This window comes from Emydura macquarii, unplaced genomic scaffold, assembly GCF_026122565.2.
Source record: "Emydura macquarii macquarii isolate MOO-44397 ecotype Brisbane River unplaced genomic scaffold, CSIRO-AGI_Emac_v2 contig_2720, whole genome shotgun sequence".
Classification (NCBI taxonomy): domain Eukaryota; kingdom Metazoa; phylum Chordata; order Testudines; family Chelidae; genus Emydura; species Emydura macquarii.
The window spans coordinates 1-51,091 of NW_027132857.1; the positions used below are offsets into that span (position 1 = coordinate 1).

The 51,091-nt window shown below is 45.6% G+C and overlaps 3 protein-coding genes across 3 annotated transcripts; all 3 read left to right on the forward strand.

The window, feature by feature from the left end:
* The first annotated feature begins 5,651 nt into the window (after nt 1-5,651).
* Nucleotides 5,652-6,587, forward strand: LOC137164996 (olfactory receptor 51G2-like). Its single transcript, XM_067566065.1, has one exon. The coding sequence runs from the start codon at nt 5,652-5,654 to the stop codon at nt 6,585-6,587; it is 936 nt and encodes a 311-aa protein (XP_067422166.1).
* Nucleotides 6,588-28,379: 21,792 nt separating this feature from the next.
* On the forward strand, nt 28,380-29,315 carry LOC137164997 (olfactory receptor 51G2-like). The gene has a single exon (XM_067566066.1). The coding sequence runs from the start codon at nt 28,380-28,382 to the stop codon at nt 29,313-29,315; it is 936 nt and encodes a 311-aa protein (XP_067422167.1).
* Nucleotides 29,316-31,661: 2,346 nt separating this feature from the next.
* Nucleotides 31,662-45,674, forward strand: LOC137164998 (olfactory receptor 52P1-like). The gene is made up of 2 exons (XM_067566067.1): nt 31,662-31,779; nt 44,692-45,674. The coding sequence occupies exons 1-2, from the start codon at nt 31,662-31,664 to the stop codon at nt 45,672-45,674; spliced, it is 1,101 nt and encodes a 366-aa protein (XP_067422168.1).
* Nucleotides 45,675-51,091: the final 5,417 nt, after the last annotated feature.

Genomic DNA, 51,091 nt, shown 5'->3' on the forward strand with positions numbered 1-51,091 from the left:
TATAGTGATGCGTGAGATAGATGAGTGCAGACATGTGACAGCTGCTTGTTATTTTATAAGCATTTTCTCTAATGCTTTGTGCTGTCTGCTAACAAATCTCCATGTTTAAAGGAGGCTGGTGGTGACAGTATAGGTCTGCTCACAAGCACTCGCAGGGGAGAGACTCAGGTGTCCAGTTTGACCTGCATCATGCTAAGCATTTGGCATAGACGAGGTGTTGTACCCAGCTGAAAGAGTGGGACAATTGTGTGATTCCACCTTAAGGCAGGAAAATACCTGGTTTAGAGGATAAAGAGACCATATGTTCTGCTTTTACTGAGATAATCCCAATTTTTCTTGGCCAGCGTATCTTCCTGTGGAGTGCATTTAAGCATTCAGAGTAGCAACTTTTTGATATTGTATCCCAGATATTGATCTGCTCAAGGCAATGATTCATAGATTCATAGAATTTAAAGACAGAATGGAAGATTAGACCATCTAGTCTGACCTCCTGTACTTCAGAGCCTACAGAATTTCTCCCATTTGGGTGGCTTTTCATAGAAAACTGATCATTTTCTTCTGAAAATTCAGTTGCCATGGCCCTGCCCAGCTGCAGCTGCCTGGATTCCCAAGACAAATTGGAGGCTGTTCGTCTCCGTCTTCTCATAAATGAAGGTGGCACTGACTGAGTCTACGGCTGCATTCTGGGTTTGGAAAGGTCTAATCCTCCACCCAGTCTATACCTCACCAGCTACTATAGCCAGCCTTCCTTTCTCTATGCAGCTTCCTCCATCCCTACAACGGTCCTTAGGCAGATCCTGTGGTCAGTGGCTACTGTGACAGGCCCTGGAAGCACATCTCTGATGAACCTGTGCTCCCAAGGAGCTGGAGAGGGTCCTAGAGCCGGTGTGGAGTCACACAGATTGTGAGTGGGAGGACCTGGCTATCAGGGGATCACTGAGATCTGTGAGTAACTTTGGAGATCCATGAACACTGTTTCTCCCCCTGTATTCCTCAGGGAGAAAGGAAGGGATGTCCTCCCTACTGGAACAATCTGAGGGAAATTTCCAGGTAGGAGCTGTATGGAATCTTCCTCCTCGGTTTCCACCCTGGGTTAGTAATGCAGAAAAGGGGGCTGCCAGGGAGAAATCTCACCCTACATAACTATTATTAGTCAACTGTACTGCATTTCAGCAAGATTACAGCTGTAAGAGAATCATCGGTACGACTTGGCTGCCTTCGAGGGAGCCCTGTGACTCCACTGAGCCGTACGCACAGCGCTGACAGCCTGGATTGCTGGAATAGAGCCTGCGGAATGGCTGGTGCTGCTGTCCAGTTTGGTGGCATCACCGAGCATCCCCTGGGACTGGCCTTCCTGCAGTTTGCCATTGGCCATGACGTGGTTAAAACTGGCACACATTGAACCAATCAGCTGAGGGTCCCAGGAGGCCAAGTGGTCCCCATGGAAATGGGCAAACATGCTTCATAAGGACAGTTGCAGCTTGTCTGAACAGACACTGCCTGCTTCCCGTGCAAGCTCTCCACTGACTCCTTTGCCGTTAGGGTGCAGACCTCTGTTGGCAGCTGCTCCCCTTCTCGCAGTCATTGGGTACGTTGGCAGGTTTCTCTGTCTTTAAATCTTCCAACGCCAAAGGAAGGGTAAAGGCTGCCAGCTGTTGAGATGGGCAGATGTTCTGTGCAGCGGCAGCTGACTCTTCTGGGCTGTGGGTGTGAGTCAGTGACAGGGGCTGGAGAGCAGGCAGCACTAGGTAGCTGGGGATCATGTGCCCATGGTCTTTGGGTGATCATTCTAGGTACACAGAAACCCCATATTCAAAGGGAGCTCGGAGTGTGAAAACCCATTTCCCCGAGTCAGGATTTCTCAGTGGGTTCCATTGCAAAGGTGCAGTGTGTTCTGAGTCAGAGAAGACCCCTGGAAATATGTGTATTTCTCAAATCAGCTCAGGTTCATTTGCTTATGGGAATTTCTCTCATGTTTAAACCCCTCACAGTAGCTGAGGGACCCTCCATTCCATCCGTCCATGGTCCACGTGGAATATTCCAAGGACACAGACACCCCAGATTCAAAGCGAACTTAGAGTGTGAAAACCCCCATGCCCTGAATCAGGATTTCCCAATGGGTCCCATATCCAGAGGTGCATGTGCTGTTGGCCTGAGAAGAGCCCATGCAATATGTGTATTTCCCAAATCACCTCATGTTTATTTGCTTGTGGGAACTTCTGTCCTGTAGAAACCCCTCACAGTTACAGGGCATCCTGCATCTCTGCCCCCCTCTCTAGTCTCCGAATGCTAGATGTCATCCTCATCCCTTTCCCTTTCCTGCTGTGGATTCACACCATTCTCCCACCCTCAGACTGGATCCTGGGCTACAGTGCAGGGTGTTTTAACTGGGCTTGCCCAGCAGGTCAAACTTGTTCTGCACCTTTGCTTCTTCCCTTTGGGAGTCTGTGACCTGCGGTGACCAGACAGTCTTATTGAACCAAATTGTTGTTTAATCTGAACAGTAGGAAAAATGCCTCACATAGGAGAGTAAAAAGGTTTTAAAACAACAGTCTGTACGTGACTCTTATCTCAAGCACCCCTGCTCCTTTGGGACTCTGGCAGAACGAGCATCTTCTGACTTTCCCATGCTGTGTGTGTATGTCTGTGTGTCAGTTTAAAGAATTTCACAGCACCAGCTGCCCAACCATTGAACTGACTTCGAGCACTGGCGAAACAAGCTGTGTAATTTGGCTGGAGCTCAGAAATAGGTTCGTCTCAGCATGAAGTTCAGGTGCTCTCTCTTAATCTCCCTGCAGTGAGAGCTGGCTTTTCTTGAGCTATTGTTTCCCTTCCTGTTTGTTTTCCAGCTTCCTGCTATTAAACTAAGACTATATAATACAGTGCACAGACAGTCAGAGAGAGAGAGAGCAATAGATGACTTTCATCTGTGAAATGAAATTTCATTTCCATGAATACTCATGCATTTCACTTTGAAACCTGCTTCCCGCAAACCCTCATCATAGCTGAGTAACAAGTGCTGCGTTACAATGTACTAGAGCAGTGGGTGTACCTGGTGGTTGTACAATGAACTATACTAGACCCTGGGGGTCTGCAGAATATGTGTAAGATTTCCAATGCTATTCGCACCTGCAGTTGAAATTTTGTAGGGGTCCAGATATGGAAAATGGTTGAAAACCAGTGTACTAGAAAGTGGGAGCCCAGGAAGTAAATATTGTATATGCTGATCCCAAAGCCTGCCCCACGCTGGATAAAGGCTGCAGATTGACATCAGAGAACCAGCGGAGAACCAGACAACTATGAACCCAGGGATAGAGAAGGTAGCAGCAACAAAGGATTCCCCAGACTTTTGTTTGCTGACAGGCGATTGAGTTACATGAGCATGTCTGAAGTAACTTGCACTCTCAAGTGGATATTAGTGCAAAACCAGTTGTAGCAGGGTGTTGCAGTGCCTGCCCTGCTTCTGCTTCCGCTGCATTCACAAAGTCAGTGGGAGATCCTCAGGTTCAGGAACCACTGGTGCAGTTTTATTTACAGGTTGTGCTCCCATCACCTTTTCACCATACCAACCTTGCCTCCTAGCATCTGCATCCAGGAGGGATGAGCTATCGCTCTACTTCCACCTCCTGCCCCCTTCTGTGGCTTCCCTCCTCTTAGCATTTCATGAAGCCCCAAGGCTAACTGGGCAGGCAGATGTCCTGCTTCTCTAACTAGGTGCTGGCTTCTCTCCAGCCAGCTATAATTTACCTGCCTAAAAAGGAGCTGACATGGCAGAGGGCAGACTAAGCAGTTCTTGCTCAGCACCTGTCACACTGGTGTTTGCACTATTCATCATTTGGGCTCCAATCACTCCCTACCCAGCTGAAGTAACTCGTTGTTTTAGCTTGGAACTTGCCAAAGATCTACAGACCCCTTGCATGAGGAGAGGATGTGGGTCCTGTGAGGATAAAGAGAAGCTTTTAGGATGATTGACCTGTCAGCATCCAGTCCACACTGTCCAGGCAAATCATTCAGCTTGTTTTGGAGGGATTCTTTGGCGCACAATGTATCACTGAGAGTATTTGTAAGTGAAAGTTAATAGAGCCTGATTCTCATCGAATTTACACCTGTAAATTTGGAGTGATGCTATTTTAGTCAAAGTTTCTGAAGTCAGAACCTGGCCCTTAGTATCTTTCCCATGTACTACAAAGAGGTAGTGATGTAATTTGCTCTCTCAGGAATAGAGAAAATAAGAAAAATATAACGAGGCAATGAAACACATTTATAAATAGCATCAGTGCAGGACAGAGAAATACAATGACTCACAATGCGCTCACAAGATCACAATTCTAAAATCACGCAGTGCTCAAGCAGGCTATGGAACATATGGCCACAAGATATCAATGGGACCAAGAGGTTAGTAGGATTCAGAGAGGGACTGGAGGTTGATATGGGGAACCAGAAAATCCAATTACAGTAGTGAGGGGTTTTTAAAATAGTTTGAAAGGGTCATAAACCTTCCTGATTTACACCATAAAATATGTCTGTGTCAGGAGGAATTTTCCCCTGGGAGCAGATTATAGAATCATAGAATATTAGAGTTGGAAGGGACCTCAGGAGGTCATCTAGTCCAACCCCCTGCTCAAAGCAGGACTAACCTCTGCTATATCATCCCAACCAGGGCTTTGTCAAGCCTCAGCTTAAAAACCTCTAAAGATGGAGATTCCACCACCTCCCTAGGTAACCTATTCCAGTGCTTCACCACCCTCCTAGTAAAAAACTTTTTCCTAATGTCCAACCTAGACCTCCTGCCCTGCAACTTGAGACTGTTGCTCCTTGTTCTGTCATCTGCCACCACCGAGAACAGCCTAGCCCCATCCTCCCTGGAACCCCCTTTCAGGTAGTTAAAGGCCGCTATCAAATCCCCTCTCACTCTTCTCTTTTGCAGACTAAACAAGCCCAGTTCCCTCAGCCTCTCCTCATAAGTCCTGTGCTCCAGCCCCTAATCATTTTGGTTGCCCTCCGCTGCACTCTCTCCAACTTGTCCACATCCTTTTTGTAGTGGGGGGCCCAAAACTGGACACAATATTCTAAATGCGGCCTCACCAATGCCGAATAGAGGGGAATAATCACTTCCCGTGACCTGCTGGCAATGCCCCTCCTAATGCAGCCCAATATGCCATTAGCCTTCTTGACAACCAGGGCACACTGCTGACTCATATACAGCTTTTTATCCACCGTTACCTCCAGGTCCCTTTCTGCATAGCTGCTGCCCACAGCTGTCTATTGTACGGCTTTTTCTATCTTCCTCTGAAACTTCTATTCCTAGCCACAGAAAAAGCTGCTAAATGTACTATAGGTCTGATCCAGTCTGGCATTCTTTATCGGTGGTGTACATGAGAATATAGGAACGGCCACACAGGGTCAGACCAATGGTTCATGAAGCCCAGTATCCTGTCTTCCTGAGGGCCAATGCCAGAGGGAATGAACAGAACAGATAATCATTATGTGTAAATCCAAGAGTATGTTTTTGTTGATCTTCCTTGACATTCTGAAAGACTCTAGACATGCACTGAGAGCAGAATGATGTTTCATTCAATATTATCTAGTCTCCTGTTACTTTTCCTTTCAGGAAGTAAACTTCAAAACTCCTTGGATCCACATAGTACACCATGTCAGCTGTCAATGACACCAAATTCCAACCTGCAGTCTTCCTTCTCACCGGCATACCTGGACTGGAAGACATCCATGTCTGGATTTTCATCCCTTTCTGCTTAATGTACATTATTTCCATATTAGGAAATTCATTCATTCTGTTCATTATAAAAACAGATCCATCCCTCCATGAGCCCATGTACATTTTCCTTTCCATGTTGGTCATCACAGATCTTGACTTATCATTATCCACCCTACCAACAATACTGGGCATATACTGGTTTCAGTCTAGGGAGATCAGCCACGATGCCTGTTTTGCCCAGCTGTTCTTCATCCAATCGCTTATGTTAATTGAATCATCTGTGCTCTTGTCCATGGCCTTTGACCGCTTTGTGGCGATCTGTAACCCGCTGAGATATGCTTCCATCTTAACCCCACCAAGAATAGCCAAGATGGGACTGGTGTCTGTGCTCAGAGGGGTTGTCATAATATTCCCCCTCCCCATTCTCCTGAAACAGCATCGATACTGTAAGGACAGTATCATCTCCCAGTCCTACTGTCTGCACCAGGAGGTCATGACTATGGCTTGTTCAGATATCAGAATCAACATCATCTATGGTTTCTTTTTAACAGTCTCTTCACGGGGGTTGGACTTCCTGCTCATCCTCCTATCCTATGTGGTGATCCTTAAATCAGTGCTGAGCATTGCATGCCATGGGAAACGCCTCAAGGTCCTGAATACCTGCGTCTCCCATGTCTGCGTCGTCCTTCTCTTCTACACTCCAGAGATTGCCTTAGCTGTGATATATAGATTTGTGAAGAACTATTCTCCGATATTGCCAATTGTCCTCGGCAATGTCTATATGCTGGTCCCGCCCCTGATGAACCCAATCGTGTACAGCGTGAAAACACAAGCAATTCGTGTGAGGATAATCAGGGCATTTGTCAAGTGAAGTTCATCACCCAGCTCCCGAGAATCAAGCACCTTTAACTGGCTTCTTGCTATCCCCAGTCTCCACTGTCCAGAAGGAAGCTCTGGGACAGGGAGAATCCACCCTGACCAGCTGAGTGGCTGGTCCTATGGTTTGTGCACTGCTCTGAAGGTCAAGGTCCCAGGTCACACATGGAGTCTTTGCCAGAGTCTGGCATTTTTTGTTTGTTGCCAAAATCCTGGTGCCCTGCCTTACCCACAAGACCCTCCTCCCTTTTCCCAGCCACAGGACAGGAGCACAGGGTAGCGACCTAGAACGTAAAGTGATGAAAGCTCTTCTCCTTTTTGTGCTCCTGTTGCACACAGTTGTGCGTGTTCCTAGTTCAGCCAGAAGATTGGGTTTGATGTTGAAATTGCTGGGTAAGTTTCTACGGACTGTGCGATACAGAAGGTGAGACGAGACAATCACTGTGGTCTTTTCTGGCCTTAAAATCTAGAAATAGTTACACTGCAAATGATATTTATTTCCATTGTCTGATGAGAGTTTACAAACATCTTCCAGTAACTGGAACAACTCTTAAGCAACTTCTCCCTTGTATTTTAAGTCTGTTTAGTCCTCTCTGAAGAAAGAACCAGGTTCACACCAAAGCTAGGTGAAACTTTTCAGACAGATTGTTCATTTTCTGGAAAATGCAGGTTCAGCTGCCTCGAAAAGATTCGCAAATTTGCCAAATAGTTTTGGCCTTTGTCATGCAGGCTGGCTTGAGAGAGGTTGCAGTTAGTATATTGTGTGATATCAGCATGGCAGAATCATAATAATCCATGTGGGATAGGCCATGTCAGGTGTGGTTAGGGAGGTTATGATATGCTAAGTAAGAGAATAATTCTTATGTTCATGTGTAATATGTGAAATGGAAAGTATAGATGTATTTAAGATGTCTGTGTTGCAAATTGTGCTGCCGGGACAACACTCCAGATGGGATGGCTGCAGAACAATGGCCAGTGTAATGGCCTTTTAAGGCCTTCCCAAGTGCAAGGGGCCCAGAGAGAGAAGCCAGCATCACTAATGAGTCACCAGAACCTGCTTACGTGATTGGACCCCAGGCACACCTGAAGAGTCACCAGGATTGGCCCATGTGACTCTGGACTCCATTTTGGGTCTTGTGACTGTCCGCAGGCCTCATGGCCGGCGGAGGGGGTTTATAAGATCAAACCACAGGATCCATCATGGTCTATGATCCTGTCCAGCTGCAGACACACACCTACCTCTGGACTAATTCATCTTGCAACTGAACTGAAGGACTTAGACCCATCCAGGTACTGGATGTGAACCAGAGGGAACTATACAAACCTGCAACTCCACATCTCTTCCAGAAACCTGATGTAAATGGACTTTTAATCATTTGTATACCTGTGATTTACTTTAACCCTTTAACATTTCTCTCATGGTTTATTTCTTTCTTTTTACAATAAACCTTTAGTTTAGATACTAAAGGATTGGCTTACAGCGTGATATTTTAGGTAAGATCCAAACTCATATTGATCGGGTGCTGTGGCTGACCCTTTGGGGTCAGAGGGAACCTTTTTAGCAAAGAGCAGAGAGTTTAAGTAACTGGTCTCTTTGCTGGACCCGGTGCTGATTTGGGAGCCTGGAGCTGAAATGCAGTAAAGGGGGCTGTGGGCATTTGTGGACTGGCTTCGTGATATCCAATGTGGGGTAATCAGAAGCAGTTCGTGGCTGGTTGGGAAGCCGGGCTTTAGTGTGACCCACCAGCGCTGGGGAGAATCTGCTTTCTTTTTACAGCCTGCCCTGACCTTGGCATTATCAGTTGGAGATGAGGGAGAAGGTGGTGGGGCTGTCTCTCGTCACCCAGCATAATCTTTAGGTCAGTGAGGAGAGTACTCATCTGGGTTCTGGGACAGCCCAGATTCAAATCCCCACCCTTGACCAAACCTGAAATGGAGTCACTAGAAATTCAGAAAAATTTAAAATTTAAAATTTGATTCAGCCTAAAGCAATTTTTTTTTCAATTTTTCAGAATTGCCACCGGACCAAAAAATCAGTTAGGGTTGGCGCTTGGAGGCCATTCAGGAGATATAGGCACCCCAAAATTTACCTTAGCCCTCCCCGGTAGCCACCCCTCCTGGTGCAAAGGCATGCACCACTCTCTGGCCATCAAACTCTGAATGTTGATGATATGCAGGGTTGTCCTTAAGGAAAATGGCTCACTAGGTGAAGGGAGCTCCCTGTACAGTGACCCCCCTCCCTGCAGGCTGGGAGGATGGGGGCAGGAACCAGAGGTGGAGCTTTGTGCAGCCAGGGGAGATTCCCAGAAGTGGATCTGACCTGGACCCATTAGCAGCCCCGTGCAGGGAAAAAGGAAGTCTTGCACCACCCTAGGCCAGCAAGACTAGCAGTTGGAGTCTGACACAGGGTAGGAGCCCCTGCCTGCGCACACCCTCACCAGAGCTGGGCCCAGCGCTTGTGGGCTACAGGGGCCTTGGGTTGACTGTGTGTGTACCTGTGTGTGTATCTGTATGTGTGTGTAAATTAGTGATGCTTGGACATAGTGTGGGAAAAGAGACCAATCTGCAAGCAGCAGACCTTCCCACAGTGGCTACAGGTTCACTTGTCAGATAGAGGTTGGAGCACATTCTGCTTCCTGGCTCGCCTATGAGCCTCATCCTTGGCTCTCTGATGACTCTCTGTGATGACTGCAACAGACTTCACCCAGCTTCTCCAGACTGAGTGGTTGTGGGGAGGGCTCTCCCCGTTGTCAGGGGAATGCTGAATTTCTTAAGACCCTTTTTGACCTTGTTGCTGTATTGGAGCTTTGGCCTTCCTCTGTCTCGCGGGTAGTCCTTAAGTTGGCCACAGAGCACAACCTTTGGCAGATGACCTTGAGTCATGCGCTCCACGTGTCCCAGCCAGCAAAGCCTGCGATCGTTCAGTTTTTCTACATAGACTGTAGGCCGATTCTCTCAAGGATCTTGTTATGAGTGATCCGTTGGTCCCAAGAGACTCTAAGGAGTTTTTTGAGACAGCAAAGTTGGAAGATGTTCAATCTCCACTCCTGCTTGGAATATACGACCCAGCTTTTACAGCTGTAAAGCAGGATTCTGAGAACACGAGTCAATAAACGGACACCTTTTTATTCAGGGGTAGAAGGTTATTGTTCCAGACACGTGAGGTAAACTTTGCCAAAGGTGATGGAGGCTTTTCTGAGTCTCGCATCAAGTTCTGTATCAAGGCTAAGTGAACAGTTTAATGTTGAACGAAGATAGCAGAAGTGATCCAGACCTTCATTACTGATGTAGTCTTTAGGTGAGACGTTAGTGGCATGTGACATGACAACTTTTTTCTTAATACTGATTACCATGCCCAACTTGATTCATGCATCAGGGAACTGCCCCCAGTTATACCTATGCAATCAGATGGACATCAGTGGTGGAATGGAGGACTTTGCAGCTGTACATCAGGACAGAATGGGATCTATTAGTTGATTCCAAAGAGAAAGTAGGCTTCTCTTCCAACCCTAATCTTCTATGATTCTACGATTTTCCCTACTGAACGTGCGATTGTTTTCAGTATTGTTTGACCAGAGAAGATTTACCCCAATGTCTGTGAAGTAGGAAAGAGCACACTGATCATTGTGAAATCCAAAGATAATTAAATACACAAATAAACCAATGGTTTTAGTGGCTGTTATGAAAAGTCAAGAATTTGCCAAAAGATCACCTGCAGCAGTATTGAAGGACCACAATTATGATCTAAATTAAGGGTTTGTGTCCATATAAAAATGATACTGCTTTAACGATACTGGTATGGCTAGAGCCATGCAACCATCCCACCTCATTGTGGATACACCAAACCCTCTGCTGGCAAATGTTGACATTTTAATGGCGACAGTGATATGTATGGTAGAGGAGAGAGCAAATGCAGATGAGAGAGAGAGTCTGTCTGCCTCGGAGAGATCCCAAAGCTGATTGCTTTCTACACCGTGATGGAAAATCAAACAGCAGAAGAGAAAACTACAAACATTAGCAAGCTCTGTAGGTCATTTCACTTTCTAAAGGAAGCCGAGAGGCAACTATTACTCAGACATAGCCAAGAGAGGGCTTTTTTTCAGGGTGCCCTGCACAAACTGCATTAAAAATAAGCTAGCAGCAGCATTAGGTGCTTAATGTCCCAAAGTTAGCCCAAAACTCTACAACTATCTGCAGGGTATAAACAGCAGAGGGAGATACACATGGGCTTGACTAGAAAGTCTGGGGATGAACTTCAGTGAGACAAAATTAGGATTTGATATCGCACCAACTTCATGAACTACATGAACTTTGTTCTATTAACGAACGAAAGAATCTCCTGAAGGAAGGGCAGAAAGCTCAGCTCTGTTAAATGCAGGCTGTGAAAACTCACTTGGGCTCAATCCTGCCTTCACAGAGACAGGGAGTCTTAAAGTGGTTTCCATTACTAACTTGTTTGACTCAGGGCCAGATTCCCAGCTGGAGTAAATCTGTGTGGCTCTACTGAAGTCGGTAGAGTGATGTTGATTTACACCAGTCGCGGATTTAGTTCTTAATGCTGCTTTAAAGAGATAAACACCAAACAGATCTGGGTGCTGGGGGCGTCTAGTAATAGCTTTAAACTCGGAAGAGCTCCCAACCCACTGTCTCTTCATTTTCTACAGATAGCAGTTCTTAATTCTCTCCATTGAGAGATGGTTGTGAATGGTCCCACACCCAGGGCGGACACCTGATAATGCCAAGGTCAGGGCAGGCTGTAAAAAGGGAGCAGATTCTCCCAGCACTGGTGGGTGACACTGAAAGCAGGCTCCCCAACCAGCCACAAACTGCGCTTCTGAATCCCCACTGAAGCCAGTATACAAATACACACAACCCCCTTTACTACATTTCAGCTTCTGGCTCCCAATTCAGCACTATGTCCAGTAAAGAGACCAGTTATTTAAACTCTATGCTCTTTAATAAAAAGGTTCCCTATGACCCCAAAGGGTCAGCCACAGTACCAGTTGAATATAAGCTTGGATCTTCCCTAAAATACCATGCTGCCAGCCAATCCTTTAGTAACTAAAACTAAAGATTTATTGTAAAAAGAAAGAAATAAACCATAAGAGAAACGTTAAAGGATTAAAGCAATCAGATACATACAAATGATTGAAAGCTCATATACATCAAGTCTCTGGGAGAAATGTGGAGTTGCAGGCTTGTACAGTTCTTCTGATATACTTCCAACACCTGGATGGGTCTAAGTCCTTCAGTTCAGTTGCAAGTGAATTGATCCAGAGGCAGGTGTGTGTCTGTAGCTGAACAGGAACAAAGATAAAATGGTTTCTGTGGCTTGGGCTTATATACCCTCTGGCCCTGACCATGCTGTCTTGTGGAATGTTACAAGACCTAAAATGGAGTCCAGAGTCACATGGGCCAATCCTGGTAACTCTTCAGGTATGCCTTTAGTTTCTTCCTGGGCCCATTGCATTCGTCAGTGTCTTAATGGGCCATTAAGCAGGCTATTGTTCTGCCGCCATCCAATCTGGGGTGTTGCCCAGGCAGCACAATTTGAAATACAGATATCTCAAATGTATCTATAACTTCCATTTCACATATTACACATGGACATAAGTATCATCATCTGACTTAGCACATTATAACCTTTCTAATAATACCTGACATGGCATATCTCACATGAATTATTATGATTTTGACAAACTGATGTTAACCAATATGACAAATGCTCTCCCCCACATCTACCCAGCATGACACTGGTGACAACCATCTGTAAATTTCTGGACAGTCAGTAAAAAATGTACAATATTAACACTGGCCATAAACTCATAAATAAATGGAAATGTCCGTGAAATTGGGTAGAAATAAAACATACTGTACTTTGACATTTATTGTCATCATTCAGAATCACTTCTTGTTTCATAAAAGTACATAGACCATGACTTTATCAATTTCCTGTTTTCTATTATTGCACATGCCTAAAGAACCTGATCGATCAATTAACTGCAGCTAAAACAACTGCAGAATTCCAAATCCCTTTGTACGGAATATCGCGAGCACAGAGTTTATATTTGTAATAATACCACAGGTAATTTGGTTGTGAAAATGTTTGTAAAGCGAATAAACACTTTTGTGACATATTGTATTGTTTATGGTATTTTTAGTGACGTCAGTAAAAAAATAAACTTCAGATCTTTATGTCAGTAAAAACCAAATTGCAAGGCTGGCAACCCTGGCATCTGCTGCATTAATAGGAACATTGCCAGCAGATGGAGCAAAGTGGTTATTTCCCGCTATTTGGCACTGGTGAGGCTACATTTGTAGTATTGTGTCCAGTTTTGGGGCCCCCACTACAGGAAGGATGTGGACAAATTGGAGTGAGTCCAGTGGAGGACAATGAAAATGATGAGGGGGCTGGAGCACAGGACTTATGAGGCGAGACTGAGGAAACTAGGCTTGTTTAGTCTGCAGAAGAGAAGAATGAAGAGGGATCTGATAACAGTTTTTAAATATCTGAAAGGGGGTTTCAGGGAGGATGGAGTTAGGCTGTTCTCAGTGGTGGCAGATGATAGAAGTAGGAGCAACAGTCTCAAGTTGCAGTGAAGGAGGTCTAGGTTGGATATGAGGAAAAACATTTTTCCCTAGGAGGGTGGTGAAGCACTGGAATGGGTTACCTAGGGAGGTGGTGGAAACTCCATCTTTAGAGGTTTTTAAGCTGCGGCTTGACAAAACCCTTGCTGGGATTATTTATCTTTGGTTAGTCATGCTTTGAGCAGGGGGTTGGACTAGATGACCTCCTGAGGTCCCTTCCAACTGAATGATTCTATGATTCTATGACCAGACCTTGATGAATCCATGCTGACTGTTCCTGATGACCTCCCTCTCTTACAAGTCCTCAAAATCAATTCCTGGAGGACATCCTCTATGATGTTTCTGGGAACTGAGGTGATGCTGACAGGTCTGTAGTTCCCTGAATCATCCTTTTTTTAAGATAGGCACTATATTTGCCTTTTCTAGTTCTCCAGGACTTCCCCCAGTTACCACAAGTTTTCAGAGAAAATGGCAAATGGCTTTGCAATCACGTCAGCCAACTCTCTTGCACTCTCGAATGTATTCCTTATTGAATAACTGGGTAATTAGGAAGGCCAAAAAAGAATTTGAAGAACTGTTACCCAAAGGCTCAAAAAGTAAAAAACCTGCCAAACAAACAATGGGGAAACTGAATGATTAAGATGCTAAAAGAGTACTCAAGGAAGATAAGACTGTTGCGGAGAAACTAAATGAATTCTCTGCATCAGTGTTCACGGCTGAGCACCTGAGGGAGATTCCCAAACCTAAGCCATTCTTTTTATGTGACAAATCTGAGGAACTTTCCCACAATGAGTTGTTCTTAGAGGAGGTATTGAAACAAATATATAAATTAAACAGTAATAACTCATCAGGACCAGATGGGATTCACTCAAGAGTTCTGTGAAATGTGAAATTTGCAGATGATGAAAAACTACTCAAAATAGTTAACTTCAAAGTAGACTGCTAAGAGTTACAAAGGGATCCCACAAAACTGGGAGACTGGGCCACAAAATGGCAGATGAAATTCAGTGTTGATAAAAGCAAAGTAATACACGTTGGAAAAGAGAATCCCAACTATACAGATAAAATGATGCCATCTAAATTAGCCGTTAACATTCAAGAAAGAGATCTTGGAGTCATTGTGGATAGTTCTCTGAAAACATCCACTCAGTGTGCAGCAGCAACCAAAAAAGCTCACCGACTGCTGGGAATCACTAGGAAAGGGATAGCTAGTAAGACAGAAAATATTGTATTGCCTGTTTATAAATCCAGGGTATGCCCACATCTTGAATACTGCAAGCGGATCTGGTCGCTTCCTCTCAAAAAGACACATTGCAATTGGAAAAGGTCCTGAAAAGGGCAACTAAAAGATTAGGGGCATGGAACTGCTTCCACATGAAGAGAAATGAATGAGAACTAGGGGTCACCAAATGAAATGAATAGGCAGCATGCTAAAGACAAACAAAAGGCAGCACTTCTTCACACAAGGCACAGCCAACCTGTGGAAGTTGTTGGCCAAAACCATAATGGGGGTTCAAAAAAGAACTAGGTAAGTCCATTGAGGATAGGTCCATCAGTGGCTATTAGCCATGATGCTCAGGGAGGCAATCCCACGCTCTGGGGTCCCTCAAGCTCTGGCTGTCAGAAGCTGGGAGTGGATGAAATGTTGACCTCAATAAAAATGTTTCCCTTCATCCACTTTTGGGGGTGGGTTTTCACAGAAAACTCCATTGCCATGACACCCCCCCAGCTGCAGCTGCCTGGATCCCTTAGAGAAATGGGAGCCTTTTCATCTGCCTTTTCATTGTAACAGCAATGAAGGTTGCACTGATTTGAGTCTATGGCTGCACTCTGGGTATGGAAAGGTCTAAATCTCCTGCCCAGACTATGGCTGGGGCTTTTTGCCTCACCAGTTATGCTAACCAGCCTTTCACTACCTGTGCAGTCCTCTCTGCCCTTTACAACAGCCTCTTCAGCACATCCTGTGGGCAGTGGCTACTGTGACAGGCCCCAGTTGCACATCGCAGATGAACCTGTGCTCCCAGGGAGCTGGAGAGGGTCCTAGAGCAGTTGTGGAGGCACAGAGATTGTGGGTGGGAGGGCCTGACTGTCAGGGGATCACTGAGATCTGTTCATAGCTTTGGGAATCCATGGATGCTGGGTCACCATGCTTATATCCCAGGGAGAAGGGAAGGGTCCTGCCCTACTGGGACAATCTGAGGGAAATTTCCAGGTAGGAGCTGTGTTGAATCTTCCTCCCCCAGCCTGCACCCTGGGTTTGTAACACAGGAAAGGGGGCTGCCGGAGAGAAATCTTACCCTGCATAACTATTATTAGTCTGATTTACTGTATTGAAGTCAGGTTACAGCTGTAACAGTGTCATCGGTATCACTTGGCCACCCTTGATGGAGACCTGTGACTCCTCTGAGCCGTACGCACAGCACTGACAGCCTGGTTTTCAAGAATAGAGCCTTCAGCAGGGCATGTGCTGCTGTCCAGTGTGGTGGCATCACCGCACATCCCCTGAGATTGGGTTTCCTGCAGTTTGCCATTAGCCGTGAAGGGGTTAAAGCTGGCACATACTGAACCAATCAGCTGAGGGTCCCAGGTGGCCAAGTGGTCCCCAAGGAAATGGGCAAACATGCTTCATAAGGACACATGCAGCCTGTCTGAGCAGACGCTACCTGATGCCAGTGCAAGCTTTCCGCTGACTCCTTCTCCTTTAGGGTGCAGATCTCTGTTGGCAGCTGCTCCCCTTCACGCAGGCACTGGGTACGTTGGCAGGTTTCTGTGTCTTTAAATCTCTCAAATGTCAAGGGAAGGGTAAAGGCTGCCAGCTGTTGACTTGGGCAGATGTTCTGTGCAGTGGCAGCTGACTCTGCTGGGCTGTGGGTGAGACTCAGTGAGAGGGGCTGGAGAGCAGGCAGCACTAGGTAGCTGGGGGACCCTCCACTCCATGTGAGAGACGGCTTTTCCTGAGCTCTCGTTTTCCTTCCTGCTTGTATTACAGCAGCCTGCTATTAAACTAAGACTGGCCATACTGGTAATATCCTGATATTAACCCAATATAGCCTTAAAATCAGTAGCCCAAGAATTGGGTTAACATACACATTCATAATTATGGCAGCTCAGCTCCATGTCTGTCACAATACCTTCCCAGGGAGGCGTGTATTTTATGAACACAATACATAGACAGTCAGAGAGAGAGAGAGCAATAAACAACTTTCATCTGTGAAATGAAGTTTGATTTCCAGGAATATTCATGCATTTCATTTTGAAACCCACTTGTCACAAACCCCTATTGTAGCATAATAACAGGTGCTGGGGTTACTCTGTACTAGACCAGTGGTTTTCAAGCTGCGGTCCATGGACCCCTGGGGGTCTGCAGACTATGTGTTAGATATTTTATAGGCATCTGCAAATGAAAAAAGATTGAAAACCACTGTACTAGAGAGTCTTCAGCTATCCCTCAATAAAAGGTTGATGTCTGCCAAAGGGTTCTTCATTGGATTTTTAGGTGACTAGAGAGTGAGAGGCCAGGGAATGAATATTGTGGATGCTGATCCCAAATTCTGCACCACTTTGGATAAAGGCTGCAGATTGACATCACAGAACCTGAGGAGAACCAGTCAGCTATGAACCCAAGGATAGAGGAGTTGTTAGTGGTAAAATATTCCCCAGAGCTTTGTTTGCTGACATGTGATTGAATGAGGGCTGAGGGGCTGCAATCTTTTTTATTTCTGAAGGAATCCAGATGACACATGTTACATTTAAGGTCCCCCTTTAATCTGAGAAATCGTCTCTGAAAAAAGATCTGAGGGAAAGAATGGGTGTACATGTGTGTGTGCTAGAGTATAGATGTATAGAAGTTACAGCAAAGCATTTCATTGTAATACAATTATTACAAACCAGTCTTTCATTCCATATATGTCTATGGAAAGCCAGCCGCGGAGTGGGTGGAATCTGTACAGGATGGAGCTGGGGTAGCTTTACAACTTCATGGGTTTTCCATTAGAAAGTGTTTCAAAGGTATTCCAAGTCCTGTTTGCAATGGGTTTGTGCTATTAACTCTTTGTTCATTGAGCAGTTGTATGACACAATCTCCTGGTAATTGACCAGAAGCTGTTTCTAGCCCTTACATTCAGAATCCTGCACACAATAACTGCTAAACTTGTGCAAGACTTGCCAGAAAGTCATGAGATGACAGAACCACTGGCCTGTGTTTTAGCAAAGAGTAGAAATGAGGTGTAGGAACCGGGATTATAATAGGTCAATGGTTCTCAAACATTTTGCACTGGTGACCCCTTTCACACAGCAAACTTCTGAGTGTGACCCCCTAACCAACATGGGCGCTCACCCATTGCCTCTGGCCCCCAGGGCTCCCTCTCTTTCACCTCCAGCCCCTTGGGGCTCCCCTCCCCCGGTACCTCCCACCTGTGTGCACCTGCGGAATCTTACCTCCATTGCATGTACAGAGCAGCTGGTGTTACTGCCCACTGAACTCTGCTCCTCCATGCACCCCAGGACTGTGAAGGGGGGAGCAAGGAGCAATGTCAGAGCTCCCTGCATCCCAGAAATGTGCCCTTCCTGGGCTGTGTAGCCTGATTTTATAGTTATTAATTTATTGAATAGGGTAATAGGTTTGCCAATTTCTTTAATTAAAGGATCATGAGGTTCGTGTCCTAAATCAGGCTTCAGGTAAGTTTTATAAGGACCCCGGGTACAACACAGGAAGAATTCCAGTGATAACCAGGATTTGTATAATTTTATAAATTTATTAAAACAACACAAAATAATAAACAAATGATTACTATAGAGAAAATAAAATGAATAATCAAATTGATAATAGATTAATACAAAGACTTATTTGATAGATAAATTTATGATATGCTTTAAACTAGTATACTCACACCCTTCCTGGACTTGGTTGAAAGAGATGTCTAATTTCTTAAGTTGGAGTTGAGTGGAATAAGAGCTGCTTCAAAGCTAAGAGCTATAAGCTAAGACTAACATTACAACTTTAAGAATATAAAATAAAGAATGAAGCTTAACACTAAATAAAACTTTAAGCAGGGATAGCTGACAGTCGACTGCCCCGATGAGCTGGATTTGATCTTTCTTATACCCCCAAGAATATGGATCCTCCTTCCAGGCCCATACTTGGTCTTTCCACCTCCAAACTTTTGGGGTACGTGTTGTCTATTGGCTACTAGGTTCATACGTATTATTGACGTATCCACATCCTTCTTTTAGGTGGTCTTTTATCTCACCTTTGTTATTTCTAGCTTATTGTGGGTTTTGTGGTGTTCTTGTAAAGTCTCTTGGGCGTAACTGAGACAGCCCCTTCCCCTTTTAATATCTCCTGACTTGTCTAGGGTAAAGGTTATAACCATATATATCCTATCCTGTTCTATATTGATACTTATCTAAACCAAAGGTTGACGTGACCTGTCTAGGGTAAAGGTTATGACCATATATATATCTTATCCTATTCTACATCTATCTAAACCAAAGGTTGAATATATATATATCTTAACAGTAGCTGTCATCCAGGATGTGGCCTGGAAGGTACCTTGCATTACAGCTGAATAAAATATCTAATTTTATTATTTCATCACACAATCATATCAAAATATACATATGAAAAATATCTCTAATAATAAAGCAAGCAAGCAGGTTAGTTCTATAGGCTACAGCTGCATAAGGGGAGGGCAGAGAGCAGCAGTTCCTGATGCTCACCTCACAGCCCAGCCCTGGTGGGGAAGTGACCTGGATGCAGGGAGACCTGGCATTTCTCCTTGCTCCCCCCATAACCACTTAGGGGATGAAGAGGAACAATGCGTGGATTAGCAGTATTTGTCACTTCTGATCCCCACCCCCAGTCTAAGTCCTGGTGCCCTGCCTTACATACAAGACACTCCTTCCTTTTCCCATGCACAGGACGGGAGCAGAAGGTTACCACCTGGAAGTAAAATAAATCAAAACTCTTCTACCTTTTGTGCTTCTGTTGCACATAGCTGTGTGTTTTCCTGTCACACATAAAAATGTCTTGTCCTTTTGTTGAATCCTCCGAATCTCCTACGCAACAACCGCTGGTGGCCGGGATTTGCACGCGTTAATTGTGCATAGTTTAAATAAAATATGAAAAGATCAAGATCACTTGATTGTCCTGGGTTCTAAGATTACAGCAGAATTTTTTTATTTTTCAGTCTTTGCTAGGGCTGGGAGTGTGCCTGGGGATGTGAAGCACCCAATGGAGAACATGATTTCTGGACACATACATGCTAAAATAGCCACTAGGATCGGGTGCATTTAGCAGTACCAGAGATGTGCCCAGATGGATGGGTCTGGAGTGGCTCTGCAGGGAATCGCTCACCCAGGGCTTAATAATAAAACCTAGCTCTTATATAGCAGTTGTCATCAGGAGTTTGATAAATTATATTGTAATAGGTGGGCAGGGGACCACATGACTTTCATCAAAAAGTTCTGAAGGAACTCAAATGTGAAGTTGCAGAACTACTAACTGTGGAAAATAACTTCTCATTTAAATCATCTTCTATACCCAACTTCAATACCAGGCAAATTGGTTGAAACTATATTAAAGAACAGAATTATCAGACACATAGTGGACTCTCTCCAACTTGTCCACATCCTTTCTGTAGTGGGGGAACCAGAACTGGACACAATACTCCAAATGTGTCCGCGACAATGCTGAATAGAGGGGAATAATCACTTTCCCTAATCTGCTGGCAATGCTCCTGCTAATGCAGCCCAATATGCTATTAGCCTTCTTGACAACCAGGGCACACTGCTGACTCATATCCAGCTACTTATCCACTGCAACCCCCAGGTCCTTTTCTGCAGAACTGCTGCCTTGCTCATTGGTCCCCAGTCTGTAGCTGTGCATGGGATTCTTCCGTCCTAAGTGGAGGGCTGCACTTGTTCTTGTTGAACCTCATCAGATTTCTTTTGGACCAATCCTCCAATTTCTCTAGGTCAATCTGTATCCTATCCCTACCTTCCAGAGTATCAGCCTCTCCCCCTATCTTAGTGTCGTCTGCAAACTTGCTGAGGGTGCAATCTATGCCATCCTCCAGATCATTAATGAAGATGTTGAACAAAACTGGTGCAGGACCAACTCCTGGAGCACTCCGCTTGTTACCGGCTGCCAGCTGGACATCGCGCTACTGATCACTACCCATTGATGAACTAGCCAGCTCTCTATCCATACTTCTGTAACTTGCTGGTAAGAATACTGTGGAAAACTGTATCAAAAGTGTGGCTAAAGTCAAGGTATATCACATCCACCACTTTCCCCACATCCACAGAGCTACTCACCTCTTCATAGAAGGCATGTGATTCAATCTAGAAGAGAACGTTATAACACAATCTAATGGCAGGAAGCTGGAAATAAAGCGAACTATTTCCTATTTTTCTTACAGCCCCTGGTTATGGGATCCAGAACCTACACGGGAATCTTAGCTTTCAAATTTATTTTAAAAGAGTTTTTTAAAAATTAGTTGCAGAAAAACAGAAAACACAATGCAGGTGACTCAGAAACCAGAGGCATATGAAAGTGAACCCCAAAATAGTATATTTTAAAGCTAGTTATTTTAAAACTACCCATGATCTTTTTGGGTGTGACAATAATTTTTCAATGGCACTGACGATTCCGCAGACCTAGTGTCATGCGGGCTGGTTGGGGGGGGGGGGGGGCTGGCTTCTTGACACCCAGTATGGGGAAATCAGAAGCAGTTCATGGCTGGTTGGGAAGCCGGGCTTCAGTGTCACCCACTAGCACGGGGAGAATCTGCTTTCCTTTTGCAGCCTGCCCTGACCTTGGCATTATCAGTTGGTATCTCAGATTTCCTGCCTGGAATAATGCCTATAGTTTTCTTGGAAACATACAAGGGAAAATGGAATGTGTCATCTACCCCCCAGTGAGTTCTTGCAAGCTACAGAACTATTACCTGACATTCCAATATGAGGGCCTACAGCTGCTAGTACTGATGCAATGTACTGGGAAATATTTGCAGACTATATACCCCCTAGGGACACTGAGGGACTGATTCTGATAACACTCAGTGTGATACCAATAACTAGAATAGTTTTCACTGCAGGCTTCTGTAAGGGCAGCTGGAACATAGTAACACATCCCACCCCTGTCAGCTTCCAACAAAAGGAGCTTCAGTGCTTCCACCTTCATCTTGATTGGAGTACCAGATCTCAAAGCAGCCTATGTGTGGCTGGTGTTCCTTCTGTGCTCATTGTACCTGTTCTCTATCCTCAGGAATTGTAGCATTGATTGTACCATTAAAGCTGAGAAAATCCAGGAGGCCAAGTTTGAGTGGGCTAGTGGAGTTACCAGTGGGCGCATGGATTTGCAACACCACTCCAGTTTGGCCTGGCTGCTCCTCCATCAGGCTAGCTGAGAAGGTCTCCGCTATTACCACACCCACCACTGAGTGACCAGAGGTTGTGGGGTCCGATAACACGAGTGAGAGAGTCTCCCGGTTTGAGTTAGAGCTCGGCTGGAAAACAAAAGATTTTACGTGGCTGGATCCCCAGGAGAAATTGGAGGCTTTATGTTTCATTCTCCTCATAAATGAAAGTTGCACTGACTCAGTCTATGGCTTCATTCTGGGTTTGGAAAGGTCTAAACCTCCAGCCCAGTCTATACCTCACCTGCTACTCTAGTCAGCCTTCCCATCTCCATGTTGCTCCCTCCACCACTATAACAGCCCCTTCAGCAGATCATCTGGGCAGTGGCTACTGTGACAGGCCTCAGTAGCACATCTCGGCTAAACCTGTGCTCCCAGGTAGCTGGAGAGGATCCTAGAGCAGTTGGGCAGACACAAAGATTGTGGGTGGGAAGGCCTCCCTATCAGGAGATCTTTGAGTAACTTTCAGGATCCATGGTCTGAGGGAAATTTCCAGGTAGGATCTGTGTGGAATCTTCCTTCCCTGGCCTGCACCCTGGGTTTGTGATGCAGGAAAGGGGGTTGCTGGGGAGAAATCTGACCTTACATAACTATTATTAGTCTGATTTAATTAATTGCAGAAAGATTACAGCTATAACAACATCATCAGTACCACCTGGCTGCCCTCGAGGGCGCCCTGTGACTCCTCTGAGCCGTACACACAGCCTTGACAGCCTGGATTGCAGGAGTAGAACCTTCGTTAGGGGTTCTGCTGCTGTCCAGTTTGGTGACATCACGGAGCATCCCCTGTGGTTGGGCTTCCTGCAGTTTGCCATTGGCCATGAAGGGGTTAAAGCTGGCACACACTGAACCAATCAGCTGAGGGTCCCAGGTGGCCAAGTGGCCCCCAAGGAAATGGGCAAACACACTTCATAAGGACAGTTGCAGCCTGTCTGAGCAGACACTGCCTGCCTCCCGTGCAAGCTCTGCGCTGACTCCTTCTCCGTTAGACTGCAGATCTCTGTTAGCAGCTGCTCCACTTCTCACAGGCATTGGGTACATTGGCAGGTTTCTGTGTCTTTAAACCTTTGAAACGCCAAGGGAAGGGTAAAGGCTTCCAGCTGTTGACTTGGGCAGATGTTCTGTGCAGTGGCAGCTGACTCTGCTGGGCTGTGGGTGAGACTCAGTGACAGGGGCTGGAGAGCAGGCAGCACTGCGTATCTGGGGGACCCTTCACTCCACGTGCCCATCTCAGGAATGTAAGAACCCTGATGCCCCGAGTCAGGATTTCTCTATTGGTCCCATTTCCAGTGGTGCAGGATGCTCTGCGATGGAGAATAACACATGCAATATCAGTGGTAGTTCCCAAATCACCTGAGGTTTATTTGCTTTAGGAAATTTGATGAGCAAATTCATGTTCAAAGCTTTTATTCTCTGGTTCAATGTTAAATGTAGGAATTCAGAGCTGTGTTGCTTTGTGATAACAGGTCAGATAAGGCACATGGAATAGTTCTGTTTCCTGATTGGGTGAGGGCTCCAGCATTTCTGCCCTGTGGATCCTCCTAAAAGTTAAAGGGCATCCTGCATCTGTGCCTCCTCTCTGGTCCCTGAATGCCAGATGTCAGCCTCGTCCTTTCCCTCTCCTGGGGTGGAATCCCACCATTCTCTCTCTCCGACTGGGACCTGGGCTACAGCTCCCTGAGAGTCAAGTTGGTTTGCCCAGCAGCAGCAGGTTCCATCCGTCTGGTTCTTCCATTTGGGAATCTGAGACCTGTGGTGGAGAGTGACCAGCCAGCCTTCCTGAACAAATATTGTTTTATCTGAACTGTAGGAATAAAGCATCACAAGAGAGAATAAAAGGGTTTTAAAATGACAGTCTGCATATGGAATCATAGAATCATAGGGCTGGAAGGGGTCTCAAGAGGTCATCTAGTCCAGTCCCCTGCACTCATGGCAGGATGAAGTAATATCTACACCATCCCTGACAGGTGTTTGTCTAACCTGCTCTTAAAAATCTCCAATGATGGAGATTCCACAACCTCACTAGGCAATTTATTCCAGTGATTAGCCACCCTGACAGTTAGGAAGTTTTTCCTAATGTCCAATCTAAACCATTCTTGCTGCAGTTTAAGCCCATTGCTTCTTGTCCTGTCCTCAGAGATAAGAACAAATTTTCTCCCTCCTCCTTATAACAACCTTTTATGTACTTGAAAGCTGTTATGTCCCCTCTCAGTCTTCTCTTCTCCAGGCTAAACAAACGAGTTCTTTCAGTCTTGCCTCGTAGGTCATGTTTTCTACAGCTTTAATCATTTTTGTTGCTCTTCTCTGGACTTTCTCCAATTTGGCTAAATCTTTCCTGAAATGTGGCTCCCAGAACTGGACACAATACTCCAGTTGAGGCCTAATCAGCACGGAAGAATTACTACTCCTGTCTTACTTACAACACTCCTGCTAATACATTCCAGAATCATGTTTTCTTTTTTTGCAAGAGCATGACACTGTTGACTCATATTTAGCTTGTGGTCCACTATGACCCCCAGATGCCTTTCCACAGTACTCCTTCCTAGGCAGTCTTTTCTCATTTTGTATGTATGCAACTGATTGTTCTGTCCTAAGTGTAGTACTTTGCATTTGTCCTTCTTGAATTTCATCCTAGACCAGTTCTCCAGTTTGTCCCGATGATTCTGAATTATAATCCTATCCTCCAAAGCACTTGCAACCCCTCCCAGCTTGGTATCATCCGCAAACTTAATAAGTGCATTCTCTATGCCATTATCTAACTCATTGATAAAAATATTGAACAGAAACTGACCAAGAACTGATCCCTGCGAAACCCCACTCGTTATGCCCTTCCAGCATGACTGTGAACCATTGATAACTACTCTCTGGGAATGATTTTCCAACCAGTTTTGTACCCACCTTATAGTAGCTCCAGTTAGGTTTTATTTCACTCGTTTGTTTAAGAGAAGATCATGCTAGACAGTATCAAAAGCCTTACTAAAAACAAGATATAACACATCTATTCCCACCTCCATCCACAGGGCTTGTTACCCTATCGAAGAAATCTATCTGGTTGGTTAGACCTGATTTGTTCTTGACAAATCCATGCTGACTGTTACTTGTTACCTTATTATCTTCTAGATGTTTGCAAATTGATTGCTTAATTATTTGCATCATTACGTTTCCGGGTACAGAAGTTAAACCGACTGGTATGAAATTCTCCGGCTTGTCCTTATTTCCCTTTTTGTAGATGGGCACTATATTTGCCCTTTTCCTGTCTTTTGGACTCTCTCCTGTCTTCCAAGACTTTTCAAAGATAATTGCTAATGGCTCAGATATCTCCTCAGTCAGCTCCTTGAGTATTCTAAAATGCATTTCATCAGGCCCTGGTGACTTGAAGACATCTAACTTGTCTAAGTCATTTTTAACTTGTTTTTTCCCTATTTTAGTTCCTGCTACTGCCTCATTTTCACTGGCATTCACTATGTTAGACGTCCAATTGCACCAACCTTCTTGGTGAAAACCAAAACAAAGAAGTCATTTACCATCTCTGCCATTTCCTCTTTTTCTGTTGTTGTTTCCCCACTCATTGAGTAACGAGCCTACCCTGTCCTTGGTCTTCCTCTTGCTTCTAATTCATTTGTAGAATGGTTTCTTGTTACCCTTTATGTCTCTAGCTAGTTTCATTTTGTTTTGTGCTTTGGCCTTTCTAATTTTCTCCCTGCATACTTGTGTTATTTGTTTATATTCATCCTTTGTAATTTGACCAAGTTTCCACTTTTTGTAGGACTCTTTTTTGACTTTTAGATTACTTAAGATCTCCTGGTTAAGCCAGGGTGGTTTCTTGCCATACTTCCTATCTTATGCAATGGGGTAGTTTACTTTTGCTCTTGTGCCCTTAATAATGTCTCTTTGACAAACTGCCATCTGTCTTCAGTTGTTTTTTCTCTTAGACTTGCTTAACAATGGGATCTTACCTACCAACTCCCTGGGTTTGCTAAAGTCTGCCTTCTTCAAATCCATTGTCTTTATTTTGCTTTTCTCCCTCCTCCCATTCTGTAGAATCACAAACTCGATCATTTCATGATCGCTTTCGCCCAACTTGCCTTCCACTTTTAAATTCTCAACCAGTTCCTCCCTGTTGGTCAAAATCAAATCCAGGACAGCCTCTCCCCTAGTAGCTTTCTCCGCCTTCTGAAATAAAAATTGTCTACAATGCATTCCAAGAACTTGTTCGATAGTCTGTGCCCTGCTGTGTTATTTTCTGAGTAGTTATTATCTGAGTAGTTATAGTCCCCCATCACCACCAAGTCCTGTGCTTTGGATGATTTTGTTAGTTGTTTAAAAAAAGCCTCATCCACATCTTCTTCCTGGTTTGGTGGTCTGTAGTAGACCCCTACCACGACATCACCTCATTTTTTACCTCTTTTATCCTTACTCAGAGACTTTCAACAAGCCTATCTCCTATTTCCATATTACCCTCAGTCCAAGTATTTACATTTTTAATATATAAGGCAACACCCTCTCCCTTTTTTCCCTGCCTGTCCCTCCTGAGCAAGCTGCACCCTTCTACACCAATATAACAGTCATGTGTATTAACCCACCAAGTCTCTGTGATGCCAGCTATGTTATAGTTGTGTTTATTTAGTAGCATCTCAAGTTCTTCATGTTTATTCCCCATACTTCTCCCATTTTTAGACAAACATTTAAGATACTGATTTGATTACCCCCCCTCCAGTTTTGTCCTGTCTGTCCTCTACTCCTGCTATAACAGCCCATATTCCCCCCAAATTCCAGTCCTTCCCCCAGGTCTTTTTGACTTACCTGTGGCCTTTGGTCACCTACCGACTTCAAACCTATTTTAAAGCCCTCCTCCCTGGGTTAGCCAGTCTGCATCCCAATATGCTCTGCCCCTTCCTCGATAGATGGACTCCATCTCTGCTCAGCCATTCTTCTTCCTGGGACAGCATCCCATGGTCAAGGATGTCTCTCATCCATGTCTCTGAAGCCCTCCCCCTCTGATGGGGACCCAGGCAAGCTGAGCGTCTTCTGACTTCCCCAGCAGTGTCTGTGTGTCTGTCAGTCTGACAAACTTCTCATCACCAGCTGCCCACACTCTGGACAAACTCCGAGCACAGCAAAACAAGCTGTGTAACTTGGCTGGAGCCCAGAAATGGGGTCTTCACAGCCTGAAGCTCAGGGGTTGTCTCTTAGCCTCCTTGAAGTGTTTAGTGCGAGATGGCTTTTCCTGAGCTCTTGTTTCCCTTCCTGCTTGTTTTCCAGCAGCCTGCTGTTAAACTAAGACCAGCCATACTGGTAATATCCCAATATTTAACCCAGTATAGCCATACAATCAATAGCCCAAGAATTGGGTTTAACCTAAACATTCATAATCATGGTAGCTTAGCTCCTTGTCTGTCACATTCCAGTGTTGCTTCTCTACTATGAATACAGTACAGAGACAGCCAGAGAGAGAGAGAGAGCAATAGACGAGTATTACGTGTGAAATGCAGTTTGATTTCCATGAATATCCATGCATTTCACTTTTAAACTCACTTCCCGCAAACACCCATTGCAGCAGAATGAAAAGTACTGGGGTTACGCTGTACAAGACCAGTGGTTTTCAACCTGTGGTCCACCAACCCCTAGGCTTTTGCAGACTTTGTGTTAGTTTTTTAAAGGTATTCACACCTTCATTTAAAATTTTGTAGGTGTCTGGAAATGAAAAAAAGTTAAAAACCAGTGTACTAGAGAGTGAGAGCCCAGGGAATGTATATTTTATATGCTGATGCCATTCCGTAACAGGTTATGGGCATAAATTACATACAAGCACTGCATAATCCCCTTTCCTACACGTCATCTCTCCTCTTGGCTGAAACACAGACCAGCGGTTCTGTTGTCTCATGACTTTTTGGAAAGTCACACACACTTACTGCAAAGAGTAGAAATGAGGTGCAGGAAAGGGGATTGTATAGTGCTTGTATGTATTTACACTCGTCACCTGTTATACGAGTATGGCAGAACTAACTTGCACACTCAACTGCATATGAGTGAAATCTAATGTTTGCACTATTCATTACTTGTGACACCAACCCCTCTCTCGCCGAGATGAAGTCACTCTCTGTGTTAGCTTAGAATTTCCAAATATCTACAGAACCCTTGTCTGGGGAGAGGATGGGGTCCTGTGAGGATAAATAGAAGCCTGTAGGGTGATTGACCCTCTGGATTCAGTCAACACTGCCAGTCAAAGCAATTCTTGGAGCAATTCTTGGGGGTAAGAGTGTATCACTGGCAATGTTTGGGTAAGTGAAAGTAAATAAAGCTCTGTTCTCATCAAATGTACACATTTAAATCTGGAGTGACAATGTTGAAGTCAATGTTCCTGAATTCAGAAGTTAGCCAATTACAGTAAAGAGGATTTTTTTTAAAGTCTTGGGGGGCTATAAACCTTTGTGATTTACACCACAACATTTGTCTAAGTAGTGCGTGTCAGGAGGAAATTTTCTCTGGGAAATTATCTCACAGCTCTCTACTGCAGGGCTTCTTCTACCTTCCTCGGAAGCATCTGGTACTGGCCACTGGATACTGAGCTAGATGATCTATGGGTCCGATCAAGTCTGGCAATGCCTATCTTCCTATCGGTGGTGTAAATCCAAGACTGTTTTTGCTGATCTTCTGTAGTTGGGTTCCTGGAAGTCTTGCACTGAGGGAAGAGTGAGGTCTTGTTTAATATCTATTCTCCTGTTTTTTTTCTTTTCAGGGAGTAACGTTCAAAACTCCTTGGACCTGCCCAGTGCATCATGTCAGCTGTCAATGACACCAAATTCCAACATTCAGTATTCTTTCTCAGCGGAATATTTGGGCAGGAAAACATCCACATCTGGATTTCTATCCCCATCTTCTTAATATATGTTACTTCAATATTAGGAAATTCACTCATTCTGTTCATTATAAAAACAGATCCAACCCTCCATGAGCCCATGTACATTTTCCTTTTCATGTTGTCCATCACAGACATTGGTTTAATGATATCCATCATGCCGACAACACTGGGTATAATCTGGTTTAACTCTAGAGAAATTAGCTATGATGCCTGTTTTGCCCAGCTGTTCTTCATCCACTCGCTTACCTTCACTGAATCCTCTCTGCTCTTGTCCATGGCCTTTGACCGCTTTGTTGCAATCTGTCACCCTCTGAGATATGCTTCCATCTTAACCCCACCCAGAATAGTCAACATGGGACTGGGGTCTCTGCTAAGAGCGGTGATCCTCATATTCCCATTCCCCATTCTCCTGAAACAGTACCAATACTGTAAGGCCAACATTCTCTACCATTCCTACTGCCTGCACCAGGAGGTGATGACGATGGCTTGTTCTGATATCAGAGTCAACATCATCTATGGCTTCTTTGTAACAGTCTCTTCAGTGGGATTAGACGTCCTGCTCATCCTCCTGTCTTATGTGATGATCCTCAAAACAGTGCTGAGCATCACGTCCCACGCAAAGCGCCTCAAGGCCCTGAACACCTGTGTCTCCCACGTCTGCGTCGTCCTGCTCTTCTACATGCCAGTGATTTGCTTGTCAGTGATATACAGATTTGTGAAGAGCTCTTCTCCCTTGCTTCAGAATGTCCTGGGCGACGTCTATTTGCTGATCCCTCCCCTGATGAACCCAATTGTGTACAGCGTGAAAACCAAACACATTCGTGTGAGGATAATCAGGCTATTCATAAAGTGAAGGGTCCTTTCGTCACACAGCTCCATCGCTGATGACACGGGAGATGAGCTACTGAACTCACTCATCAACTGCTAAGGAGGACAATGCACTGGGGGAACAGCCCAAGGCAGGCATCAGCATTTACACAGGCACTGTGTCTGTGTACAGCCAGGGGATGTTTGGGATGTTATCACATAAAGAGCTGTATCGGTGTCAGCTCACATCTCAGAATTCCCATCAATACAGTCAGTACAGAGAAGGAACATGAAAGTTTTGTCCCATTGCCCTTAACCTGTCACTGTCCCTTCTCTGGTTAAACTCCCAGGGGCCATGAGAAAAGCTGCAGAGCTGTTTTGCAATCACAGTCCTGGCTTTTCCTGAGCACTCTCGGTGCTCTGTGATCCATGAGAGCGGCACCAACAGTGGAAGCCAGTAGGATGTCAACCCCTTAAAGATCTTGGGACTTTTGGAGCTATCAGAGGCCTAGCAGAGGCAGCTACGGGGAGAGAGGAAGATGGTCCCACCTGGGGAATTGTTCATGCTTTGGGAAATCCCAGACTACAGATTCTTTAAGGGCCTGAGACCGGGTCCTTGTAGTGCAGGGCAGGGCCTGGATCCCCTCACTCCCTGCCACCCACAGGAGCCGTGGGAGGCAGGGCCGGCTGCCTCTTCTCTCAGAACATGGCCACAGCAGCTACCGAGGGGCCAGCTGGAGAGGAGCCTGGAAATCTGTGGCGAGCCTGAATCAACACGGACCCCAGCAAGGAGCACAGGGGGGTGTCTCCTGGGCAATGGAGGAGGGTGTGGTGCAGGCTAAAAGAGCCTGTGTTTTGGAGAACAAATACAACCCCACACAGGGGGATCTTGTTTTCAGTCTTCCAGGCTGAGAGTAAGTCACAGCAAGGACCTTAGAGGGAGGAGAGGCTGCGTGCAGGATACCTCAGGTGCCTCAAGATGAAGGGGGGCACCCTGGGGTGTTACCCATCAACAGGGTCTTTGACAGAGTGTGTTGTTCTCTGTGAAGCTGTTGCCAATGGGCAGGTGGGGAACAGGCCAGAGAATCAAACCCCTGTAACTTGCTCCTTGCTACCCGTGCTCTGTGGCAGCGAGAATCGAGCCGGTCCATCTGGCGGGTTGGTCCTGTGGTTTGGGCTCTGCTCTGTAGATCAAGGTCCCAGGTCACCCAAGGAGTCTGTGCCAGACCTCGGAATTAAATGTGAGTTGCCTAAATCCTGGTGCCCTGCCTTACCCACAAGCCCCTCCTTCCTTTCCCGAGCCACAGTATGGGAGCAGAAGGTTATAACCCGGAAGTAAAAGAGATCATCACTCTTCTCCTTTATGTGCTCCTGTTGCACACAGCTGTGCGTGTTCCTCTCAGACATAAAAACATCCATTATTTTGTTGAATCCTCCCAATCTCCTAAACCACAGCAGTTGTTGGCTGTGGTTTCCATGAGTTAATTATGCATAGTTTAAATAAAATATGAAAAGATCAAACTCACTCAATTGTCCTGGGTTCTGGGTTTAGAGCAGAATTTATTATTTTTCAATCTTTGCCAAGACCGGGAGTCTTCCTGGTAATGTGAAGCACACAGAGCCGGACATGATTGCTGGGCACTTACCGGCTAAACTAGGCACCTGGAACTGGTATCTGGTGCATTTATCAGCATCAAAGCCGTGCCCCAGCTAGAAGGACCTGGGATGGGATGGCACCCAGCAGTTGAATATACAGGGATCCCTCATCCAGGGCTTAATAATAAAACCTAGTTCTTATTTAGCATGTGTCATCAGGAGATTCATAAATTGAACTGTGTAGGGAGGCGCTGTGGCCTTCCCCGGAGCATGGACCTGAGGAAGGGCCGCAGCGACTGGGGTGGACCGAAACAGGCCCAGCAGGCCAGTCTGCCCAGCAACAGAGAGGTCGGGCTGTGATAGGACCACCTGGCCAACCCAATCAGCAAAAGCGGGGCGGAGCTCCTACAGGAAGGGGCAGTATGAAAGACAGGCCCCAGAGCTCAGTCTGGAGGCTACTGCTGCCGGAGGCAGATGTGCTGCCTCACTGGCTGAGGCCTAGGCCGGAGTGGAGCCAAGCCGACCCCCGGGATGCTCGCCTCCCAGAGCAGAGACCCCGATCCTGCCTCAGGGCCTGGGGACTGGGTAGGGCCTATGGGTAGCTGGACCAGGCCACGGTGACTGGACCGAGCAACCAGATCCCTAGGACTGGACCGAGATCCCTGATCAACCCGGATGGGAGATACCCCCCGAGGCTGGATGGGACTTGGAGGAGCTGCCTGATGCCAAGCCCCCAGAGACAGAACAAGACCTGGATGAGCTGCCTGATGCCAAGCCATCCTCAGAGCCTTGTGACATGGAGGAGCTGCCCCTCGCTGAGGAGCTCCCTGCCCTGCCACCTGTGGATGAGGAGGGACTGGCGGGCCTACCTTGGAACGCGTATCACAACAACCCCGAGGACCCTGATGAGACAGGTACCTGGGGATATGGGGAGGAAGTCGCCCAGGGACAGCCATAGACAGTGGATGAGTCTGGGGCAAGGACGCTGTCGGCATGTTGCGGCGGGAGCCCTGCCAACTCAGTGGCAAACGCCTTTGCCACTGCTAGGGCTCTGGGCTGGGACGCAGTGGAGATGGGTGGGCCTGCGTCTCCCTTCCCCCCTTCCCTAGCCATCCTGGGAAAGCCTCTTCCTCCCTACCGCCCCAGGAAGCGGACCCATTGCTTACTCGCCCACCTGTCCTGAGGGCCAGGGCAATTGACTGCTTGCTCGCCCGCCCGGCCTGAGGGCCGGACTACAACTCATACGGAGATGCTATTCCCCATTTAGGAAGGCGCTGTGGCCTTCCCTGGAGTCTGGACCCGAGGAAGGGCCACAGCGACCAAGCCGGATCCAACAGCCCTCCAATAAACTGTAATAAGTCTCCAGAATCAGATGGGATTCACCCAAGGGTTCTAAATTTAATCGCATGTGAAATTGCAGAACTACTAACTGGTATGTAATGTATCAGTTTAATCAGCTTCTGTACTAGCTAATGTGATGCCAGTTTTTAACAAAGGCGATCCCTGCAATTACAGGTCAGTAAGCCTAACTTCAGTACCAGGCAAATAGGTTGAAACTATTGTAAAGAACAGAATATTCAGACACATGGAAGAACATGATTTCTTGGGGATGAATCAACATGGCTTTCGTAAAGGGAAATCATGCCTCACCAACCTACAATAATTCTTTGAGGGGGGGTCAACAAGCATGTGGACTAGGGGGATGCAGTGGATATAGTGTACTTAGATTTCCAGAAAGCCCTTGACAAGGTCACTCACCAAAGTCTCTTAAGCAAAGTAAGCTGTCATGGGATAAGAAGGAAGATCCTCTCCTGGATCAGCAACCAGTTAAAAGTTAGCAAAGAAAGGGTAGGAATAAACGGTCAGTTTTCAGAATGGAGAGAGATGAATAGCAGGGGTCTGTACTGGGACCAGTATTGTTCAACATATTCATAAATGATCTGGAAAAAGGATGATACAAAAATGACACAAAATTACTCAAGATAGCTAAGTACAAAGCAGACTGCGAAGAATTACAAAGGGATCTCACAAAACTGGGTGACTCGGCAACAATATGGCAGATGAAATTGAATTTTGATAAATGCAAAGTAATGAACATTGGAAAACATAATCCCAATTCTGCATATAAAATAATGGGGTCCTAAATTTGCTGTTACCACCCAAGCAAGAGATCTTGGATTCACTGTGGAAAGTTCTCTGAAAACATCCACTGAACATGCAGCAAGAGTCAAAGAAATCTAACAGAATTTTGGGAATCATGAGTAAAGAGATAGCTAATAAGGAACTGAGACAGAGGGACATGAAATGACTTAGTTACAGTTATCCCACAGGCCAACGGCAGAGCTGGGATTAGAACCCATGGACTTGTTCACTGCTCTATCCGCTAGGTCACACTGCCTCTCTATACACAGGTACGTGAGTTTGATACGAGACGTGAGGCAAATGGCCAGTCAGAGTCATAGCAACTATATAAGGAATAACTTTATTGTCTGTGGCAACGAGCAGCCATTCAGCCTGTGGCAGCTGTTTAACTTCACTCACAATTTCTGCACATGAGTTTGACACAAGTCAGTGCAGTTGAATAGTGTGAAGCGCACAGCAGCTGGGCTCTGAATACGGCAACCAGTAGACATTCAGCGTTAACCTCTTTGGAAAATCCTTGCTTTGTTTGTCTCATTTATCTGGGACACAGAATCCCATTGGATGATGGGCCTGACTCTTCCACAGCCACACACCTTGTGTTGTCTTATAAACCTGTGCAAAATGGACACAAATGCTACCTAGTGCAAATGGACACATTTTAAAGAGGGATGGTAGGGAACTGGACAGAGAATCAAAGCCCTGTAACTGGCTTCTTGCTATCACTGCTCTCCACAGTGCAGGGGCAGCTCTGGGGCAGCAAGAATCGAGCTGGTCCAGCTGGGATGTTGGTCCTGTGGTTTGGGCTCTGCTCTGCATGTCAGGAGAGTCAGGTTCATTCCCTTGCCCTGTATGACCATGGACAAGCCCCCGACTGTCCCTGAGCCGGCACACAAGCAGATAATAGCCCTGCCCTCCCCTGCTTTGCCTCACAGTGGTGGTAGGAGGATGAATACGTTTAAGGTGCCCAGATGTTCAGCCGAGGAGAGCCTAAGATCAGGTCTCTCAGGGATCCAAAAAGCAACACCCCTGGCATTTTGTTGTCAGAGGCAGCCTTACCACAGCCTCCTGTGACAGCTGGTTTCTGGTAATCCCATGACTCCAGTCCCTGGGTGTCTAGCCAGACGTGGGGGTGATCTGCGGTGACTGTTGATCTGCTCCCCACAGTGAGATTTAGGTGCTGGATCTCTGAGAGGAGGATTGGAGTGTCAGGGGGAAGCCAAGGGTTTCAGGCCACGCACCAGACTGGTGTTCTCAAGCCATTGGGGCTGAATGGGTCCAACTGCCATATAATGGAGCAACAGCCACGGGGGCATCATCTTACATGGCCTGGCTGGGAGAAAGCAGCCTTAGGGCAAAGGTCAGCTTCACCCCTTGGGCCTGTCACACAGACAGAGCTGAGCACGATGCTGACTGGGCCCAGGCTCACACAGGGAGGCTTTGAAAAAAGGCTGCTTCCTCAAGAAAGGGGCAAACAAATGGAATGGTTCTCTCTCAGAGACACAGGGAAACCAGGCTGGTTCCCACAAGGTCCTTCACATCCCTTAGGCCGGTTCTGTTCCTGTATCTCCAGAGCAAAGCCTGTCTAACTTAGCCTGTAGTGATTGTTGTGATGGTGCTGAACCACTATACAGTATTGCAATGGACAAGTTTGGTGAGCCTGAGTGCTAGAGGATTCTGGGAGCAGGGCCTCTTAGTACTAGACAGTGGAAAATCACTGAAAAGGCCAAACTCTCACTTGGCACTGACATGAGCCCTGCATGTTTGTGCCAGCCCGACATACACAGCTGTGCTGATGTGGAAGACCAGTGGTGATTGTCAGCCAATGGCCAGTTTGCCTAGTGTGTACACGTGGAGGTGGGTAATGGTCAATCTGGGACTAAGTGACCTGTGTCAGCTAACCCTGTAGAGGAACATGACATCAGGTGCCCGGGTGAGTAGTTAATGAAAAGGTGATTATCAGCCCATCCCTTAGTTCTCTTCCAAATTATGGATTAATTATGATATGTTAGATGATAGGATAGGAAAGCATATTGTGCACAGCTTGGAGACAAGTGACTCCTTTGGAAAGAGGGTGTAATATTAGGAATATCACATGTCATATATCTATACACATGTATATATTCAAAGAGGCTGGTGGACAAAGAGGGACTTTAGGACCAGGGGGCCTCAGGTTAACCAAGACCCCACTACGAGGGATTCAGAAAATAGAGCAAGGACCTGAATGGACAAGGAAAGCAGAAAGAAATAGTCTTCACCTTGACGTTGTAGCTATGCCTCTTTTGTTAGCTAATCAGGATACTGTGTGGGGCTAGCAGAGTTCCTGAGGATTTATGCTTTGGGGAATTGAGGCTTCTTAAGGATAGTCTAGTCTGACCTCCTGTATATCAGAGGCTGCAGAATTCACCCATTTACCCCTCTGTTGAGCCTATTGGCTGCTGTCCATCTTGTATTCATCTGTAAAGCACATCTTCCAGGAAGGCATCCAGACTTGATTTGGAGATATCAGGAGAAGTCACCATTTCCCTTCTGAGTTTGTTTGGTTGGTTAATCACCCAAAATGTGCGATTAATTTCCAAATTTAATATTCCAGTCACTGGTTCTTCAGATAACTTTCCCTGCTAGATTAAAGAGCCCTTTAGGCCCTGGTATTTTGTCCCTGTGAAGGTGCTTGAATGCTGTAATCAAGTCAGTGCTCAGTCTTTCTTTGGATAAGATATGCATGTTCTGCTCCTGAAGGCTGCCCCAGTTAGGCATTTTCTCCAGTCCCTCAAAAACTTTTGTTGCTCTTCCTGCACAGTCTCCAATCTTTCAAAATTCTTTAAAAAATTGTAGGCACCAGAACTGGATGCAGTATTCCAACATTGGTTTCACCAATGCCATCTACAGAAGTGAAATCACCTGTGGGAGTGTATCATTCGTACCCTGACCTGATGGCTACCTAGTGGACACTTACAGCAGGCCTGGTGCTGGACACCGGGTCAAGTGAGGCTGCCTACAGGGAGCTGGAAGGTGGCCACTTTCACTCAGGCGCCTCACTGGCGGCGAGTTCCCGGGACTTGGCCGCCATCCACTAGATAGTAGAAAGTATTCAAGGTCGTAAACAAGATAGTTGTGTGAGCTAAGAAGCTACCAGTAATATGTAAGCTGTTCCCGTGTGAAGTAGGTGAAATCATATAATAGCCAATCAGCAATTGTGTGACCATTGTATGCAAAGATGATAAAAAGGTATATAAGCTGGAGAACAAGATGGAATAAACGATTCTGCTTGCAATCATATTGGTTGTTGTGCTTTATCCGTCCCGCATCCTCTGCCATCAGCAGTGGAATCCTCCCTCGTCCTCTGCTATCAGCATTGGAACCCAACAATCACCTTCCTACTTCTACTCACTACACCTCTGTTCATACAGCCCAGGGTAAGTTGGAAAGGACAGAGGAGGAGAAAGAGCTAGGTGTGTTACTCAGTGCCAGGATGACTGTGAGCCACCAATGTGATGTGGCTGTGAACAAGGCAAACGAGCTCCTAGAATGTATCAGGTGAGACAGGGAAGTATTAATAGAATGATACAAGGCACACGTGAGCCCTGCTGTGGAAAACTCTGCGCAAATCTGGTCACTGATATTCAAGAAAGATGAATTCGGACTGGCCCAAGTGCAGAGAAGGTTTGGCTGCTTTAGCTGAACAAAACGCAGGCTGAGTGGGGGCTGGATTGCTCTGTAAATACCTCGGGGCAAACACCAGGGAGGAAGAAGAGCTATTGAAGGAACAGTGGGGGGCAATAAACCCAACTAGTTTTAAGATGGGCCTTGGCATGTTTCTGCCCTGGGGGATATGCTGGGGTCGTCTGCCATAGCCGGGGACCAGTCTGCCTGACCCAGAAGGTCCCTTCCAGCCCTGTGTTCCTATGGGTCACTTTAGCCCATTCTGTGTCACACAGCCTCTAGAGATGAAGGATAGGTCAGTGGTTATAGTGCTCGCCTGAGACTCTGAAGAACTGGCTTCCCTTCCATTCTCTTCCACAACCTTCTTTTGTGACCTTGGGCATCTCACTCCGTCCCTCTGTGCCTCCCTAATATGCGTTTCAATCCAGCTAAATGCAAAGGTGTGCATCTAAAAGCTCTGCTCTAGGCATTATTTTGGGGCCGTTCTCTGGCTGGTGCTATACAGGCTGTCAGACCAGACCCTCACAACGCTGCTGTCTGGCCGTGGGCACTGTGCATTTCTGAATTTGTACAGTGGTGTAAATAGCACTTCCTGACTGCACAGGGTGTTGTGTTGTAAACAGGTTAAAGGCTGTGAGGAGCTCGCATGCTACGGTAATTGGGGCCATAGCTCAGTGCCTTTGATAGATGTCAGCTCTGTGTGCCCTCTCAGGCTGATTCGGGCCATTAGCTGGAGAACCTGACGTCTTTATAAACTAAGTCTTTATAAACTAAGTCTTTATAAACTAAGACTAGCCATACTGGTCATATCCCAATATTTAACCCATTGTAGCACTAAAACAGGGGCTGGGGTTACTCTGTCCTAGACCAGTAGTTTTCAACCTGCGATACTCGGACCCCTCGAGATCTGCAGACTGTGTTTTATTCACACCATCATTTGAAACTTTTTAGCCATCTGGAAATGAACCCGTCAGCTGTATAAAGGCTACAGGATAGAGGAGCTAGTAGTTGCATAGGATATCCCAGGCAATTCTTTGATGACAAGCGATTGAATGACGGCTGAGAGGCTGCAATCTTTTCAAGTTCTCCAGAAATCCAGATGACGAACACTACATATTTGGTCCCCCTCTAACCTGAAAAATCCTACCTAAAAGAAGATCAGAGGGGAAAGAACAGGTTTACTTGTGTGTCCTAAAAGATAGTTCTATAAATGTTATGCCAAAACTTTTCATCATAACACAATTATTACAAACCAAACTTTCATCCCACGCATGTCTATGGAAAGCCAGCCACAGAGTTGTTGTTATCTTTACAGGAAGGAACAGTAACTTTACTACTTAATGGGCTTTGCTTCAGAAAGTATTCAGCTGCATGTGTGAATGAAGGTCGCACAAACAGGAGTCATGCCAGGAGACTCAAGCCCAGGGATCCCTCATCCAGGGCTTAACCCAAGAGTTCCGAAGTTTCACTCAAACTATCCTTTAAATCAGCTTTCGTAGCAGATGACTTGGGGATAGTTAATGTGATGGCAATTTTTAAAAATGCTCCAGAGGCGATCCTGGCAATTACATACCACAAAGCCCAACTTTGGTACCAGGCAAATTGTTTGAAACTATAGTAAAGAACAGAATTATCAGACACACAAAGCAGCACAATATCTTGAAGATGAGTCAACATAGTTTATGTAAAGGTAAATCATGCCTCACTAATCGGGAAGATTTGGTAAGGGAAGTAGAAGTGGATGGTAACCTGGACAGCAGTGACCATGAGATGGTTGAGTTCAGGAACCTGACAAAAGGAAGAAAGGAGAACAGCAGGATACAGACTATGGACTTCAGAAAAGCTGACTTTGACTCCCTCAGGGAGCTGATGGGCAGGATCCCCTGGGAGGCTAATATGAGGGGGAAAGGAATCTAAGAGAACTGGCTGTATTTTAAAGAAACCTTATTGAGGGCACAGGAACAAACCATCCCGATGTGCAGAAAGAATAGCGAATATGGTAGGCGTCCAGCTTGGCTTAACAAAGAAGTCTTTGGTGAACTTAAACACAAAAAAGAAGCTTACAAAAAGAGGAAGCTTGGTCAGATGACTAGGGAGGCTTATAAAAATACTGCTCAAACGTGCAAGAATGAAATCAGGAAGGCCAAAGCACAACTGGAGTTGCAGCTAGCAAAGGACGTGAAGGGGAACAAGAAGGGTTTCTTCAGGTATGTTACCAACAAGAGGAAGATTAGGGAAAGTGTGGGCCTCTTACAGAATGGGGGAGGCAACCTAGTGACAGCGGATGTGGAGAAAGCTGAGGTACTCAATGCCTTTTTTGCCTCTGTCTTCACAGACAAGGACAGCTCCCAGACTGCTGCACTGGGCGGCACAGTATGGGAAGGAGGTGAACATCCCGCAGTGCTGAAGGAACAGGTCCAAGACTATTTAGAAAGATTGGACATTGTTGGAAAAAGATTCCAAATGAGGTTCGTTAGCCCTGCACCAGATAGAAAAGAGATCCACGCAGGTAGTTGGGCAGTCTCCAAGTTTTTATTTCTGCAGAGGTCAGACACTTCCCAGCAAGTGGTCAGTGTGAGACTCCGAAGGCATGCTCTTTTGCATATTTATACAAACACAAACATAAACATAAAATTACATATGCATAAATTCTTAATGCTCATTGGTACACTCAAATTATTATTATATTACTATTGGCTTACACTTTCTACATCTTCTAAATATAATGAGTATGCATAACATAAAAGATAAGGGCAGAAGATTTCAACTTATCTATCAAAATTGTCTAGTCTATTTCCCAAGACTGAAGAGAAAGCAAAAACTACTATAGGCTGACTCCTCATTTCTCCTGTTAATCTTTCTCTCTGACCTTGGCAGAGATAAGCACCATAAACACAGGAAAAGGAGGGGGTGGGTGATTTCAACAGAAAGCAGAACACTAAAACAACTAAAATGGAGTAACTGTGGTCAATCAAACAATTATTTTCCTTCGTCAGCCAAGAGTAGCAGCAGATGCTCAGATTATCTGACAATGAGCAGCAGCACAGAAATGCTGATAGATAAATGAGCACGTCTAACCCTTGGCTCTTCTTTTCTCTCTGGGGTTTTAGCAGTGCAGGACAACTCTAGCAAGTCTAAACAACTTGAGTTCTGTACACTTTAAATAGGAAACATAGAAAATGTATAGAAGGCAACATTTACATATCCAAGGGCATATATTATCTATGTTTCCTTTTCTGCTGTATCATTTCTACCAACTGCATCTGAGGAAGTGAGCTGAGTCTCACAAAAGTTTATACCTACTGAAATTAAAATTGTTAGTCTTTAAAGTGCTACAGAACTCAAGTTGTTTTTGCTGTATTCAGACTAACACGGCTACCCCTCTGGAACTCTTCTAGCAAGTCTGCAAGTCTCAGTGCTCTGACAATCTGAGCCTCTGTTATCGGTGAATCATTTCATCACTCCCAGGGGAGGCTCTTACACTAAAATTCTCCAGGGTCTCTTTTCGGCTCTTCCCACTGCTTACGTAGCGCAGGGAATCCTCCCAGCCTGAGACTCCACAGGGACTGCACATGGGCTTCATAAAGGTCCCTGTCCAGCACTGTGACTTTCAGACGTGAGATTCGTACACTGATTTTCAGGTCGCAGTACGGAGCTTTCCTCTCTGTTGCAGGGATTTCGGTGAGTTGACTGTTTTTCCAATAAACTTAGTGCTAAAGGTCAGGAAGAGTTCAAAGGAAGAACAATCTGGGCAGGAATACTAAAGCATGTAGACTGGGAATGTTTAGTATTGTCAGAAACTGCATGGGATTTAAATAGGGAGCTAAAGATTTATTGTAAGTCATTTGGACAAATATTTCTTTTAAGATCATTTCCTTGTCTCTTACAGTTTCCTTCTAACTGACTTAGTATCTTCCCTTTTTTTGGTCTGTGTGGTTTTTTTCAGGTTCTCTCAAGTTTTCCAATTTCAGCAACTTCACTGCCAGGTTAATACATGTAGCCAAAGCTTCTGCAGTGGATACGTGTGATAGCTGAGATTTCACAACACAAATGAGTCACACAGGGCTTTACAGACTGGCCAGATTCTGCTCTCACATTCTGCCTTCAGTGGCTCACTCCAGATTGACACTGGCATCACTGAGAGCAAAATCAGCGCCCCTGTGTTTTGAAATTCCCATCTTTTATGCTTGGTCTCAGGAAGCCACGTAAACTGGGGGTCTTCCTTCAGACTCTTTAAGCACCTTAACAGAATAGCTCTCGCTGCTGCAGGACCTGAAGCCAGGATCGTTACAGCAGGGAGCCTAAAGTTCCACTCTAAGGGTGAAATCTTGGTCCCATTCAGATCAATGGCAAAACTCCCATCAGGGCCAGGATTTCACCCCAAATCCACATTTAGGGACTTAAATAAATGGCCTGATTTTCTCCGGTCATGAGCCTGCAGTGACTCCTACTGGAGTCGTTCTGCGGCCTCTAAGGATGGGTGAGCTCATCTGGACCAGAGAAGAACTGAGAGTATAGGAGCTGAAATCTAAAATTCACAGCTTAGAGGTTCAAAACAATTAGAGTAAAAATTTTGTCGGGGGGGAGTCTGCTCTGTCTGTTCCCCTGACTCTCTAGTTCCTTAGAGGATAAGAAGCACCAATATACAGCAAAAATAAAAGCATGTTTCTGACTTAGAGGAAAACAGGCAGTGCTGGAAATCTCACTGCGGGAGAACCATGCACACACACTGTGTGTGTGTGGGGCGGGACGTGCAGTATCCAGATTGCAGTGGCACGGAGTCCTGAAACAGGGCGAAAAAGGAATGGACATACTGCCAAATTCACACACAAAAGAGGTGTAACTAGGCCTCCTGCAATCTCCTAGGACAAGGAGATGTCTCAGACTGTCATGTAATGTGGACACACTGCATTAGATTGTCTCTGACCACTTCCCCATCCAGCGCATCACTGCTCCTGTGGCCAGTCCTACAACAGCCACGTGACAACTTCAGCAATTGCCAACATGGAAAAGCGAACTAAGAAAGTTTTGTCTGGGTTTCCAATTGGCGGGAATGTGCTAAAGTTTTCTGTCGTTTTGAGGAAGAGTTAGTCACCATGCCCTTTCTCCCTGACCCTCGGGTCTGTCCCTCTCCTCTTCCCTGCACACGCTGAGCTGCTTCATCCCTCCTTTCCGCAGCTCACCCAGACATGGAGTTTAACCCAGGCTGTGCTGTTATTTCTATGATCTATGATATGTGTCCAGCACCGGGTGTTGGTCCTGGATGAGTGAGATCACTGTGCGGCAGGGCAAAGGGCTGTGGGAGTGATTAGGGAGGTGTAGAAGGACAGGTGGGCAGGATTGCTGAAATTCAATTTTTCTTCTGATTGTTGGTCCCAGGCCAGTGCTGGGAGCTGTTCCAGCCCCAAGTGTGTCTGGGCAGGTCTCAGGGCCTCTTTCGCCTGGCGAGACAGAGATTTGCAGCCTGGATGTCACAACTTTTACTCATTTTTTTTTCAATTTTTTTTTTTAACATTTGTTGAATGTTAATTATGCAACTTCAGGCATTTCCCCAGTGGAAAGAACCATTGATCTTTGATCCTCAGCTGCTTCTGTCTCCCATTGGATCTGACCCTGTCTATAATCTCCTTCCCCCTTGTAGGCTGCCTCGATTCCAACACTACGCTGAGCGACTGTCTCCAGTCTTCCCAGTTACGTGTGGCCCCCATAGCCTCCAAACCGCCCCAAGCTCCCCACAACTCTTCCTCTGCAGGGAGATCAGTGACGGTTTCTCTCTGGTGAGAACGTCACACACACAGTGACAGATGCCAAGGCACCTGTGCTGTGCTGCTGCTCTTGTTGCTCCCACACACACCACGTGGGGCTTTGGGATCTGCTACACAGCAACAACGAGCAAGCTGAGAAGTGTGCACAGGATATAATGAGAGCTGGGAATTCTGGGTCATGTCAGTGTTAGCTAAATACAGCTGCCACCTGCAGCAGCCCCTGGCCGTTGGCTGACACAGTGAGCCACTGGGACACAGACGCTAAACCCGGCACTCTCTGGGATCATTTGTTAGCCAGCTCTGCTGGCCATTAATGGGACAGTTTTACATACATTCCTCAGGGCAGAGGTTTTATGGGGTCACGTTAGTATTTTTCTCATCTGAAATATTCATCCATGCCGTGTCTCACGGGATCCCTCAGCCCTGTGAAAAAGACTCCAGAGTATTGTTTTCAAGGCTCCAAAGTCACATGAGACTTTTTCCTCCTGGGGTTAAATTCAGCACTGTCATGAGGAAAAGAAATGCCTTCAGTAAAGTCAGGAACCAGCTTGCAGGCAAAATGCCTCCAGCTGACTCCTGTATGTGCTGCAGGCACGTGTTCCCAATTTCCCAGGGCAGAAGGCACCACTGTGATCATCTGGTCTGATCTCCTGTATCGCACAGCCAGAGACCTGCTCAAAGGAATTCCTAGAGCAGAGCTTATAGAGAAACATCCAAAATTGGTTTAGAAATTCTGAGTGACGGAAAATCTGCCATGACCCTTGGTAAATTGCTCTAATAGTTAATGACTCTCTGTGTTTAAAAAACTTTTTAAACCTTATTTATAGTCAGAATTTGTCTAACTTCAACTTCCAGGCACTGGATGGTGTTAGACCTTTCTAGGCTAGCCTGAAAACCTCATTCTTCAATATTGCTTACCTATGTGGGTATTTGTAGACTGTGATCAAGTCACCCCTAAACCATCTCTCTTAGACTCAAAGAGCTCAATCTATTTAGTCTATCACTGTTAGGCAGGATTTCTAATCTTTACAGATTCTTCTGGCTCTTCTCTGACCCCTCTTCAGTGTATCAACATCCAACTTTAATTGTGGACACCAGAACTCAACACATTAGTCCAGCAGCAGTTGCACCAGTGCCAAGGAAAGAGGTAAAACAACTTCTCTATCTCAGAGTGAGATTCCCCTGTTTATCATCCCAGGATCACTTTAGCTCTTTTGGCCATAGGTTCACACAGGGAGCTCGTGTTTAGCTAATTATTCCTTCACACTCCCAAAATCCTGCTCAGAGTCACTGTTCCTATGAGAGTCCCCCTTTGTGTAAATATCGTCTTCCTTCTTTGTTCATAGACACATACATCTACAGAGCTATATTAGAACACATATTGTTTGCTTCAACCCAGTTTACCAACCACTCCAGATCACTGTGAATCAGTCACCCGTCCTCTTCATTATTTACGATCTGCCAATGTTTGTGGAATCTACAAACTTTATCAGTATTCAATCATGAGAAGGGTAGGGAGCTGGGTTCCTGCCAGGTATCTCTGCTTATCCCTGTCAGTTAACATGGCAGAATAATTTTTTTCCCCCCAATGGACATACACATTGCACCTATTGAGTTATTACTATGCTTCGTTAGCTCCTTCTGAGGACATCTCTTGACTGGACTATGGCCTAAATAATTTGGTGCCATCTGCAAATTACAGAATCATAGAAAATTAGGGATGGAAGGGAACTCAGGAGGTCATCTAGTCCAACCCCTTCTCAAAGCAGGACCAACCCCAATTAAATTATCCCAGCCAGGCCTTTGTCAAGCCAGGCCTTAAAAATCTCTAAGGGTGGAGATTCCACCATCACACAAGGTAACCTGTTCCAGTGCTTCACCACCCTCCTAGTGAAAAATGTTGTCCTAATATCCAACCTAGACCTCCCCCACTGCAACTTGAAACCATTGCTCCTTGTTCTGTCATCTACTATAATTGAGAGCAGCCTAGGTCTATCTTTTCAGGAGCCCCCCTTCAGTCAGTTGAAGGCTGCCATCAAATCCCCTCTCTTCAATTTGTTCACATCCTTCCTTTAATGGGGGGCTCAAAACTGGAAACAATACTCCAAATGTGACCTCACCAGTGGCAAATAGAGGGGAATAATGTTGCCACCTCACTGCTCACCCACCTTTCTAGATTGTTAGTAACTGTAAAATATTTACTGTGCTATTTGTTACCAAGTGCCTAACTCTCCTCGCTGTGATTCTCACCCTTCACAGGCACCCTGAGCATTTCTGAACCTGATCGGTGCCTTGACACTCTCATGGAAGCTTTCAACCTCACCCCCTCTGACCCATCAACATTCATCCTTAATGGCATCCCGGGGCTGGAAACTGCCTACATCTGGATTTCCATCCCTTTCTCTGTGTTCTACATCATCAGCCTATTGGGAAATTTCACGGTTCTGTTTGTTGTTGGCAAAGAGCAGACCCTGCACAAGCCCATGTTCCTGCTGCTCTGCATGCTGGCGCTCACAGACATTGGCCAGTCGACCTGCATCACACCAAAGGCACTGAGCATATTTTGGTTCCGTTCCAAAGGAATCACTGTGGATGGCTGCCTCACCCAGATTTTCTTCCTTTACGTGCTTGGTGCTACGCAATCAGCCGTCCTCGTGATAATGGCCTTCGATCGTTATGTCGCCATATGTGACCCTCTGAGATACATCAGCATCCTCACCAATGCACGAATCGCTAAGTTAGGGATAGTGGGTTTGATAGGATCTGTGCTCTTGGTTCTGCCATTGCCCCTGTTACTGTGGAGGCTGCCATTCTGTGCCAACCGCGTTATCCCCCACACGTACTGCAAGCACATCGCTGTGGTGAAGATGTCATGTGGGGACACCACTGTCAACAGGATGTACAGCCTGGTGATATTATTAGTGATCATCGGGTCAGACCTGATACTCATTGGCCTGTCCTACGGACTGATCATCAGGGTCGTCCTCAGGATCTCCTCCAAAAAAGCCAAACGAAAAGCCCTCAACACCTGCACACCCCACATCTGTGTGATACTGATGCCTTGTACTACCAGCCTCTTCTCTGCCCTGACACTCAGGTTCGGTCAGGGCAACGCTGCCCATGTTCACATTCTCTTGGCCAACCTCTATCTCCTTGTGCCCCCCATGCTCAACCCTATCATTTATGGGATCAAAATCAAAGAGCTTCGTGACAAAGTGGGAAAATACACCTGCAGAGTGTGATCGCCGGGGCCACTGACTTTAAACCTGCTTGACAGGAGGGGGAAAGGATGTATCTTCATTAATCAAGGGTGTTTTGCCCCTATTTGACTGAGCTCAGCCTTCTGAAAGTTCACATTCTGAGAAGTCCCTCAGAACTAATGTCTTATCACACCACCACCAAGCAGTGTCTTCTCCGACCATCACCTGATCTCTTTCAGCATCGTCACCCATCATCCCCCACCCCCACACACCCTGTCACTCGGCCTTTCCATGACTTCCTGACCACCAGCACGGGTGGCATCTCATATGGTCTCAGCCCTATTTTCCATCAATATTATTTTCAATTATTAATTATTCAATTATTCAATTAGTCAATTGAATATTCAATTCAACTCAATTGAATTCAATTATTCAATTATTATTCAATTATTCATTATTCAATTATTCATTATTCAATTATTAATTATTAATTATTTTCAATTATCTGAAAGGGGGTTCCAGGGAGGATGGATCTAGGCTGTTCTCCGTGGTAGCAGATGGCAGAACTAGGAACAATGGTCTCAAGTTGCAGTGGGGCAGCTCTGGGGCAGCAGAGAATCCAGCCGGTGCAGCTGGGCGATTGGTCCTGTTGTTTGGGCACTGCTCTCCTGCTCAGGAGAGCTGGGTTTGATTCCCTTGCCCTGTGTGATTGTGGGCAAGCCCCAGAGTGTTTCTGAGCCTATGCACAAGCAGATAATAGCCCTGCCCTGCCTCACAGAGGTGGTAGGAAGATGAATACGTTCAAGGTGCTCAGATACTCTGAGGAGTGGGCCAAGGGAGACCGTAAGATCACGTCTTTCAGGCATCCAAATAGCAACACTCCTGACATTTGGCTGTCTGTTGTTCCAATATGAGGGCCTACAGCTGCCAGTACTGATGCAATGTACTGGGAAATATTTGCAGACTATAAACCCCCTGGAGAAACTGAGGCACTGATTCTGATAACACTCAGTCTGATGCCGATAATTACAATAGTTTTCATTCCATGATTCTGTAAAGGCAGCTGAACAATAGCATCACACTCCACCCATGTCAGCTTCCAACAATGGCAGCTTCAGTGCTTCCAGCTTCATCTTGATTGGAGCCCCAGGTCTCAAAGCAGCCCATGTCTGGCCTGCATTCCTTCTGTGCTCATTGTACCTGTTCTCTGTGCTCAGGAATTGTAGCACTGTTTATATAATTAAAGCCGAGGAAAGTCAGCAGGCCACGTTTGAGTGGGTGGCTTTGTGACCCCATGAGTGAATGGGGTTGCCAATGGGTGCATGGTTTTGCAACACCACTCAAGTTTGTCCTGGTTGCATGACTGTGAAACATTGATAACTACTCACTGGTAACAGTTTCCAACCAGGTTTGCAACCACCTTATAGTAGCTCCACCTAGGTTGTATTTCCTTAGTTTCATTAAGAGAAGATCATGTGTGACAGTATCAAAAGCCTTACTAAAGTCAAGATATACCACATCTACCGCCTCCCCCCATCCACAAGGCTGGTTACCCTGTCAAAGAAAGCTATGTGGTTGGTTTGACATGATTTGTTCTTGATAAATCCATGCTGACTGTTACCTGCTACCTTCTTATCTTCTAGATGTTTGCAAATCGATTGCTTAATTATTTGCATCATTATCTTTCTGGGTACAGAAATTAAACTGATTGGACTGTATTTCCCCGGATTGTCCTTATTTCCCCTTTTGTGGATGGGCACTATACTTGCCCTTTTCCAGTCTTCAGGAATATCTCCTGTCTTCCAAGATTTTTAAAATATAATTGCTAATGGCTCAGATATCTCATCAGTCAGCTCCTTGAGTATTCTAAGACGTATTTCATCAGGCCCTGGTGACTTGAAGACATTTAACTTCTCTAAATAATCTTTAACTTGTTCTTTTCCTATTTTAGCTTCTGATCCTGTCTCATTTTCACTGGTATTCACTATGTTAGACATACAGTTGCAACTAACCTTCGTGGTGAAAACCGAAACTAAGAAGTCATTTAGCACCTCTGCCGTTTCCACCTTTTAGAATCATAGAATCATAGAATATTAGAGTTGGAAGGGACCTCAGGAGGTCATCTAGTCCAACCCCCTGCTCAAAGCAGGACTAACCTCTGCTATATCATCCCAACCAGGGCTTTGTCAAGCCGCAGCTTAAAAACCTCTAAGGATGGAGATTCCACCACCTCCCTAGGTAACCCATTCCAGTGCTTCACCACCCTCCTAGTAAAAAACTTTTTCCTAATGTCCAACCTAGACCTCCCTCCCTGCAACTTGAGACCGTTGCTCCTTGTTCTGTCATCTGCCACCACCGAGAACAGCCTAGCCCCATCCTCCCTAGAACCCCCTTTCAGGTAGTTAAAGGCCGCTATCAAATCCCCCCTCACTCTTCTCTTTTGCAGACTAAACAAGCCCAGTTCCCTCAGCCTCTCCTCATAAGTCCTGTGCTCCAGCCCCCTAATCATTTTTGTTGCCCTCCGCTGGACTCTCTCCAACTTGTCCACATCCTTTTTGTATTGGGGGGCCCAAAACTGGACACAATATTCTAAATGCGGCCTCACCAATGCCGAATAGAGGGGAATAATCACTTCCCGTGACCTGCTAGCAATGCCCCTCCTAATGCAGCCCAATATGCCATTGGCCTTCTTGCCAACCAGGGCACACTGCTGACTCATATCCAGCTTTTTATCCACTATTTCCATTATTGCTTTTCCCCCCTCATTGAGGAAGAAGCCTGTCCTGTCCTTGGTCTTCTAATTTATTTATAGAATCTTTTCTTCTTACCCTTTTTGTCTCTAGCTTGTTTAATTTTGTTTTGTGCTTTGGCCTTTCTAATTTTCTCCCTGCATACTTGTGTTATTTGTTTATATTCATCGTTTGTAATTTGACCTAGTTTCCACTTTTTGTAGGACTCTTTTTTTACTTTTAAATCACTTAAGATCTGCTGGTTAAGCCAGGATGGTCTCTTGCCATACTTCCTATCTTTCTCACGCAATGGGATAGTTTGCTCTTGTGCCCTTAATGTCTCTTTGAAAAACTGCCAGGTGTCTTCAATTGTGGTTTCTCTTTGACTTACTTAACAATGGGATCTTACCTACCAACTTCCTGGGTTTGCTAAAGTCTGCCTTCTTGAAATCCATTGTCTTTATTTTGTTGTTTTCCCTCCTATCATTCCTTCTATACCAATATGTAAATCTGGAGTGAGAATGTTGAAGTCAATGTTCCTGAACTCAGAAGGTAGCCAATTACAGCAGTGAGGATATTTTTAAAGGTCTTGAGTGTTATAAACCTTTCTGATTTACACCACAACATTTGTCTAACTAGTGCGTGTCAGGAGGAAATTTTATCTGGAAGCAGGTTATCTCACAGCTGTCTATTACAGGTCTTCCTCTACCTTCCTCAGAAGCATCTGGTACTGGCTGCGGGATCCTGGGCTAGAGGAACTATGGGTCCGATCAAGTCTGGCAATGCCTATCTTCCTATTGGTGGCATAATCCAAGATAGTATTTGCTGATCTGCTGTAGTTGGGCTTCTAGAAGTCATGCTCTGAGAGCAGAATGATGTCTTGTTAAATATAATCTATTCTCCTGTTATTTTTCTTTTCAGGAAGTAATGTTCAAAACTCCTTGGACACCCTTTGCATTATGTCAGCTGTCAATGACACGAAATTCCAACAGGCCGTGTTTTTTCTCACTGGAATATTTAGGCAGGAAAACACCCACGTCTGGATTTCTATCCCCTTCTTCTTAATATATGTTACTTCAATATTAGGAAATTCAGTAATTCTGTTTATTATAAAATTGGATCCAATCCTCCATGAGCCCATATACCTTTCCCTTTCCATGCTGGCCATCACAGACCTTGGCTTATCAATATCCACCCTACCAACCATATTGAGCATATTATGGTTTAACTCTAGGGAGATCAGCCACGATGCTTGTTTTGCCCAGCTGTTCTTCTTCCACTCGCTTAAATTCACTGAATCCTCTGTGCTCTTGTCCATGGTCATTGACCACTTTGTTGTGATCTGTGACCCACTGAGATATGCCTCCATCTTAACCCTGCCGAAAGTAGCCAAGATGGGACTGGTGTCTCTGTTAAGATGGGTGTTTCTAAATTTGCAACTCCCCATTCTGCTAACACAGTACCAATACTGTCAAGCCAACATCACTTCCCACATGGCGCACCTCAAGGCCCTGAACACCTGCGTCTCCCATGTCTGCGTCATGCTGCTCTTTTACATGCCGTCAATTAGCTTGTCTGTGATATACAGATATAGTAAGAACTTTTCTCCCTTGGTGCAGATTGTCATGGCCCATGTGTATTTGCTGGTTCCTCCCCTGATGAACCCAATTGTGTACAGAGTGAAAACCAAACCCATTCGTGCAAGGATAATCAGGGTGTTCGTCAAGTGAAGGGTCCGTTCATCATCTAGATCCAGCGCTGGTGACAGGGGAGATGAAAAACACAGCCATTTATTCCATCCTCGAGAGTTATATAGAATCATAGAAGATTAGGGTTGGAAGGGACCACAGGAGGTCATCTAGTTTAGGCCGCTGCTCAAGGCAGGACCTACCCCAACTAAATTATCCCAGCCAGGGCTTTATCAAACCAGGCCATAAAACTTCTAAGGACAGAGACTCCACCACGTCCCTGATAACCCATTCCAGTGCTTCACCACCCTCCTAGGGAAAAAAGTTTTTCCTAATATACAACCTAGACCCCACTGCAAATTTAGACCATTGTTCCTAGTTCTGTCTGTAGGAGAGTAAAGAGTTAAAACCTGGACAATTTAGCCATTCCCTGCTCATTCCCGGTGTGGAGGAAAAACGAGCAGGCAATAAAGGGTTCCGTCTCCCCAATCTGCCCCCAGGACAAACTTTTTTATTATTTCTAACACTGTCATCTGGCACCATTGAGATCTACCTAGCTCCATTCTTTTTGGAACCCCCCTTCAGATACATCTGAGAAGACGTGAGCTACTGATCTCCCTTGCTAACTCCTAAGGGAGGACAGCGCACGAGGGTACTGGGACCAAGGCAGTGAGCAGCATTAACACAGTGACTGTCTTTGTTTAGAACCAGGAGATTGGTAGGATGTTATTGCCTAAAGACCTGTATGGGCGTCTGCTCAGACCTCAGAATTGCTGTTGATACACTTAGTACGCAGAAGGAACATGGATATTTTATCCCATTGTACATGACCTGTCACTTTCCCATCTCTGGTTAAACACCCAGGGGCCATGAGAAAAGCTGCAGAATATGCCCAGTGTCGTTGGCATGGTGGATATGAATAAGGCCTGATTTTCACCAGTCATGAGCCTCCAGTGATTTCAACTGGAGTCGTCCTGTGGCTTCTAAAGATGGGTGAGCTCATCTGGACCAGAGAAGAACTGACAGGAGAGTAGCTGAAATC

Excerpts from the sequence above, each read along its gene's own strand:
- LOC137164996 (XM_067566065.1), top strand. The coding sequence starts at position 5,652 with ATGTCAGCTGTCAATGACACCAAATTCCAACCTGCAGTCTTCCTTCTC.
- LOC137164997 (XM_067566066.1), top strand. The coding sequence starts at position 28,380 with ATGTCAGCTGTCAATGACACCAAATTCCAACATTCAGTATTCTTTCTC.
- LOC137164998 (XM_067566067.1), top strand. The coding sequence starts at position 31,662 with ATGGAGGAGCTGCCCCTCGCTGAGGAGCTCCCTGCCCTGCCACCTGTG. Across the intron at positions 31,780-44,691 it reads CGAGGACCCTGATGAGACAG|GCACCCTGAGCATTTCTGAA; the intron begins GTACCTGGGGAT and ends CACCCTTCACAG.